Source organism: Girardinichthys multiradiatus, chromosome 21 (assembly GCF_021462225.1).
Source record: "Girardinichthys multiradiatus isolate DD_20200921_A chromosome 21, DD_fGirMul_XY1, whole genome shotgun sequence".
NCBI classification, from domain to species: Eukaryota; Metazoa; Chordata; class Actinopteri; order Cyprinodontiformes; family Goodeidae; genus Girardinichthys; species Girardinichthys multiradiatus.
This window is the reverse complement of record NC_061813.1, coordinates 40,086,795-40,143,474: the sequence shown is the minus strand read 5'-3', so window position 1 is coordinate 40,143,474 and position 56,680 is coordinate 40,086,795. Positions and strand designations below refer to the sequence as shown.

Sequence of the window (56,680 nt, the reverse complement as noted above, 5' to 3'; positions counted from 1 at the left end):
CACGTCATTCTCAAATGCTTTTATAAAAGATTTACAATTGTTAGGAATAACCTTTATTAATATGCTCATAGCTGTTTTTCCCATTTATACCATAGTGAAATAAAGTATAAGTTCTAATGTTTCCCTTTTGTTAGAATAGGACAAGAAAGCTCACAGCACACTTAGATTAAGGATGGACACCCGCTACTACACAACCTACCAGATAGACATCACAATGGTGACACATAGTCTACTGATAATCACTGAGGGAGGAAACATCCATTGCATTGGAGTCCCAGATATAAAACTATATGTGACCTTCTATCGAGGCTCTTCATCATCCTCTAACAGACGGTCTGAGACGGGAGCCTCATCGCTGATCTCTGTAATTATTCCTCTGCCTTCATTTAGATTAAAGGAGCTAAAAGTTAGAAACTGGTTGAGATTCATTCATTTTAAGAGTCTTTAGATAGAGTCTGATCACTTCTGGGGACCAAGGACCGGAGGAGCTCCGAGGCGTCTGACCGCCAACAGGGGGCGCTAGCTCGGACATGAGAAAAGCCAACTTTAAACACAAGAGACCATAGATTTTACCTGTCAAAAACATACACTTCAACATTAATCCTGATGCCCAGTCAGTTTTCTTTTGTTGGTTTTTTTTAACCTTTTAAGGAAGTTTTCTGAAAACTAACCTTATAATATAAACAGCTGATTTAAATTTAGATTGACGTTCAGTTACACTAATTTAAGAACCCAGCATGCCTCACTTTGACCTCCTCAAGGAAAGAAGCACCGTATTTTCCGGACTATGAGTCGCACTTTTTTTCATGGTTTGTTGGTCCTGCGGCTTTTATTCAGATGCGACTTAAATATCAATATTACGGTAACCAATGATTAAACATTACCCTCTACAGCCGCCAGAGGGCGCTCTTTGTTGGTATGGGACATGCTGCTCCTGTAGCTCTATAAAAGTAACTGGAACATGAACCTAAAGACAACAGAGAGAGGCTGAACACAGACAAAATGCCCCCAAAAAGAAAAGCGCCTCTCTATCAGAGCAGGACAACCACGTGTCAGAAACTGCCAGTACTCCAGCCTCTCCACATCAAAGGCGATTTTAGGGGGGCGGGGCAAGGGTGGCCAGCGCCACCCCTGAAATCTCATTGGCCACCCCTGTGGCCACCCTCGATCCGATAGGTCGTTGTTCAACTTCGTCAACTTAAGAAACAAGAGAAACGCTGTCAATCAATGGTGATGTCTGACTGACGGATCTAGGATCAGTTTTGCACGTTTAACACAATAATGGTCGGACTGAGGCTGCAGAGCTGATTTCTGATCAGCAGAGGTTTTCTCGAGTGACCTTGGAGGTCAGGGGTCAGTAGAGCCACGTGCTGCCTGCAGCTGAGCTCCAACAGAGACAGCATCCATTGGAACTGGATAAAAACGGATTCAGACAATTGAGAGGTATATAATATTTTATTATATTTTATTTAATGTTTTATTAAGTCGTAATTTGCTCTGATTGTGTAGAAAAAAACTTTATTTAACAAACTTTATATAAGTAGCAGCAGCTAAAAGACGAGAACAAGTTAACTAGTGTAGCAGCAGCCTGCAAAGCAAATTAGTTTTAACGTCAGTTGCTTTTTTGTTGTTATTAATGAGATAAATTGAAGATGAAACGGGTCTGGACTGAAGACTGGGGTTATTTTGCTGATGTGTGTGTTCAATATCTAAAGCTGATGTCATATTTTTTCACTAAGCAGTGGAAGAAATGTGACAGTCGTCTAAACAACAAACGGGCTTATTTGCAGTTCTGGGGAAATAAATCAGGACACCATGCAGTTTGAAATACAACCAAAATACTAAATGATCTTAAAGAAAAACATTGAACTGTACATTGATTGGTTATACATTCTTAACATATTTAAGGTTGTTTCAGCACTTTTTTCCAGCGCTGTATTTGCTCTGTGTTTTAAATGCTGTTTAGAGACTTTTTTCTCTTAGAGATTAAGGACTAGGCTTCATTTTCACAGCTCACATATTTTAGACAATAGGCAGACCAACCTGCATTCAAATGCCACAAATGTTAGAGATCCACTGTGTGTTGATTTTGCTATTAAGTGTAAAAAGAACATAATTATACACATTGTTGACACTTCCTTGTTTTCTAAACGTTTTTAATGAAGTCAAAGTTGTTATTTAAGGCAACCCAGAGCCCCAGAAACACCTTAAATTTGTCCACTGATTTAAACTCAATTCAATGATCCCTCTTGATATTGTAGTTCTAGCTGCACGAAGAGAGTTGACTGACTGGTTGATTGAATGATTGATTGGTTGCATGATTGAGTGATTGAATTACATTTCCTCCAGAGATATTAAGAGAATATGAAGAGAAGCAAAGATCTTCAGAGCTTCTTCAGCTTCTACCAGCAGCAGCACAAAGGTCCACACAAGCCAGCAGCCTGGTGATGAAGATGATGAGCCGTCCACTCCCCCAATACAGGATGGTAGGTTATGCATGGAGAGTTTGAATTACAGTTACAACTTTCTGAAATACGACACACACAATTAAAACAGTTGACAAATGTCAAGACAGAAGAACAAGGTTTGTGTGTGTGTGTGTGTGTGTCATTTTAAACCATCCTTGTATTCCCACAGTTGACCAGCAACACTTAGAGGAGGAAACTGGTTGTGAACCAACGTTGTCTGGAGCTCCACCTACTAAGCAGGTATGTCAGGTTCAGATGTAATTCATGAACATGTTACTTGAAGTTGTTGTGTTCTCTCTCATACTTGAGTTCATTTACTATAAAAAACAAACAGAAACAAAAGATTGTCTAATTGTGTATGATATTTCTATGTGAATACATAGAAAACACCAGACCTAAACATAGAAAATGAACTCCCCAAATACAGACAGCATATTAAATGTCCCACCAGAGATAAAAACACACTGGACCATTGTTACACAGCTTTAAAGGACTCATATCATGCTGTTACCAGGGCTGCTCTGGGTTTTTCAGATCATTATCTAATCCACCTCATCCCAACCTACAGACAGAGACTAAGAGCTTCCAAACCCAAGGTTCACACTGTTAAGAAGTGGACTGAGGAATCAAAGCAGATGCTACAGGCCTGCTTTGAATGCACAGACTGGACTGTTTTTGAAACTTCAGCCACTGACTTAAACCAACTAACTGATGTGGTGACATCATACATGTCTGGAACTGGTGTCCATTTTTGTCAACTTCCTTTGCCATCCAACTCCAAATGTTCTCTGGATTTAGATCAGGGGAACACACAGGATGATCCAACAGAGTGGTGTTATTTCCCTGGGAGAAGTTCTTTGTCAGGCAGGCGTTGTGAACTGCAGCATTGTCTTGTTGAAACACCCAGTGATCACCACACAGACGATGGCCTCCGTTCATGAGGGACGTCCTCCTGCAACATCTCCACATTGCTGCTACAGTTTGACGCCTCTGCACAACATGAAGCTCCATTGTTCAATTGAAGGAAAAAGCCCCCAGATCATGATGGTGCCCCCTCTATGCCGAGTAGAATACATCTTAGATGGGATCTCCTTGTCATGACAGTAACATTGGAAGCCATCAGGACCATCTAGATCATTTTTTTCTCATCAGAGAATAAAACTTTCTTCCACCTTTCAGTGTCCCATGTTTGTTTCTTTCGTGAAAACTCCAAGCAATTTTGTACTATTTTAGGAGACGATGTCTCTGAAGACATTTTTTGTTCTTAAAACCTTGAGGACTTGCTGATGCATCTCAGCAATCTGACCGCATTCAGAGAGAAAACGTTTTTGCCTTTGCCATCAGGAGGTCATGACAGCGTGAATACCTGACAGAAAATGACACTGAATCCACATTTTTGAAAAAAATGTGGGCTTTTAAAGGATGTGGTCTTAAACTTTTCATCAGCTGATGAACAGCATATTTTAGTGTAATGGTTATTTGCAATAAATTGCTTACTCTATTATTTTTTGGTCTCAATCCCATTCCTTTTTTTTTTGCATTTTGAAGCTGTACATAAAATCATTTTAAGATTCAATGGTGCAAAATGTGAATTCTTGCCAATGTTATTTGTGTTTTGTGTAAAATTGTGTTTTCCAGACACCTCTGTACCAGTGCAACCCCACACCTCCACAGGACATCAGTTTGTTCCAGCCAAGGAGCAGTGGGCTGATGAACAAACTGAGACCCAGATCTGAAAGCAGGAAGAGAACCTTACTGAGGAGCAGCCAAAGATGTTCGCCAAAGAGATCCTGTCAGACAAGCTGGAAGAGCCTGTGTTTGTGCTCGATCAGGTTCCTGTTTCTCCTCCAGTTCTATGTTGCCAGTCTTCACAGAAACAGAAAAGACAGAGAAGCCCCTCTCCATCAGCTTCTACATGCTCTCCACCACCTTTCTCCCCAACAGACCAACCACATCTCCAATTGCTTCATGAAAATAAGAAGAGAAAGGGTAAGTTCTGTTTTCCTCAGTCTTGCAATTAACTTTCTTTTTCACTGACCTCAACTTCTGAAATTAATGCTTGTTTTCGCTTTGACTGTGAACATTTGGACCATTACACACTATTTAAGTATGTATTTTATTGTATTTTTGTGTCCATTCTAAAATACTTACAGTTACTGTCATTCCCAGACCTAATATGAGAAACCTAAATCCACATTGAGGAAAATTTAAGTTATTTAAGAAAAATCTTTGAATAATTGTAACGTATGAAAGTCACCACACAAATTATCACTTTTTGAGGGTACACTCCTTGACTTCATTTTGTATTTAGTGTATAAAATATAATCTTAGTTTTGCTTTTTTTTTTTTCAGGTTGCTGAAAATGTAGTAAGCAGCTTCCAGGTTGAAGCAATCACTGGGCGCAGAACAAATGCATTAACACTTAAAGCTTTTACAAATAAAAAACTGAAAGTGGTGTGTGAAAAGTATTCAGCCCCCTTTACTCTGAGGACAACTAATTGCCTTCAGAAGTTGCCTGATGATTGCTAATGACTAAATAGAGTCCACCTGTGTGTAATCTAATCTCAGTCCAAATACAGCTGCTGTGTGACGGCCTCAGAGCTTGGTTAAGAGCAAACAGTATCATGAAGTCCAAGGAACACACCAGACAGATCAGGGATGAAGTTGTGGAGAAGTTTAAAGCAGGTTTAGGCTATAAAAAGATTTCCAAGCTTTGAACATCTCACGGAGTTCTGTTCAATTCATCATCTGGAAATAAAGAGTTTGGCACAACTGTAAACCTACCAAGACAAGGCCGTCTACCTGAACTTACAGGCTGAACGAGGAGAGCATTGATCAGAGATGCAGCCAAGAGGCCCATGGTGACTCTGGATGAACTGCAGAGATCCACAGCTCAGGTGGAGGAATCTGTCCACAGGTCAACTATTAGTCGTGCTTTGTACAAATGTGGTCTTTATGGAAGAGTGGCAAGAAGAAAGTCATTGTTGAAAGATAACCATAAGAAGTCCTGTTTTTGCAGTTTGCCAGAAGCCATGTTGGGGAAACAGCAAACATGTGGAAGAAGCTGCTTTGGTCAGACGAGACCAAAAATGAACTTTTTGGACAAAATGCTATGTGTGGAGAATTACTACGGCACATCACTCTGAACACTCTATCCCCTCTGTCAAATATGGTGGTGGCAGCATCATGCTCTGGAGCTGCTTCTCTTCAGCCGGAGCAAGGAAGGTGGTCAGAGTTGATGAGAAGATGGATGGAGCCAAATACAGGACAACCTTGGAAGAAAACCTGTTGGAGTCTGCAGAAGACTTGAGACTGGGTGGAGAGGTTCACTTTTGAGCAGGACAACGACCCTAAACATGAAGCCATGGCTACAATGGAAAGGTTTTAAACAAAACATATTCATGTGTTAGAATGGCCCAGTCAAAGTCCAGACATAAATCCAATAGAGAATCTGTGGCAAGATCTGAAAACTGTTGTTCACAAACGCTCTCCTGTTTGGCAAAGAAGAATGGGCCAAAATTCCAGTCACTAGATGTGCAGAGCTGCTAGAGACAGACTGTAAAAGACTTGCAGCTGGAATTGCAGCAAAAGTTGCTTCCACAAAGTATAAACTCAAGGGGGCTAAATACTTTTGCAAAACACACTTTGCAGTTTTTTTATTTGTAAAAAATGTTTTGAATCATGTCTAAATTTTTTTCTACTTCACAAATGTATACCACTTTGTGTTGGTCTTTCACAAAAAATCCCAATGAAATATATTTACTTTTGTGGTTTTAATGTGACAATATGTGGAAAAGTTCAAGGGGAATGAATCCTTTTCCAAGCCACTGTATATACTTCAAGCTCATAAGACAACCACTAATATCTGCAACCGCTCACCTTAAAGTTTGGTTAAAGTTTGGTGCAGCACCAATTCATTTTGATTTGCCAGTTTTCTTTGAGGTTGTTGGCCTGTAGCTCCTTCTAGTGAAATGGAAATGTCTCTCTTGCCTGGTCTCTGTGCAACTTTGCTCAAAAGATGTTTTGTGTGTATTTAGTACAACAGATTAAATTTACAGAGCAGTGTAATGTCTATTGAACTACATGAAGGACAGCATTTAGCACACATGCTAATTCATATGAACATTTCAAATGACTGATTCTTATGTGACATATTTAAAATACACGGTGCAATGCTGTTGTGTCCAGTGTGTTGCAGTATTTATTTTAAAACATGGTAGACTGACTGGTTTGTGTAAAAGGAAAACCTATACCGCAGGATTTTCCATTTGTTGTCCTTTAGTAAATTGTTAAAACTGTTTCCACAATTAAGAATTTTAGAAGCACTTATTTGATATACTGTATTGATAATTGCTTAAAAAAACTAACATTTCTCTTTTCTTTCATTTCTTCTGTCAAGGGCAAAGAAGAAGTAGAAATTCATTGGTTGCCTTGTGGTGTTTGGTAAGAAATGGTTATTTTTGCTTTTAGTGGAAATGTACTATTTCTATTTAATAACTTCCACAGGCAGTAAATGAAGATGGTTTTTATATGCTTTGGTTTTTCATATTACTGACACTTTTCTTAACAAATAAAGTAATATGGGAGAGTGTTTCTGTCTTTGTGTAACAATAAAAATGACTGCAGTGACTTTGGTATTGGATACTTTTGTAATGGTGAGTATAATATAGGAACACTGAGGAAATATTTGAAGTAGGAACGCTATTAGATGGAGTCGTATTGGGATTTTTTCCAGCGGGACCTTAACTTTGGGCTTGAGAGCAGGAATTATAGGAAATTAGTGTAGGCAGTGACAAAGTGCATGTCCTGTCATACATAGAACTATGAAATAATAAAGAATTATTTTGAGAAACAATGTTGTGTGAGAACAATACATCTCTAACAAGGGAGCCAAAAGAACTCGGAAAAATATCTTTTTTTATCTGTTAATCGTATAAATCATAGAAAGAAGAATTTGTCAACAGTACAGCACCAGAAATCCTCAAGCTGATTTTAAAAATTGTTGATCTCTTCTAGTGGTAAAAACTGGGAGGACACGTGGGAACCTGCAACCTCCCAACACTTAGCCGTGCCTGAAGTTCCACCTCCTTCAGCCTGCGAGGAAGTCCTTCTGTGAACTGGTTTGTTTTCCTTGTATCTTGTAAACTGTAGTTATGTTCTGTCCAGAGTTTTAATGTCAGCTGTTCACATTGTTATGTTTGTAATGCTGTTGTTATCTAATGTTATGTTGGGATTTTTATTTACACAATTTATTTCATTGTCTGTAAAAAATTAAATAAAATGTGAGTCCCGACTAAAATCTGTAATTCAAACTGGATGATGCTGGTTTAGTCACTGCAGCAGCAAACATCTGCCTTTTTTGAGGCCTGTAATTTACAACAGAAATTTGTGCTCATTTTTTCAGTAAATGTTTTTTTTTTCAACAACACACAAATATATAAGTTAAAGCTACGTTTACCGCACAATTTCCTAGAGAGTTTTGCCATCCTCAAGTGAAACTACAAACATTTTCATTGTGAGGCAGAATTCTGATATCCTAAACTTAAAAGCTTAAACTTCAATTAGCCAAATTATATTTTCTCTTCTTTGTACAACAGTGAAAGTGAACTTATTTCAGGCGCTAGCTTCTGTTGAGGTAAAATAATGCTATCACTGATATTCTTGCGGCCTCAACCTCTCCCAGTCCGGATGTCGTGAGAAAGAACAGATGAAGAGCAGGAAATTAAGATTAACGCAAGTTTAATTTGGAAGATAATAAGTCCAATGATTTCTAATGCAAAATGAAAATACAAAATAACACAAGAAAAAAAAATTTCATAAGGGCCCTTACGGAGAGAGATTGCAGATTTCAGCAAAGCATGGCTGTCTTTACCCAGATGTCTCTGTCATTACAAGTTCCAGTACATCTTTATACTGTTGACTTCAAAGCTTATTGACTGTGCCTTCCCCTTTTTCCGTCTGGTGTTGTAAATCAGCCAAGCTCCCTTGTGGCATCTTTTCCATGGCTAAAAGTTGACCTTTATTGCTTTATTGTCCCTACAGCCAGCATTTACTGCTTGCAGCGGTTGAGAAACTTCTAACCTCTGCTTCATCCCCATGTCATCCTCACTCCTGCTGTGATCTGTCTTCTCTCCTCAAGGCTCACTCATGTCAAATCTCAGTTTAATGTTCTCATATGCAAACTAAACTAATAGCATGAAAGTACATGATTTTAATTCTCAACAATTCCCCCTTTTGACCTCTGCAAAAGAGGTCAATATTCAAAAATGTAAGAATGGTAACAAATGCCCACCAAACGATTAGTACTCTGCGAAGTGACAAAGGAAAACCATGAAATACAACTGGGCCATTAATTCCCAACCTTCAGCAACAACATTTTGCATCATATTATATGGAGTTGCATGAGTGCGTGCCCCTTTTTCAATAGTTGACGTTATGAGTCGTACTGTAAGGGAGCAAATACATGGCACACAAAAACATCCACATGTTACTAGAATACCAACATACAGACAATGAATTCAGCAATGAGATACTTACCAAAGGTGTTGGTGAACCACCTCTCCAGTCCCCCACCAATTCCTGAATATTTATGCATTTTCTTAGTATGTAAGCCTTCTAATGCTCGAGTCCCTGAACTATCAGGAGCAGAATTGGAGCACATGTCTAGAGCCAATCTATTCTGCACAGAGAAGTAGGCGCCAACTGTTCTGCCAACCCTTCAACCGCATCTCGTGTCACATTTGCCAACCTTAAGACATTGTAATGTATGGAATTGATCCTGTCTACATTTTTATTCGGTGTTACAGGAAAAACTGCTGAAATTACCGATAAATTTTCAAACCCAGCTGCCACTTGATCAACTAATTTAAATTGTTCTGGAACTCCACGTGGAATACCAATTGCATCAATATAAGTTAATGAGCTGTCCATAAGATCAAAGGATCTGGTCTTCCTCACCATTCCTCCATGTGGTGATTTCTCCCCCCACAGCAGTAACGGAGCCACTAGCCGCACCATTGCACAGCTTCCTACTGACCTAGGGGAAATTTGGGCTAATAAAACACTTCCACCACAATAGTAATATAAACCTTCTCGGTCCCAGTGTCCTACAGTGCCAGCTGGATAAGTTTTGTTGCACCATGATAGAAAGACAGTTCCCAGTTTTAACTGTGGTTCTTCAGTAACCCCTGTAAAATTGAAACAGGGATAATCATATCCCTCAATCTGAAGAGAAAAAGGGCCTACCAGTGAGCTATTACTAATAGCCGGAAACACCTTTGCTAAGGTATGACTTGCAGGGCTTTCTTTACCATGAGTTAACAGAATCATGCATTTAAATCCTAGTGGATCCGCGTTCTCATCTATGGGAGCAGATACAGTGACCAGAGTGGGTCTAGCAGCCGCACATGCTATACAATTGCTCATGGCCGACTCACGTGCTGTCTGAGCCATCCACGTCAACCACAAATTGGACTCTGTAAATCCCAGAGCCCCTTGGATAACATCTTCCGGGGTTAAGGTGTTATAGTCTATCTGAACCACAGGAGTTTTCACTTCACCACCTTTGGCCATAACAGAAACAAGATTAATTCTAACAATTCTACCCTGATCTCGTGCGAGCCATCCTGGCAAATCTACTCCTAAATACATATAAAATCCAGAACTCATATTTCCACCTCTAAGAGTAGGTGGCCTTATTGTAATATTAGGGTTGTGGTAGGGGTTGCTCTGTATTCTTCCAATGCTGAGTAATATTGGATTAATACCTCCAGTTGTCAATTTATCCTTCGCTTGTCCTCTAGCCAAGGTCACCAAATGCTGAAATGTTTCTGCATATGGATTATCTGGCAGTATTTGTCCCTGTTTAGTGTCCCAAATGACAAAACCCTGGGTTGGCATGCCGATGTTCTCCATACCATCCACCGCACCTTTCTGACAGATACTCAGATATACATTATATTTCGTCCAGGCTAGCTCGCTACCCTCACATGTAAACACAGAAGAGAGATCAAACTGAAACGTGGTGTCCGAGCCAAGTACATAATCTAGTTCAATACCTCCATGTCTTTTAATGCATGTGTCCGATATTTCAGTCATTTTTCGGAGTAGATGACGACGGCTGTGGAAATTGGGACTGGAGGGATGCTCACCACTCTGGAAAACATCACATATAAAGAATACAATTATTCCCACCAGTGTCATTATTAAACCTCCTCCCCCATATTTCCATTTAAAACTAACCATGCATCACCATTTTTATTTTTTGGATCAGATCAATTCCACTTAGCCCAGGAGCTTATAATCTTCACATACTGTGGGATTTACTCAAAAATGTTGATTCAAAGTCATACAACCAGTACAGAAAATAACAATACCATAACCAATGCTCCAAAGATTAGATTAATTGACAGGAAAAGAAAAACACCACATTCAATGATCACACAATCAAAATCAAGAGTCAAATATGTTCCAATTTCCAATCCTGAATCTATCTGTTGATTAGTTGAATCGAATGACTCCTTGTAGTGGATAAATCCTCTTGAAAACCAAAAGAAAAAGTCTCTGGAGTGGATAAATCCTCTTCTTTTAATCCTGAAACTAAAAGAAAAAGTCTCTGGAGTGGATAAATCCTCTTCTTTTAAACCTGAAACTAAAAGAAAAAGTCTCTGGAGTGGATAAATCCTCTTCTTTTAATCTCGAAAACTAAAAGAAAAGTCTCTGGAGTGGATAAATCCTCTTCTTTTAATCTTGAAAACTAAAAGAAAAATCTCTGGAGTGGATAAATCCTCTTCTTTTAATCTCAAAAACTAAAAGAAAAGGTCTCTGGAGTGGATAAATCCTCTTCTTTTAATCTTGAAAACTAAAAGAAAAGTCTCTGGAGTGGATAAATCCTCTTCTTTTAAACCTGAAACTAACAGAAAAAGTCTCTGGAGTGGATAAATCCTCTTCTTTTAATCCTGAAACTAAAAGAAAAAGTCTCTGGAGTGGATAAATCCTCTTCTTTTAATCTCGAAAACTAAAAGAAAAGTCTCTGGAGTGGATAAATCCTCTTCTTTTAATCTCGAAAACTAAAAGAAAAGTCTCTGGAGTGGATAAATCCTCTTCTTTTAATCTCGAAAACTAAAAGAAAAATCTCTGGAGTGGATAAATCCTCTTCTTTTAATCTCGAAAACTAAAAGAAAAGGTCTCTGGAGTGGATAAATCCTCTTCTTTTAAACATGAAACTAACAGAAAAAGTCTCTGGAGTGGATAAATCCTCTTCTTTTAATCTCGAAAACTAAAACAAAAGGTCTCTGGAGTGGATAAATCCTCTTCTTTTAATCCTGAAACTAAAAGAAAAAATCTCTGGAGTGGATAAATCCTCTTCTCTTAATCTTGAAAACTAAAAGAAAAAGTCTTTGGAGTGGATAAATCCTCTTCTTTTAATCTTGAAAACTAAAAGAAAAGTCTCTGGAGTGGATAAATCCTCTTCTCTTAATATTGAAAACTAAAAGAAAAAGTCTCTGGAGTGGATAAATCCTCTTCTTTTAAACCTGAAACTAACAGAAAAAGTATCTGGAGTGGATAAATCCTCTTCTTTTAATCTTGAAAACTAAAAGAAAAGGTCTCTGGAGTGGATAAATCCTCTTCTTTTAAACCTGAAACTAACAGAAAAAGTCTCTGGAGTGGATAAATCCTCTTCTTTTAATCTTGAAAACTAAAAGAAAAGGTCTCTGGAGTGGATAAATCCTCTTCTCTTAATCTTGAAAACTAAAAGAAAAGGTCTCTGGAGTGGATAAATCCTCTTCTTTTAAACCTGAAACTAACAGAAAAAGTCTCTGGAGTGGATAAATCCTCTTCTTTTAATCTTGAAAACTAAAAGAAAAGGTCTCTGGAGTGGATAAATCCTCTTCCTTTAATCTTGAAAACTAAAAGAAAAGTCTCTGGAGTGGATAAATCCTCTTCTTTTAAACCTGAAACTAACAGAAAAAGTCTCTGGAGTGGATAAATCCTCTTCTTTTAATCTCGAAAACTAAAACAAAAGGTCTCTGGAGTGGATAAATCCTCTTCTTTTAATCCTGAAACTAAAAGAAAAAATCTCTGGAGTGGATAAATCCTCTTCTCTTAATCTTGAAAACTAAAAGAAAAAGTCTTTGGAGTGGATAAATCCTCTTCTTTTAATCTTGAAAACTAAAAGAAAAGTCTCTGGAGTGGATAAATCCTCTTCTCTTAATCTTGAAAACTAAAAGAAAAAGTCTCTGGAGTGGATAAATCCTCTTCTTTTAATCTTGAAAACTACAAGAAAAGTATCTGGAGTGGATAAATCCTCTTCTTTTAATCTTGAAAACTAAAAGAAAAGTCTCTGGAGTGGATAAATCCTCTTCTTTTAATCTCGAAAACTAAAAGAAAAGTATCTGGAGTGGATAAATCCTCTTCTTTTAATCCTGAAACTAAAAGAAAAAATCTCTGGAGTGGATAAATCCTCTTCTCTTAATCTTGAAAACTAAAAGAAAAAGTCTCTGGAGTGGATAAATCCTCTTCTTTTAATCTTGAAAACTAAAAGAAAAGTCTCTGGAGTGGATAAATCCTCTTCTTTTAATCTTGAAAACTAAAAGAAAAGTCTCTGGAGTGGATAAATCCTCTTCTTTTAGTCTTGAAAACTAAAAGAAAAAGTATCTGGAGTGGATAAATCCTCTTCTCTTAATCTTGAAAACGAAATAAAAAGTCTCTGGAGTGGATAAATCCTCTTCAGCTCAGTGCGATCACACCGGTGAGCCTCCAGGGGATTTATTATGCCCCTTTATGACACCTCTGGTGCTTGTGACTTTGTAGGCTCTTCAGCTGGTGCAGACTGGCTCCAATGATACCAGATTTCTCCTTTTCCTCTCAGACGAACCACATGAGATGTTCTTTCCAGGACTTGGAACGGGCCTGTGAACCTGGGTTCCTGGCTTGATGACTTTGAGCGACACCCAGTTGACTCCTGGTACCACAGGGGGGCCTCTTGTTCCCTCAGGTCCTCTGGAGAACTCTGCTGCTAGGGTCTGCAACTCATTAAAGAACGTGTTAGAAGATAATTGTGCAAATTCACCTGTTTGTCCTGGTATCCGCTGTGCTGGTCCCAGTCTGTAGTTCATGTGGGGTGTAACCTGTGGACTGATTAACCAGACATCCTGACATACATTAAAGCCTCTGGCAAAGCATCCACTCAATTTAATTTGGTCTGTGCACAGATTTTAGCCAATTTTGTTTTCAATGTTTGGTTCATTCTTTCAACTTTGCCCTGTGATTGAGGCTGATGTACTGTACCCAAAGCATGTTTTAGTCCCAACATTTGCTCCACCTGTTGCAGATCTTTGCTCCTGAAATGAGTTCCATTATCAGACCTTATCTTTTCCGGGAAGCCATGTCTGGGAATATAATGATTAATTAAACATTTTACCAAATACTTACTGTGTTCCTTTCTTGTGGGCCATGCCTCAGGCCATCCTGAATATCCATCCACACAGACCAACCTGTATCTATATGCTCTTGCTGTGGATACCATGTCTGTGTAGTCAATGATGATCTCCTTCCCAGGTGGGGTGTAGTTTTAAACTTACCTGGAAATGGATGCACAGTAGGTTTTGGATTAAATTGTCCACAAATAGAACAGTTCCTGATCTTCTCTCTCACCATATCTTTTAAATATGGGTGCCACCATTGTTCTGGATTGATAGGCACCTGCAAAATACCTACATGTGATGTTCCATGTCCCTCTTCCGAAATGTGTTCTCTCATGTTTGGTGGCTTCACAACTTTTATCACCAGGGCCTTTTCTCTTCCACACAGTAAGTTCCTCAAGTGGAGAACCCCTTTTGTGATGCTGTTTGATTTTTTCCAGGTTTAGATGTTCAAAGTTCTCAGCTTCAACACTTACTATATTGAAGCTGCGTGCATAACCTGCTACTTTTTAGGCAACAACAAAGCTCGAGCCATGAATCTAATTTAATTTTTATGTTTGATTAGCTTCTGTGCTGCAATCACAAATCCACTTCTCAACCATTGTTTCATATCAACATGTCTTTTTCCATATTATCTAGCATACAGCTAACATACTGAATCACCTCTATATCCCCCTTTTCACTGAAACAACATTGTTGTTACAGAAACATCTAAATAAAAAGGCAGACAGTAATCCTGAAAGAGCAATTATGCAGCAAACTACCGCAGCTGTTTAAACTAAATGAACGATTCCTGGCGTCTGTGTTCCAATTCAGTGATGCATTAAGATTTCTCCAACCCTGCTTTTTTACCAAAAGACTCAGTGGTGCTGTCAAACCAGTGTACTCAGGGACATAGTTTCTGCTATTGGCAGTCTAACCCAAAAATGACAACAAATCTTTGTTTGGGATGATGTAAAATGGCAGATTTTTTTGCAGAAACAATATGGGTTCCTGTTATTGAAATCCTAAAAAGTAACCTGTATTCTTCAATCTGTTTTTCATTTTACTCACTTCGAAATCTTTTTTTTTTTTTTGTAAGATGTAAAAGAATAAAGTTGGTAGCTTCAATACACGCGGTTGCTGTTCGTGCTGTAATCAGAAACCACCTCCGCTGGCAACATGCAGTCCTGGAGCTGCTGTTTGAGAACCTGATTTGAGAACCTGACCCGGAGATAAGGCAAAATGTTGAGGCAACCTGGTGTCTCTCAGTTGCTGATTCCTATAAGTGAACAAGAAGACATCCCTGTAGTGTTCAGCTAGTCAGCTGTCAGAGCTGTTATTTTATTGTAAATCGTGGGCCATTTTGCAGTTACCTATAACTTTCCTTTTTACAGGCAGAATGGGGGTGTTCCAAGCAGACTGGCAGGGTTCTGACCTGCCTGCTTTTTTTTTTTTTTTCAGAGTCTTTTCTACAAGAACTCCAGAGCTCAGTGAATGATTCTGCAGGCCAGGTTAATGAACCATCACTACCAGTAGCTCCTCTGGCTTCCTTAAACTGGAGCACAAGGAAAAGTCTCTTTTCAGAGAGTTGGAGGGCAGAAAGACCCCATTTGGTGAACACTATGGCAGCTCAACAAAGTGTGTCAGCACACATATATGCCAGCAGTGTGGGAGCAATCCAGCTACACTTCGCTGTCGCGATTGTCTGCCTCGATTGTCTGCCTCGACCTTCTTTTGCCACAAATGTGATGTGATGATGCACACCAGATATGTCCTTCACAACTCATGCGTCTCTTGTGGATTTTGTTCAGAACAAAGGTGCTATATTCCTCCAGGAGGTTCAATAGCAGCTCCTTTAACTTGGATTTGGTGTCATCATCGGGTTGTCCTAAGGCCAAATCCATGTTCTGATCCAATGAGATGGAGCAAATAAAGTTTGCGATCATCGGTATGATCTTGTCCACAGAAATAACTGGGACTGCTCAAGCTTTTGAACTGATGGAGGCGTTCATGGCTTCTTTAGTTTGCACTGATTGGTAAAGCAAACTCTAGGATTATCGACTAATCGCAAACTATATTGTTATTCTCACAAACTATATCGTTATTCTCACAAACTATATCGTTTTCTCTCACCAAAGTACGTCTGTCTCTCACAAGGAAAGTGCCAGAAGGAAAGGATTATTCCGTTACAGGGTCATAAAGGCAAAGAACCACTGTGATGTCATAATCTCCTCTCCACCCACGAATGTGCGTGGGTGGAGCATTTTTTAAACTGACTTGTCTCCTCTTCTTTTAAACCTGAAACTAACAGAAAAAGTCTCTGGAGTGGATAAATCCTCTTCTTTTAATCTCGAAAACTAAAACAAAAGGTCTCTGGAGTGGATAAATCCTCTTCTTTTAATCCTGAAACTAAAAGAAAAAATCTCTGGAGTGGATAAATCCTCTTCTCTTAATCTTGAAAACTAAAAGAAAAAGTCTTTGGAGTGGATAAATCCTCTTCTTTTAATCTTGAAAACTAAAAGAAAAGTCTCTGGAGTGGATAAATCCTCTTCTCTTAATCTTGAAAACTAAAAGAAAAAGTCTTTGGAGTGGATAAATCCTCTTCTTTTAATCTTGAAAACTAAAAGAAAAGTCTCTGGAGTGGATAAATCCTCTTCTCTTAATCTTGAAAACTAAAAGAAAGTCTTTGGAGTGGATAAATCCTCTTCTTTTAATCTTGAAAACTAAAAGAAAAGTCTCTGGAGTGGATAAATCCTCTTCTTTTAATCTTGAAAACTAAAAGAAAAGTCTCTGGAGTGGATAAATCCTCTTCTTTTAATCTTGAAAACTAAAAGAAAAGTCTCTGGAGTGGATAAATCCTCTTCTTTTAATCTCGAAAACTAAAAGAAAAGTATCTGGAGTGGATAAATCCTCTTCTTTTAATCCTGAAACTAAAAGAAAAAATCTCTGGAGTGGATAAATCCTCTTCTCTTAATCTTGAAAACTAAAAGAAAAAGTCTCTGGAGTGGATAAATCCTCTTCTTTTAATCTTGAAAACTAAAAGAAAAGTCTCTGGAGTGGATAAATCCTCTTCTTTTAATCTTGAAAACTAAAAGAAAAGTCTCTGGAGTGGATAAATCCTCTTCTTTTAGTCTTGAAAACTAAAAGAAAAAGTATCTGGAGTGGATAAATCCTCTTCCCTTAATCTTGAAAACTAAATAAAAAGTCTCTGGAGTGGATAAATCCTCTTCAGCTCAGTGCGATCACACCGGTGAGCCTCCAGGGGATTTATTATGCCCCTTTATGACACCTATGGTGCTTGTGACTTTGTAGGCTCTTCAGCTGGTGCAGACTGGCTCCAATGATACCAGATTTCTCCTTTTCCTCTCAGACGAACCACATGAGATGTTCTTTCCAGGACTTGGAACGGGCCTGTGAACCTGGGTTCCCGGCTTGATGACTTTGAGCGACACCCAGTTGACTCCTGGTACCACAGGGGGGCCTCTTGTTCCCTCAGGTCCTCTGGAGAACTCTGCTGCTAGGGTCTGCAACTCATTAAAGAACGTGTTAGAAGATAATTGTGCAAATTCACCTGTTTGTCCTGGTATCCGCTGTGCTGGTCCCAGTCTGTAGTTCATGTGGGGTGTAACCTGTGGACTGATTAACCAGACATCCTGACATACATTAAAGCCTCTGGCAAAGCATCCACTCAATTTAATTTGGTCTGTGCACAGATTTTAGCCAATTTTGTTTTCAATGTTTGGTTCATTCTTTCAACTTTGCCCTGTGATTGAGGCTGATGTACTGTACCCAAAGCATGTTTTAGTCCCAACATTTGCTCCACCTGTTGCAGATCTTTGCTCCTGAAATGAGTTCCATTATCAGACCTTATCTTTTCCGGGAAGCCATGTCTGGGAATATAATGATTAATTAAACATTTTACCAAATACTTACTGTGTTCCTTTCTTGTGGGCCATGCCTCAGGCCATCCTGAATATCCATCCACACAGACCAACCTGTATCTATATGCTCTTGCTGTGGATACCATGTCTGTGTAGTCAATGATGATCTCCTTCCCAGGTGGGGTGTAGTTTTAAACTTACCTGGAAATGGATGCACAGTAGGTTTTGGATTAAATTGTCCACAAATAGAACAGTTCCTGATCTTCTCTCTCACCATATCTTTTAAATATGGGTGCCACCATTGTTCTGGATTGATAGGCACCTGCAAAATACCTACATGTGATGTTCCATGTCCCTCTTCCGAAATGTGTTCTCTCATGTTTGGTGGCTTCACAACTTTTATCACCAGGGCCTTTTCTCTTCCACACAGTAAGTTCCTCAAGTGGAGAACCCCTTTTGTGATGCTGTTTGATTTTTTCCAGGTTTAGATGTTCAAAGTTCTCAGCTTCAACACTTACTATATTGAAGCTGCATGCATAACCTGCTCCTTTTTAGGCAACAACAAAGCTCGAGCCATGAATCTAATTTAATTTTTATGTTTGATTAGCTTCTGTGCTGCAATCACAAATCCACTTCTCAACCATTGTTTCATATCAACATGTCTTTTTCCATATTATCTAGCATACAGCTAACATACTGAATCACCTCTATATCCCCCTTTTCGCTGAAACAACATTGTTGTTACAGAAACATCTAAATAAAAAGGCAGACAGTAATCCTGAAAGAGCAATTATGCAGCAAACTACCGCAGCTGTTTAAACTAAATGAACGATTCCTGGCGTCTGTGTTCCAATTCAGTGATGCATTAAGATTTCTCCAACCCTGCTTTTTTACCAAAAGACTCAGTGGTGCTGTCAAACCAGTGTACTCAGGGACATAGTTTCTGCTATTGGCAGTCTAACCCAAAAATGACAACAAATCTTTGTTTGGGATGATGTAAAATGGCAGATTGTTTTGCAGAAACAATATGGGTTCCTGTTTTGAAATCCTAAAAAGTAACCTGCATTCTTCAATCTGTTTTTCATTTTACTCATTTCGAAATCTTTTTTTTTTTTTGTAAGATGTAAAAGAATAAAGTTGGTAGCTTCAATACACGCGGTTGCTGTTCGTGCTGTAATCAGAAACCACCTCCGCTGGCAACATGCAGTCCTGGAGCTGCTGTTTGAGAACCTGATTTGAGAACCTGACCCGGAGATAAGGCAAAATGTTGAGGCAACCTGGTGTCTCTCAGTTGCTGATTCCTATAAGTGAACAAGAAGACATCCCTGTAGTGTTCAGCTAGTCAGCTGTCAGAGCTGTTATTTTATTGTAAATCGTGGGCCATTTTGCAGTTACCTATAACTTTCCTTTTTACAGGCAGAATGGGGGTGTTCCAAGCAGACTGGCAGGGTTCTGACCTGCCTGCTTTTTTTTTTTTTTTCAGAGTCTTTTCTACAAGAACTCCAGAGCTCAGTGAATGATTCTGCAGGCCAGGTTAATGAACCATCACTACCAGTAGCTCCTCTGGCTTCCTTAAACTGGAGCACAAGGAAAAGTCTCTTTTCAGAGAGTTGGAGGGCAGAAAGACCCCATTTGGTGAACACTATGGCAGCTCAACAAAGTGTGTCAGCACACATATATGCCAGCAGTGTGGGAGCAATCCAGCTACACTTCGCTGTCGCGATTGTCTGCCTCGATTGTCTGCCTCGACCTTCTTTTGCCACAAATGTGATGTGATGATGCACACCAGATATGTCCTTCACAACTCATGCGTCTCTTGTGGATTTTGTTCAGAACAAAGGTGCTATATTCCTCCAGGAGGTTCAATAGCAGCTCCTTTAACTTGGATTTGGTGTCATCATCGGGTTGTCCTAAGGCCAAATCCATGTTCTGATCCAATGAGATGGAGCAAATAAAGTTTGCGATCATCGGTATGATCTTGTCCACAGAAATAACTGGGACTGCTCAAGCTTTTGAACTGATGGAGGCGTTCATGGCTTCTTTAGTTTGCACTGATTGGTAAAGCAAACTCTAGGATTATCGACTAATCGCAAACTATATTGTTATTCTCACAAACTATATTGTTATTCTCACAAACTATATCGTTATTCTCACAAACTATATCGTTTTCTCTCACCAAAGTACGTCTGTCTCTCACAAGGAAAGTGCCAGAAGGAAAGGATTATTCCGTTACAGGGTCATAAAGGCAAAGAACCACTGTGATGTCATAATCTCCTCTCCACCCACGAATGTGCGTGGGTGGAGCATTTTTTAAACTGACTTGTCTCCTCTTCTTTTAAACCTGAAACTAACAGAAAAAGTCTCTGGAGTGGATAAATCCTCTTCTTTTAATCTCAAAAACTAAAACAAAAGGTCTCTGGAGTGGATAAATCCTCTTCTTTTAATACTGAAACTAAAAGAAAAAATCTCTGGAGTGGATAAATCCTCTTCTCTTAATCTTGAAAACTAAAAGAAAAAGTCTTTGGAGTGGATAAATCCTCTTCTTTTAATCTTGAAAACTAAAAGAAAAGTCTCTGGAGTGGATAAATCCTCTTCTCTTAATCTTGAAAACTAAAAGAAAAAGTCTCTGGAGTGGATAAATCCTCTTCTTTTAATCTTGAAAACTAAAAGAAGAGTATCTGGAGTGGATAAATCCTCTTCTTTTAATCTTGAAAACTAAAAGAAAAGTCTCTGGAGTGGATAAATCCTCTTCTTTTAATCTCGAAAACTAAAAGAAAAGTATCTGGAGTGGATAAATCCTCTTCTTTTAATTCTGAAACTAAAAGAAAAAATCTCTGGAGTGGATAAATCCTCTTCTCTTAATCTTGAAAACTAAAAGAAAAAGTCTCTGGAGTGGATAAATCCTCTTCTTTTAATCTTGAAAACTAAAAGAAAAGTCTCTGGAGTGGATAAATCCTTTTCTTTTAATCTTGAAAACTAAAAGAAAAGTCTCTGGAGTGGATAAATCCTCTTCTTTTAGTCTTGAAAACTAAAAGAAAAAGTATCTGGAGTGGATAAATCCTCTTCTCTTAATCTTGAAAACTAAATAAAAAGTCTCTGGAGTGGATAAATCCTCTTCTTTTAAACCTGAAACTAACAGAAAAAGTCTCTGGAGTGGATAAATCCTCTTCTTTTAATCTCGAAAACTAAAACAAAAGGTCTCTGGAGTGGATAAATCCTCTTCTTTTAATCCTGAAACTAAAAGAAAAAATCTCTGGAGTGGATAAATCCTCTTCTCTTAATCTTGAAAACTAAAAGAAAAAGTCTTTGGAGTGGATAAATCCTCTTCTTTTAATCTTGAAAACTAAAAGAAAAGTCTCTGGAGTGGATAAATCCTCTTCTCTTAATCTTGAAAACTAAAAGAAAAAGTCTCTGGAGTGGATAAATCCTCTTCTTTTAATCTTGAAAACTAAAAGAAAAAGTCTCTGGAGTGGATAAATCCTCTTCTTTTAATCTTGAAAACTAAAAGAAAAGTCTCTGGAGTGGATAAATCCTCTTCTTTTAGTCTTGAAAACTAAAAGAAAAAGTATCTGGAGTGGATAAATCCTCTTCTCTTAATCTTGAAAACTAAATAAAAAGTCTCTGGAGTGGATAAATCCTCTTCAGCTCAGTGCGATCACACCGGTGAGCCTCCAGGGGATTTATTATGCCCCTTTATGACACCTCTGGTGCTTGTGACTTTGTAGGCTCTTCAGCTGGTGCAGACTGGCTCCAATGATACCAGATTTCTCCTTTTCCTCTCAGACGAACCACATGAGATGTTCTTTCCAGGACTTGGAACGGGCCTGTGAACCTGGGTTCCTGGCTTGATGACTTTGAGCGACACCCAGTTGACTCCTGGTACCACAGGGGGGCCTCTTGTTCCCTCAGGTCCTCTGGAGAACTCTGCTGCTAGGGTCTGCAACTCATTAAAGAACGTGTTAGAAGATAATTGTGCAAATTCACCTGTTTGTCCTGGTATCCGCTGTGCTGGTCCCAGTCTGTAGTTCATGTGAGGTGTAACCTGTGGACTGATTAACCAGACATCCTGACATACATTAAAGCCTCTGGCAAAGCATCCACTCAATTTAATTTGGTCTGTGCACAGATTTTAGCCAATTTTGTTTTCAATGTTTGGTTCATTCTTTCAACTTTGCCCTGTGATTGAGGCTGATGTACTGTACCCAAAGCATGTTTTAGTCCCAACATTTGCTCCACCTGTTGCAGATCTTTGCTCCTGAAATGAGTTCCATTATCAGACCTTATCTTTTCCGGGAAGCCATGTCTGGGAATATAATGATTAATTAAACATTTTACCAAATACTTACTGTGTTCCTTTCTTGTGGGCCATGCCTCAGGCCATCCTGAATATCCATCCACACAGACCAACCTGTATCTATATGCTCTTGCTGTGGATACCATGTCTGTGTAGTCAATGATGATCTCCTTCCCAGGTGGGGTGTAGTTTTAAACTTACCTGGAAATGGATGCACAGTAGGTTTTGGATTAAATTGTCCACAAATAGAACAGTTCCTGATCTTCTCTCTCACCATATCTTTTAAATATGGGTGCCACCATTGTTCTGGATTGATAGGCACCTGCAAAATACCTACATGTGATGTTCCATGTCCCTCTTCCGAAATGTGTTCTCTCATGTTTGGTGGCTTCACAACTTTTATCACCAGGGCCTTTTCTCTTCCACACAGTAAGTTCCTCAAGTGGAGAACCCCTTTTGTGATGCTGTTTGATTTTTTCCAGGTTTAGATGTTCAAAGTTCTCAGCTTCAACACTTACTATATTGAAGCTGCATGCATAACCTGCTCCTTTTTAGGCAACAACAAAGCTCGAGCCATGAATCTAATTTAATTTTTATGTTTGATTAGCTTCTGTGCTGCAATCACAAATCCACTTCTCAACCATTGTTTCATATCAACATGTCTTTTTCCATATTATCTAGCATACAGCTAACATACTGAATCACCTCTATATCCCCCTTTTCGCTGAAACAACATTGTTGTTACAGAAACATCTAAATAAAAAGGCAGACAGTAATCCTGAAAGAGCAATTATGCAGCAAACTACCGCAGCTGTTTAAACTAAATGAACGATTCCTGGCGTCTGTGTTCCAATTCAGTGATGCATTAAGATTTCTCCAACCCTGCTTTTTTACCAAAAGACTCAGTGGTGCTGTCAAACCAGTGTACTCAGGGACATAGTTTCTGCTATTGGCAGTCTAACCCAAAAATGACAACAAATCTTTGTTTGGGATGATGTAAAATGGCAGATTGTTTTGCAGAAACAATATGGGTTCCTGTTTTGAAATCCTAAAAAGTAACCTGCATTCTTCAATCTGTTTTTCATTTTACTCATTTCGAAATCTTTTTTTTTTTTTGTAAGATGTAAAAGAATAAAGTTGGTAGCTTCAATACACGCGGTTGCTGTTCGTGCTGTAATCAGAAACCACCTCCGCTGGCAACATGCAGTCCTGGAGCTGCTGTTTGAGAACCTGATTTGAGAACCTGACCCGGAGATAAGGCAAAATGTTGAGGCAACCTGGTGTCTCTCAGTTGCTGATTCCTATAAGTGAACAAGAAGACATCCCTGTAGTGTTCAGCTAGTCAGCTGTCAGAGCTGTTATTTTATTGTAAATCGTGGGCCATTTTGCAGTTACCTATAACTTTCCTTTTTACAGGCAGAATGGGGGTGTTCCAAGCAGACTGGCAGGGTTCTGACCTGCCTGCTTTTTTTTTTTTTTTCAGAGTCTTTTCTACAAGAACTCCAGAGCTCAGTGAATGATTCTGCAGGCCAGGTTAATGAACCATCACTACCAGTAGCTCCTCTGGCTTCCTTAAACTGGAGCACAAGGAAAAGTCTCTTTTCAGAGAGTTGGAGGGCAGAAAGACCCCATTTGGTGAACACTATGGCAGCTCAACAAAGTGTGTCAGCACACATATATGCCAGCAGTGTGGGAGCAATCCAGCTACACTTCGCTGTCGCGATTGTCTGCCTCGATTGTCTGCCTCGACCTTCTTTTGCCACAAATGTGATGTGATGATGCACACCAGATATGTCCTTCACAACTCATGCGTCTCTTGTGGATTTTGTTCAGAACAAAGGTGCTATATTCCTCCAGGAGGTTCAATAGCAGCTCCTTTAACTTGGATTTGGTGTCATCATCGGGTTGTCCTAAGGCCAAATCCATGTTCTGATCCAATGAGATGGAGCAAATAAAGTTTGCGATCATCGGTATGATCTTGTCCACAGAAATAACTGGGACTGCTCAAGCTTTTGAACTGATGGAGGCGTTCATGGCTTCTTTAGTTTGCACTGATTGGTAAAGCAAACTCTAGGATTATCGACTAATCGCAAACTATATTGTTATTCTCACAAACTATATTGTTATTCTCACAAACTATATCGTTATTCTCACAAACTATATCGTTTTCTCTCACCAAAGTACGTCTGTCTCTCACAAGGAAAGTGCCAGAAGGAAAGGATTATTCCGTTACAGGGTCATAAAGGCAAAGAACCACTGTGATGTCATAATCTCCTCTCCACCCACGAATGTGCGTGGGTGGAGCATTTTTTAAACTGACTTGTCTCCTCTTCTTTTAAACCTGAAACTAACAGAAAAAGTCTCTGGAGTGGATAAATCCTCTTCTTTTAATCTCAAAAACTAAAACAAAAGGTCTCTGGAGTGGATAAATCCTCTTCTTTTAATACTGAAACTAAAAGAAAAAATCTCTGGAGTGGATAAATCCTCTTCTCTTAATCTTGAAAACTAAAAGAAAAAGTCTTTGGAGTGGATAAATCCTCTTCTTTTAATCTTGAAAACTAAAAGAAAAGTCTCTGGAGTGGATAAATCCTCTTCTCTTAATCTTGAAAACTAAAAGAAAAAGTCTCTGGAGTGGATAAATCCTCTTCTTTTAATCTTGAAAACTAAAAGAAGAGTATCTGGAGTGGATAAATCCTCTTCTTTTAATCTTGAAAACTAAAAGAAAAGTCTCTGGAGTGGATAAATCCTCTTCTTTTAATCTCGAAAACTAAAAGAAAAGTATCTGGAGTGGATAAATCCTCTTCTTTTAATTCTGAAACTAAAAGAAAAAATCTCTGGAGTGGATAAATCCTCTTCTCTTAATCTTGAAAACTAAAAGAAAAAGTCTCTGGAGTGGATAAATCCTCTTCTTTTAATCTTGAAAACTAAAAGAAAAGTCTCTGGAGTGGATAAATCCTTTTCTTTTAATCTTGAAAACTAAAAGAAAAGTCTCTGGAGTGGATAAATCCTCTTCTTTTAGTCTTGAAAACTAAAAGAAAAAGTATCTGGAGTGGATAAATCCTCTTCTCTTAATCTTGAAAACTAAATAAAAAGTCTCTGGAGTGGATAAATCCTCTTCTTTTAAACCTGAAACTAACAGAAAAAGTCTCTGGAGTGGATAAATCCTCTTCTTTTAATCTCGAAAACTAAAACAAAAGGTCTCTGGAGTGGATAAATCCTCTTCTTTTAATCCTGAAACTAAAAGAAAAAATCTCTGGAGTGGATAAATCCTCTTCTCTTAATCTTGAAAACTAAAAGAAAAAGTATTTGGAGTGGATAAATCCTCTTCTTTTAATCTTGAAAACTAAAAGAAAAGCCTCTGGAGTGGATAAATCCTCTTCTCTTAATCTTGAAAACTAAAAGAAAAAGTCTCTGGAGTGGATAAATCCTCTTCTTTTAATCTTGAAAACTAAAAGAAAAAGTCTCTGGAGTGGATAAATCCTCTTCTTTTAATCTTGAAAACTAAAAGAAAAGTCTCTGGAGTGGATAAATCCTCTTCTTTTAGTCTTGAAAACTAAAAGAAAAAGTATCTGGAGTGGATAAATCCTCTTCTCTTAATCTTGAAAACTAAATAAAAAGTCTCTGGAGTGGATAAATCCTCTTCAGCTCAGTGCGATCACACCGGTGAGCCTCCAGGGGATTTATTATGCCCCTTTATGACACCTCTGGTGCTTGTGACTTTGTAGGCTCTTCAGCTGGTGCAGACTGGCTCCAATGATACCAGATTTCTCCTTTTCCTCTCAGACGAACCACATGAGATGTTCTTTCCAGGACTTGGAACGGGCCTGTGAACCTGGGTTCCTGGCTTGATGACTTTGAGCGACACCCAGTTGACTCCTGGTACCACAGGGGGGCCTCTTGTTCCCTCAGGTCCTCTGGAGAACTCTGCTGCTAGGGTCTGCAACTCATTAAAGAACGTGTTAGAAGATAATTGTGCAAATTCACCTGTTTGTCCTGGTATCCGCTGTGCTGGTCCCAGTCTGTAGTTCATGTGAGGTGTAACCTGTGGACTGATTAACCAGACATCCTGACATACATTAAAGCCTCTGGCAAAGCATCCACTCAATTTAATTTGGTCTGTGCACAGATTTTAGCCAATTTTGTTTTCAATGTTTGGTTCATTCTTTCAACTTTGCCCTGTGATTGAGGCTGATGTACTGTACCCAAAGCATGTTTTAGTCCCAACATTTGCTCCACCTGTTGCAGATCTTTGCTCCTGAAATGAGTTCCATTATCAGACCTTATCTTTTCCGGGAAGCCATGTCTGGGAATATAATGATTAATTAAACATTTTACCAAATACTTACTGTGTTCCTTTCTTGTGGGCCATGCCTCAGGCCATCCTGAATATCCATCCACACAGACCAACCTGTATCTATATGCTCTTGCTGTGGATACCATGTCTGTGTAGTCAATGATGATCTCCTTCCCAGGTGGGGTGTAGTTTTAAACTTACCTGGAAATGGATGCACAGTAGGTTTTGGATTAAATTGTCCACAAATAGAACAGTTCCTGATCTTCTCTCTCACCATATCTTTTAAATATGGGTGCCACCATTGTTCTGGATTGATAGGCACCTGCAAAATACCTACATGTGATGTTCCATGTCCCTCTTCCGAAATGTGTTCTCTCATGTTTGGTGGCTTCACAACTTTTATCACCAGGGCCTTTTCTCTTCCACACAGTAAGTTCCTCAAGTGGAGAACCCCTTTTGTGATGCTGTTTGATTTTTTCCAGGTTTAGATGTTCAAAGTTCTCAGCTTCAACACTTACTATATTGAAGCTGCGTGCATAACCTGCTACTGTTTAGGCAACAACAAAGCTCGAGCCATGAATCTCATTTAATTTTTATGTTTGATTAGCTTCTGTGCTGCAATCACAAATCCACTTCTCAACCATTGTTTCATATCAACATGTCTTTTTCCATATTATCTAGCATACAGCTAACATACTGAATCACCTCTATATCCCCCTTTTCGCTGAAACAACATTGTTGTTACAGAAACATCTAAATAAAAAGGCAGACAGTAATCCTGAAAGAGCAATTATGCAGCAAACTACCGCAGCTGTTTAAACTAAATGAACGATTCCTGGCGTCTGTGTTCCAATTCAGTGATGCATTAAGATTTCTCCAACCCTGCTTTTTTACCAAAAGACTCAGTGGTGCTGTCAAACCAGTGTACTCAGGGACATAGTTTCTGCTATTGGCAGTCTAACCCAAAAATGACAACAAATCTTTGTTTGGGATGATGTAAAATGGCAGATTTTTTTGCAGAAACAATATGGGTTCCTGTTATTGAAATCCTAAAAAGTAACCTGTATTCTTCAATCTGTTTTTCATTTTACTCACTTCGAAATCTTTTTTTTTTTTGTAAGATGTAAAAGAATAAAGTTGGTAGCTTCAATACACGCGGTTGCTGTTCGTGCTGTAATCAGAAACCACCTCCGCTGGCAACATGCAGTCCTGGAGCTGCTGTTTGAGAACCTGATTTGAGAACCTGACCCGGAGATAAGGCAAAATCTTGAGGCAACCTGGTGTCTCTCAGTTGCTGATTCCTATAAGTGAACAAGAAGACATCCCTGTAGTGTTCAGCTAGTCAGCTGTCAGAGCTGTTATTTTATTGTAAATCGTGGGCCATTTTGCAGTTACCTATAACTTTCCTTTTTACAGGCAGAATGGGGGTGTTCCAAGCAGACTGGCAGGGTTCTGACCTGCCTGCTTTTTTTTTTTTTTCAGAGTCTTTTCTACAAGAACTCCAGAGCTCAGTGAATGATTCTGCAGGCCAGGTTAATGAACCATCACTACCAGTAGCTCCTCTGGCTTCCTTAAACTGGAGCACAAGGAAAAGTCTCTTTTCAGAGAGTTGGAGGGCAGAAAGACCCCATTTGGTGAACACTATGGCAGCTCAACAAAGTGTGTCAGCACACATATGCCAGCAGTGTGGGAGCAATCCAGCTACACTTCGCTGTCGCGATTGTCTGCCTCGATTGTCTGCCTCGACCTTCTTTTGCCACAAATGTGATGTGATGATGCACACCAGATATGTCCTTCACAACTCATGCGTCTCTTGTGGATTTTGTTCAGAACAAAGGTGCTATATTCCTCCAGGAGGTTCAATAGCAGCTCCTTTAACTTGGATTTGGTGTCATCATCGGGTTGTCCTAAGGCCAAATCCATGTTCTGATCCAATGAGATGGAGCAAATAAAGTTTGCGATCATCGGTATGATCTTGTCCACAGAAATAACTGGGACTGCTCAAGCTTTTGAACTGATGGAGGCGTTCATGGCTTCTTTAGTTTGCACTGATTGGTAAAGCAAACTCTAGGATTATCGACTAATCGCAAACTATATTGTTATTCTCACAAACTATATCGTTATTCTCACAAACTATATCGTTTTCTCTCACCAAAGTACGTCTGTCTCTCACAAGGAAAGTGCCAGAAGGAAAGGATTATTCCGTTACAGGGTCATAAAGGCAAAGAACCACTGTGATGTCATAATCTCCTCTCCACCCACGAATGTGCGTGGGTGGAGCATTTTTTAAACTGACTTGTTTAAGTTACTAGACTTAAATGGTTTAAGGCAGTTGTTTGATTTCAACTAACTTATCAGGTTTTACAGTGAAAAAGGAAAAGGACTAAGAATATTTCTTAACTTGGTCACAAGAGTTTCACTGGATCCTCTGCAGTCAGGAGAAATGTGTGCAGCTCAGAGAAATATTGTCTAATTTAAAGGAGGAAAAACGAAAAAGGGTCCATGTTTTAGTGGCAGATGTGACTGTTGAGAGTGAGAAGGACCCCCTTCAGTCACTCAATGCCTCTATTGTTCTCATGTTTAAGCAGGAGAAAGAGATTAAACAGCTGCAATCTTCTATTGAAAACTCAGTTCATTCTGAAATGAGGAGAAAATGAAAATACGAGTTTTTATTTGGCTCATAAATGGCAGATGAATGGAGAAGTATTAAGCTGTTAAATAGTTGCTGCTTGTTCAGAGGAACAGAGGACCATAACCTAAATATTCTGTGATTAACAGGCGCAAAAAAAGAAACAAAAGGAAAAGTCGATCGTCTGTTAAAAATGTCACTTAAATAAAAAATGATTGTACCTAAAATCAACTCTAACCTGATGAGAGAACAACAGTAACAGTGTCCATGCACATCATTATTATTAAAAGATATTTGAACATAGTTTTTTGGTGTTGACACTTATCTGTGCTTTTTTACACGGACATATTTAGGTCATTTCAAATAAATGCGTTCACAGAATACGACGGCTGTTATCAGTTATTGTGACCGTATCTCTAACTTGTAGTGAAAGACTAAATACTTGAACCAAACTGTTTCTGGTGACTCTTTACTGACTCTGAAGTCTAAAAAATAAAATCTGACCAATGACATCATGGTTAAAATAGAAATGATCACAAAATAGGGTGTAAATATGGTTCTGAGAGAGATCCGGCACCACCAGAAGTCCATGGAGCTGCTGGTCCGCAGCTGTCCTTCCAGCGGCTGGTCCGATAAATCGCTCAGGACTTCAAGACCGACCACCTTCCAGAGTTCCACCATGGTTCTGCAGGAGGCCAGCGAGCCCTACCTGGTGCGCCTGTTAGAGGACACCAACCTGTGCACCATCCATGCCAAGAGGGTCACCATCATGCCCAAAGACATCCAGCTGGCCCACCTCATCCGCGGTGAGAGAGCCTAAAACACTGTCCACAGCAGGCCTCAAACCACAAAGGCTCTTTTAAGAGCCACACAAACTCACTGAAGAGCTTTTTCCTTTCACTGTTCTGAGACCAGGGAGTGTGGCTCACAAATATATGTGTGGTGTCTTTAGATACTCTAGAAGTTCAACTAAATGCCAAAATATTAACACTAGATCTTAGAAGAAATAAAACAAACCTAATCTGTTACTGGTCCTGCGTCTGGTGCCCAGTAACATGCTGACAATGTCTAATAATGAAACACAAGAAAACAGATGAGGCAGATAGTTCCTGATGGTTCTCCAGCATTCCAGCGAGTTTTTTTATTATTCCAGTCAAATTGTCCAAATGCTCTATATGTCATCTTTCAGATCAAGTTAATATTTCCTTTTTCTAAAACATTTAGTTTAATTACTGTATCCTTACACAGGTACATCATCTCATCAAGTCAGTTGAATTCAGTCTGCTCTTCAGGACTCTTACACACACACCATTCATCTAAGTCAACGCTGTTTTTCTATGTATGTCCATATAATTTATAAGGTTCAAACTTATTTCTATAAATTGACACATTTGTGTTAACAGAAAGACAAAACGTTTTCTTATGAAATAAAACTATAAATATTAATCAGAATTCTAAGAAACATATTTAACTCTCCTTCATAGTTATCAATATAAGTCAAAGAAAAAAGTTAACATAAAATGTAAATTCCTCAAATTCATGAAGTTTCCAACCAGGAGTTAGACCTGCTTCCACCCCGGAGGTTTTCTGAACAGCCCCGGACTTCTGGATAGAAGAAATGTAGAAGTATTAAAAGATGCAGCCACAAAATGTTATTGGACTTCATTTTTATTTAAAAACAATCAGATTATTTCATTAATGTTCCATATAATCACCTCCCGCTCCACCTAACCTGACCATGAGTTAAAAGGAGAAACAAATAATACTTAGTTGCACAGGCAGAGACGGACTCCATTCTGGAGAAGTCCAGAACAGCAGTTCACTCCAGGTCGACCTGCCTCCTTCATTACCTGAAACGTTACACTGAGCGCCTCCAACAGGGTTCATTTTAGAGCAACCATGGAGCCAACCAGAGAGAGGGAGGCTGGTGTGTTCAGGAACAGGTGGAAGCAGAGCGGTTTAACCCAGACGAAAATAGCGGTGAAACCTGAATGCTGACTCAGGATGGACTAATTGTAAGTTACAGATAATCACTGATTCACCCAGCAAGACATGAGGTGGAGGTTCACTTTGAATATCATCAGGGTCATGATGAGGACTAGAGAGCAGAGGGACTTTCACCTGAGCTAGAAAATCCACTTTTATTTTTGGGGGGGAAACTAAACAGAAACATTTCAGAAAGTAATTATTATTATTATAAAAAGTATTTTTTTCTCAAAGAAGCAGAACAATGTTTTATATCAAATATTTTACCAATCAAAACTTAAAAATAAATGAGATATCTGTCAAACCAAACATTACTACAAAACATTTACATTTCAAAATCTGGATCTCAGGGACCAAATCTAAAATGTTAGTAAAATATGAATTAGGTTTATATCTGACAATAACATCCTGACAGGTTTTTGAAAAATCTGTCCTCTCAGCAGGCGCGGACCGGGGAGAAAAAGTGTCCCGGTTGTTCCTACCAGACTGGACCACCACCTACTGCTGCTTGTAGATTTCATTTATGGGGCACTAATAGAGACAAGGCATTTCTTATTTTGTGAATGTTTAGTTTTTAATAAGTTAGTTTTTTTCTAATCTCCGCTCTTCTTCATGGTTCCGGTGGTTCAGCTCGTGGTTTTGGTGGTTCAGCTCATGGTTCTGGTGGTTCAGCTCATGGTTCTGGTGGTTCAGCTCGTTGTTCAGCTCCTGGTTCTGGTGATTCAGCTCATGGTTCTGGTGGTTCAGCTCGTTGTTCAGCTCCTGGTTCTGGTGATTCAGCTCGTGGTTTTGGTGGTTCAGCTCGTGGTTCCGGTGGTTCAGCTCGTGGTTTTGGTGGTTCAGCTCATGGTTCTGGTGGTTCAGCTCGTGGTTCAGCTCCTGGTTCTGGTGATTCAGCTCGTGGTTCTGGTGGTTCAGCTCATGGTTTTGGTGGTTCAGCTCGTGGTTCTGGTGGTTCAGCTCGTGGTTCAGCTCCTGGTTCTGGTGATTCAGCTCGTGGTTCTGGTGGTTCAGCTCATGGTTTTGGTGGTTCAGCTTGTGGTTCTGGTGGTTCAGCTCGTGGTTCCGGTGGTTCAGCTCGTGGTTCTGGTGGTTCAGCTCGTGGTTCCGGTGGTTCAGCTCGTGGTTCCGGTGGTTCAGCTCGTGGTTCCGGTGGTTCAGCTCGTGGTTCTGGTGGTTCAGCTCGTGGTTCTGGTGGTTCTTGGGCTGACTAAGCCAGCGGTCCACCGGGGACTTACTTGCTTTTATACATTGGTCCAGTTTCCTCATCGAGCGGGTGTGACCCGCTCTGATGACGGCAGGCGTTGGAAACAGCATGTGGACCGAACCACTTTGTGGGATCGGGGTGTCGAGATCTTTGAATAATTAGGAAACTTTTTTTACGTTCTATCTAACTTGGATCACTTTAGCTGAGCTTTTATGAAATATTACTATATTATCATTTAAAAATGTTTAGGTATTTACAATGATTATTGGGGGGAACATCTTTATGGAAGGGGGAACAAACCCCCTCCGTCCCCCCAAGATTTCCGCCTATGCAATCATATTATAATTTGTCACTACAACAGTTTTTATTCAGCACTTATGTAGTTCAACCCAGCTGCTCTTTGACATAGATTCCAATGTACCAAACACACACCGTGTGTCAGCGTCTCCTACCGCTTCTGATGGGTGTGTTGCGCTGCGCTCCACGATCCTCCAACGTCTCACTGCTCAGCTGCACGGTTTCCAATAACTCCTTTTAGAACAGCGTCCATAACGGGTCAAAACCCTCTGATCCATGTAGCGTCATCGGTCCAAAAGGTCCATCCACAAATCCTGTGTTTGCTTTAAATAACTGCCCTGTCTTTGGTTTTATTCCATATTTAACAGCAGCTGGTTAGACTCTAACTGAAACACCTGAAATGTCTTGAATGGATTTGATCTCAGTAAAGATCCAGTCTGGAGAGTCCAGAACCTGCAGGGTTCTATTAGAACATACAAAACTTGGGTTTCTGTTTGATAAGAGAGCTGGGACTCAAGGAGAGGAGACTGATCCCAGATTGGATCCCAGATTGGATCCCAGATTGGATCAGGATTGATGCAGAACTAAAGCAGGATGAGGAGAAGATTGCAGAGTTACTTCCAGAAGCTTTTAGACTGGATCATTTTTAAACATCTGGACTCATTTAACGGGTCATGAGTTTATTTTCTGTAATTCTGCAGCACTAATATTTATAACCAAGCCTCTGATTTTCATAATTCACAAGAAAGCAACATTTGTTCCTCCTTTTTAGGCTTTTATGACTCGTTTTATTCCAGAAAATCTGAGTCTCTTCTCCTCGTCCAAATGGGTTTAATGTCCTGGAATATTATAGATCAACGTGAGGTGAAGGAAACATCTTCAGGGTGAGTTTCTGTGTTTTCCAGGTAGTCGAGGCCAACCTGAACGGAGAGATGAACCTGAAGATCGAGACCGATCTGGTTTCTGCCACCACTCACTTTAAAGACCTGGGGAACCCTCCATGGGGTAAAAACATCTGCAAACATCTGTCTGTTAATCCACCAGATCAGGTCATATTTACAGAAGGTAAGTTTATTTATAAAGTGCTTTTCAGTAACAAGACATTCAAAGCGTTGTACATGAGAAACAATTACAATACAATCACACAGCAAACACACAAAAAAAGAAAGAAAAAACAAATCAAATGACAGTAATAATCCTTGGGAGTAATAATAATTAATAATCCTTCCGGGTTTACTGGTAGAAATAAGCCACTCTTAATAATAAAGCATCTTCTGCTAAAAGAAGATGATAATATTGATAGTCTCATCATTCCACTGAATTCTAACTAGTGAAGCTGAGTCACTGGTACAAAACAGCTTTAATCCACATTTTCAGGTGCTAATAATATATATTTCTTTTACTGGTACTGAAGTTGAACTAAGTAATAACAGTCCATTGTAGTCTAACTAAGAAAGCTGGGTCATTGGTGTAGCTATAGTCCACATTTTCTATTATTAATAATGTTTGGTTTTCGCTGGTAATCCTTCTGATAAAACTAAATATCTATGAAAAAGTAATGAAATCATGCAATTAGGTGCAGGGCTAAGCAACACAAGAAGAAAAGATTTTGCAAGAGTGCGGTTAAATCCTGGGGGTGTGAATATATAACTGTGAGTGTGTGCAAGAATTAGACTGTTAACACAGATAGAAGCACCATTGTCCTTGAGGAGAGAGATGGAAGTTTTCTCAATCGGCTGCAAAGTCTTTTCTGGGTCACAGCTGTTCGGGTTGCTGGGAAACAGCACCATGTTTACATGACATCCAGGAGATATTTAGTCGATAGCCACTAAGCAGAAGTTGCCGAGGCCACGTTGGGGCGCCAGATTTAGAAAAACATTAAATGTTCTGGTTCAAGCAGTTGTGTGGATTTCCAACCACTTTAAGAGTTTTTACTGTTATCTCTCAATTGTGAATTCAAATATCCAAATTTCTGGGACTTTCCCGCAGTTCTGGAGCGAACAACGTTCTCCATGATTAAATCCTTTCACCTCTGAGTCCAAAAGCTGCTTCCAGGCTACGATTCTGTTCAAGAACCGTATCCAGCTTGCAGCTTAGCTCTCTTAACAATTCAGTCTGAGCATTGATCGCTCTGCAGAGTCCATCCAGCATCGCAGGAAGCTTTGGGACGTTTTAAACAGCTGCCCACGTTTTGCTGCTCACTCGATAAGTCAGGTAACCGCCGGCTCCGAAAAGCTGAAATCCTGTTATCAAAAATCCAAATATATAAATGTCTTCTGCGTCCTCAACCGACATCGTAGTCAAGCACACAATCTTCCACTGTTGCCAGGAATCCATTATGTATCCAGAGAAGAATGTACCGGCTGGGCAAGAGGGTTCTCCTTTACCCCGTCTTCCTGTGGAAATAATTTGATCAATTGCGTTGAGGGACCAGCTGACCAAATCCATAATTTACAAGTTTGGAAGATATGCAAAGTGAGGCTCTAAGAAAAACTCAAACAAAAGCAGATGCAGAATCAGGAAAGAGGGAGGGAGAGAAAACGAATGCGTCCTGCACCGAGAGCAGGAAAAAAAAATAATAGTTCACTTGTAAAAAGTACAATGTGAAAACAAACCAAACCAAAAAAATAAAGTCCGCTTTAAAACCAAACAAGAGGACCAAAGGACTTTCCTGGTGTGAATAAACCCTAAAGTATCATAAAGGTTTTACAAAACGATGAAACTGATGTTTGTTTTGTTCTCCTTCAGAGTTCTCAGAATGATCGTCTGTTTCTGAGTCTGACTCGAGCTTCAACTCAAATGCATCAACATCAACATTACTGATGGATGAGATCCCAAGCAAGAAGCAAAAAGCTGAGAATGCTAATAATGCTGGCTGCTAAAAAGGTCAGATTTCTGTTTGCCTCTAAACTCTTTAAACCGGTTTTGCCATATTTGGGTAATATGCATATTAACATGTATTTCCTTTTTATCTGTTCTTCATTTGTTAGCTGGTTGAAGGTGTCCTACAGAGCAAGTCAGGTGGTGAAGAAGTTCTGCAGGAGTATAAAACAACAGAAACCCTAACTGATGCCACAAGACGACAAATGGTGAACATCCTGGTGGCTCACATGATTGTTAAACATGGGTAAGTGTGTTTTTAACCTTTTTAAGTTATGTAATAATTTACTATTTTGTCACTAGTTAGAAATCTGCTGTTAGGCACCTCCTTGCTAAAGCAGTCAGAGAGGAGTAGACCCTGGAGATAGTAACAATCTTCTATTTAATGAAGAAACCTCCTCCAGATTGTTGCAGAAGTGGGACGTGTTCTTCAAACCAAATGTCATCAAAGAAGCCAAGCATCTCACTTCAACACCTGAGTTGAGAAGCTTGGTGCAGAAAGTCCTCAAGGATATGATCAGGATATAGCATCCAGTAAGTACTGAAATATATCTGAACATGGTTGACTGTCAGAATATCCTTCATTGGCTTCATGTTCTCATAAAGGTTTAAGAGATATTAAATCTGAAAACCTTTAATATTGAATTTGTCCTCAGCCTTTGGCCAAGAACTGACCTCCTTGTTGCTGCTCTTACATCTCCTTCCACCACCAGGAGGTCAGAAGTCTCCCAAAAACAGTGCATCTGATGCAGTCGAAGACTTGTTGTCTTTCATAAGGTAACTGAATTAAAAATATGTTTAGGAATTTGTCACTTTTGTATAAATACAGGTGGTTGAAAGGCAGCTTTGAAGATGTTTGGGTACACATGAATTTATTTAAGTGGCTAATATGAATCTTCCAACTATTAATATGGCTGTAGCTTTATGTCTCGTTTCTATCTTGTTAAATCTCAGTCATGCTGCAGTTTAGAGGAACATCTCCGGGGTCAACGGGGTCAGCAGCCAGACCTGCTTGCTTTTGGGCGTCAGCAGAGCAAGATTGACAACTTCTACATCGTCATGGATAAGAGCCTCACCCCCTGCCAGGCAAACCGCTCTCTTGGAGCATTTGATGAGATATTCAAAGCACATTTTGTGTTTAATGTCTCTTATGATGCTGCATTGATGATTTGTTTTATACATTTCTGCAAACAACAGTGTAAAACATTGATGTTGGCTACATGAAGGAATCATCCAGAGGTAGGGACTTGAGAGCGAGGCTGCTTAACCAGCCCCTTGTGCTCTCCTGTGAGTAAGTCATCCTACAAAGTGTTGACCTGTTTTATGTGTCAGAAACTGTATCCAAGCAGTCAACTGTATCCAAGCAGATTTCACATTTAAGACTTGAACATAGCCGCTATCCTGGACCAAAGGACACATTATTTTGTTCTCAGCAAGGCTGCAGGAATCAGTTTCTAACATACACAAATTTCACAAAGTTCAACCATTGCAAGTTCATCATCTTGTCAAGCAGATGCTTTGGATGACCAGTTAACCCCCTAAATAAGTCCTGTTCTTCTGATTCTTCTCCTGAGAAAACTTCTTTACCGATTTCTAAAGATCAAACTAAAAGATGTGTGCATCTATAGTAGCTAAATTACAGGGCAGTGAGATCTCTGGCAGTCTAGTGACTCAATTATGAGGGAAGGACTAACAAATGAGATTCACTTAAAAGCAAACGGCTATTTCTGCATTATGGTGATCAATGATTCACTGAAACAATTTGAAAACTCATTTCCAAACCTAAATACAGAATGGAAATGGAACAAATATTTTGACCTTAAATGAGGTGTTGTTGATCCAGTGGAGATATCACTGGGAGTAAGATATGACAGCAGCAGAAATCAGAAATCTGGTACATATGATCAAGTACCAGTGAAAGATACTTTTATATATGTACTGATATTGGAAACATTACAGTTCATGTGCAGAAATCTGGATATTTGTGCTTTACTTAAGAGAGAATGTGGATCAGAGAAAGACGCCAACAGACTTTTCTGATGGGAGCTTTTCTAAAACACATCCTTTGTTTTCAGAGACAAAAGCTGCATTACAAATTCAGATATTCTCTGATGGTTTGAAGCAGCCAATCCCCTGGGCTCTAAACATGGAAATCACAAAACTGGCTGTCTTACTTTGTTCTAAGAAACCTGCCTCCTAAATTTAATTTAGTTTGATGAATATTCATTTGATATCGCTATTTCATGCTCAAGATCTTCACAAATATGGTTAGGATGCTATTTTGGAGCCATTGATGAAAGATCTAAAATATCTGGAGGTCTTCCATTTTCTGATGAGCCAGTAGATGGTTCAATCTCCCACATAACTGGAGATAATTTAGGGATGAACAATTCTTGGTTTTAATGAATCTTTTAGTAGTCGTTACTTTTGTCAGATTTGTTTAGTAGAAAAAAGTGACTACAGTCAAACAGTCTACGGTTAGGATGGTCCTAAGGTAAAACTTAGGGGAAAGGATATTTTTGAAATGCGCTATAAATCTCTAGAAGAAAACCCACAACTAAAGTCATTATATGGTTTGAAGACAAATCTTCACTTACTGTAATTCATTGAGGAATTTTATGTTTCTAACAACTGTTCCTTTGATATAATGCATGATCTTCTTGAGGGTGTTGCTCAGTAGGAGATAAAATTGATTCTTGAATATATTACTGACAACTTTCCAGGATTTATAGTTTTGAGTATGGGTATTTAGAAATGATCTGGGAGAGAGCTGGAAATGGCGTTGGTTTGAATTCTGTTCAGACGTCTTGTTAAAAACATTCCTCTTTTGTTTGGGGACATTATTTCTGCAGGAGACTAAAACTGGTACATGTTACTGTTGTTACTGGAAATAATGAACATTGACTTTTGTCCTATCCTCACTATGGGTATGACGATATATTTAAAGCATTTGATTGTTGAGCACCACGGACTCTTTAAGTTCTTATATCCACATAGAAACTTGATTCTCAAGCAGCATTTTATGATCCGCTATCCATCTTCTATTAGGAAAATAGGTCCGTTGTTACATATGTGGTCTATGAGGTTTGAAGGCAAACACAAAATGTTTTAAAGATTATTTTAAAAACTTTATAATTAAATCACTTACTAAAAAGCATCAGAGGCCATAGCTTATCATTGGGAAACAATAACCATTAAACAAAATGAGCGCGGGCCTCTCAAATCATTTTCACTTGGAGATGAATATGTGGTCAATAATGAAACGCTTCAAATGATCTCGTCAAAAGATGTTTGTTCAACCAGCTGGGTTAGAGTTGATGGTATTGAATACAGACCTGGACTTGTTGTTAAATACAAGACGAAAGGCCAGTAATTTCTCAGATAAGTGAAATACTTTTAGTTGGTAATAAATGTATTTTATCTAAACAGCTTTTCACAGAGACTTCATCATTTCATGCTTTCAGGGTTCTTCATAATGAAGAAAAGCATCTTGTAAAAATCTCTGAGCTTACATTTTATAAGCCCTTTGATATTTAAAGCTCATACGGAGTTGCTAAAGAATGTTTGTTCATTGTACCACAATTTAAAATGTTGGAAACACAGCTGCAAAAATAAAGTCTTTGAAACTGATTTACTTGTTTTAGTTTTTCTTTATTATGATAATTATAATTAACCAAAATCATACAGTAACTTTTTTGGAGTAGGTACCTGACACTTAAAAGTGTTAAACCAACACTAACTACGTAGTTAATTTTTGTTTTTGGATCAGAGTTAAATTTCTTCCTACAGTATTAATTTAACTCTATTTGTGAGTTAATAAAGAAACTCTGAGACAGTTTTAAAAAATAACTATTATGATTGTGTTCATTTAACTCTTAGAGTGGACCTCCACACGTGGACAAAATTGTTGGTTGAAAAGCAATGTCTGACTTTCATTTGTTCATTTTCAGAGAAGTCTTATTCATTATTATCTTTGTCAGATTCACGATATTTCTGTGACCATTGTGGTTTTTTCTTTCATTAACCGAGGGGTACCAGCAATTTTCTCCATGTGTGTAAATAAACCCTTAAAAAGTGTTCAAATCAACTCTGGGAGTTAAATCAACACCGGATTTGGAACCTTAAATGGAGTCCAAACAGCAGACTGGTTCCTCACTGAGAAGAACCTCAATATCTTTAAGCTCTTTAAGTTTCATTTGAATTGATTTTTAGATTATTCAATAAAACTAGAATCAGTTTCTATCTGTATGTGAGAGTGAAAGCATTTCCAGGAAAGCTGCCGGAAATTTACTTCTATTGTCTCCAGAAAGACAAGAAAGACCTTCATTCTGTCTCCATCATGGTCACATGGTTGGACTTGTGATTCCAGCTGATAGGTTCTCTCAGGTTCCTGAGTCTAGATTCCTCACCGATGTGGGCTCCTTGTTAGCGGATCAGCTTTAAACAAGGTGTGGAGCCATGCTGGACCACAGATGGACCTGTTGTCATTAAGGATGATCTGGTTGGACTGAAGATCATCTCCAGACCTGCTGCCAGTTTCTGGAAGCTTCTCTCTTCAAGCAGAAGTCTGCAGTGTTCAATAAGGGTGTGATGTTTCTGCAGGACATGCAGCCAAGTCCTCCACTGCTGGTCTTTCTATGCTGAAGATCCCTGATAGCTGCTGCAGGCCAGCTGACCTCCTTGTCTGGGTCTGGGACAAGAGCATCTTGGATAGACACCCAGTCCCTGTACTCTGGACCTTGCAGCAGATTGTTGAATATTAACAATTTAAAGACAGTTTGATTCTGAATTCTGTCTCCACTTTTCTCCTTCCCTCTTCTCCTTTCCTTTCCTCTTCCCTTCTTCCCCTCCTTTCTGCTCCATACTGACTTTTATATTTCAGTTTTCAGCCTTAGAACAAGTTCTAGATGTTATTCCTGCTGTAAAAAGCTATCAAAAAAATAGAAATATCAAATAAATAATTAACTGTATCTCGATATTTTAAAGGTCTCGATTTATTACTCACATCATGAAATACTTTAAACTGCTGGTGTCCCAATAAATGAACATAAACATCTGATTGGTTAACCTGCACAGCAACGCAGCTGTCAACCAATCACCTTTCTTATAATAGTTTTAGCTCTGCAGAGTGATTTTGATTTGTAAGGCTGATCAAATAGACCCTCTATCAGCAGCTGTGAGCCAATCAGGTAGCAGCTCTGACAGACAGGAAGCCCCCGATGATTCTTGTCTTCATCTCCTGATGATGATGATGTGAATCTGGGAATAAAATCAAAGGGAGACTGAAGCTGAGCTGATTTTGTTCTTTCTGCTGGATTTGATGAGCTCAGTGAGACGCAGCTTTTCTCTGTGGAACCGGGACAATGTGAAGGACGCATCAACATCTGGGAATGTTTGGCTGTGGATGAGATGATGGAGAGGAACATCAGCTGCAGGAAAATCCTGCTCCTGTCTCCTAATATTTACAGCAAACTTCCCAAAACAACGAGCCCAACAGAACCCTGTCCTCCAAACTCTGGACATCCATGGAGATGTTTCTGTGGCTCCTTCGGCTCAGACCAGAAAAAGATGGTGGACTTTCTTTGATTTAATTCGTTTTTGGTTTTTGACTGAATTTGAACCTGATCATAAAGGCCAAACTGTAACGTCTGTTCGGGTCGATTTGGACCATTTTCAAAGTGTTTTAAGGACCAAACAATGACCAAGAGGTTCTGAGCTGGGATAAATAAGACTCTTCTGGACACCTGGTGGATGGTTGAGGGGAGTGTGGTTGTCCATGTCCCATGATTGATCCTGACAAATTTAACTCTGGACAGTTTGGAAAGAAAAATCTGTTTTGTTTCTGGGTTTCCTTCCAGAAATGTTTCTGGTTCTGTTTTCATAGTGAAAATTTGTGGAGTGAAACACCAGAGCTAAAATTAAAGCTGAAATCACTGAAACATGGAGGAAAAGAGACATTTGAGATCAACAGGTCAGCATCTCATTTAGGACAAATTCAGATGATTTCAAACTAAACATCTCAGAGTTTCATCACTTTTCTGTTTTATTTTGATTGTTTTTAATGTTGGGGGAAAAACAGCAGCTGAGCTGCAACAGAATCAATGTTCAGTTCTACAAGTGCATGCGTTCAATCAGCCACTAGAGGGCGCTGGATGTGCCTTCAGGTCCAAATGTTTTTCATTGGGATAATTTGCTGCAGTTTTCCTGCTTTCATGAGACAATAAGAAGAAAATCTTTGACTCACTGTGATTTTCAGTCTCCCTTCTTCATCCAGGTTCCTCTTCATCAGCTCCAGCATCATACCTGCAAACACAGCCACACCCTCACACTGAGCATCAGATGAAGGTCTCACTGAGACCCTGCGGCTGTCCTCTGCAGCTTGGACCTGGAACATGTCCGCATTGTGACTGTAGAGGGAAATCTGTGGCCGTGAGTGCCAGTTGAAACTCAATTTTTCTGGAAAAATCCCCTCTTTTTACACTCTAGTAACTGCCATCTCCACTGTTAGAGTGTGATTTTCTCGCAAACTTTGTGTCGCTTGGAGTCAAATTTTAGAGAAACCGTAGCAGTTATCAACAAACCGTTTTCACGTCTGAAGAACCGGCAGATTTTTCTACAAACTAAAAGTCAAACTGTGTTTCTAGGTGAAAGTATGACGATACAGTAGAGCCTCAAAAACAGTGAATTCTGAGGATTCCTTCGCCCCTGACTCCATTCATTCCTATGGGGATTTTGGTGGGGTGGTTTTTCGTAAATTACGTTGCCATGGTAACTCGAAACGCCAATAAAAGTAATAGCACACCTCCCGGGACTGAGCCGGACATTTTGATGTATACTGGTCCTTCTCAAAATATTAGCATATTGTGATAAAGTTTATTATTTTCCATAATGTCATGATGAAAATTTAACATTCATATATTTTAGATTAATTGCACGTTAACTGAAATATTTCAGGTCTTTTATTGTCTTAATACGGATGATTGTGGCATACAGCTCATGAAAACCCAAAATTACTATCTCACAAAATTAGCATATTTCATCCGACCAATAAAAGAAAAGTGTTTTTAATACAAAAAACGTCAACCTTCAAATAATCATGTACAGTTATGCACTCAATACTTGGTTGGGAATCCTTTTGTGGAAATGACTGCTTCAATGCGGCGTGGCATGGAGGCAATCAGCCTGTGGCACTGCTGAGGTCTTATGGAGGCCCAGGATGCTTCGATAGCGGCCTTTAGCTCATCCAGAGTGTTGGGTCTTGAGTCTCTCAACGTTCTCTTCACAATATCCCACAGATTCTCTATGGGGTTCAGGTCAGGAGAGTTGGCAGGCCAATTGAGCACAGTGATACCATGGTCAGTAAACCATTTACCAGTGGTTTTGGCACTGTGAGCAGGTGCCAGGTCGTGCTTAAAAATGAAATCTTCATCTCCATAAAGCTTTTCAGCAGATGGAAGCATGAAGTGCTCCAAAATCTCCTGATAGCTAGCTGCATTGACCCTGCCCTTGATAAAACACAGTGGACCAACACCAGCAGCTGACACGGCACCCCAGACCATCACTGACTGTGGGTACTTGACACTGGACTTCTGGCATTTTGGCATTTCATTCTCCCCAGTCTTCCTCCAGACTCTGGCACCTTGATTTCCAAATGACATGCAGAATTTGCTTTCATCCGAAAAAAGTACTTTGGACCACTGACCAACAGTCCAGTGCTGCTTCTCTGTAGCCCAGGTCAGGCGCTTCTGCTGCTGTTTTTGGTTCAAAGGTGGCTTGACCTGGGGAATGCGGCACCTGTAGCCCATTTCCTGCACACGCCTGTGCACGGTGGCTCTGGATGTTTCTACTCCAGACTCAGTCCACTGCTTCCGCAGGTTCCCCAAGGTCTGGAATCGGCCCTTCTCCACAATCTTCCTCAGGGTCCGGTCACCTCTTCTCGTTGTGCAGCGTTTTCTGCCACACTTTTTCCTTCCCACAGACTTCCCACTGAGGTGCCTTGATACAGCACTCTGGGAACAGCCTATTCGTTCAGAAATGTCTTTCTGTGTCTTACCCTCTTGCTTGAGGGTGTCAATAGTGGCCTTCTGGACAGCAGTCAGGTCGGCAGTCTTACCCATGATTGGGGTTTTGAGTGATGAACCAGGCAGGGAGTTTTAAAGGCCTCAGGAATCTTTTGCAGGTGTTTAGAGTTAACTCGTTGATTCAGATGATTAGGTTCATAGCTCGTTTAGAGACCCTTTTAATGATATGCTAATTTTGTGAGATAGGAATTTTGGGTTTTCATGAGCTGTATGCCAAAATCATCCGTATTAAGACAATAAAAGACCTGAAATATTTCAGTTAGTGTGCAATGAATCTAAAATATATGAATGTTACATTTTAATCATGACATTATGGAAAATAATGAACTTTATCACAATATGCTAATATTTTGAGAAGGACCTGTAAGAGCTGTTTTAACAACTAGGTTCAGAGGGTAAGCATTGCATACTGCATGGCTCATCAGCAGCTCCTCAACACAGGCAGTCAAGTGACTTTTCATTTTATTCTCCATGTTTTCATAAAGGAAGATTTCACAATGGCCAGATTTTCAGCTGTTTGTGCCTGAAGGGATTTCAACAAACTGAGTATTGTAGACTTGACATATGAGTTGTTATCTTTAAAATATAATATATTTAAATCTAGAATATTAGGAGATGTCCATATGTCTGCAGTTAGACTTACTGTCTGTCCATTGTACTTGTCTGAAGGAATAACATTTCCTTATTTTATGTACAGTTATGAGCAACTTTAGGAAAGTTTAGAAATGAGTCTTTCATGCAGCCAACAATCATGGTCACCAAATAAAAGTTTGAAAGGTTTTTTTGGTAAATCTGCACAGTGTGATGGTTCTTCTTGCAAGAACCCTGGACGGCACTAGAGGGAGAGGTCACTGTCTGAAACTTAAATGTGTTGAGAATGTGTTGTAAAAGGAGTGGAGATGGTTTCTTACTGGTGCAGAGGAGGTGAGTGTATCCACAGAGGCTGAGGTTGGCAGGAGATTGGTGAATAGTGGAGTTAGTGATTGTCTCCTTTGGTCCAGGTTGGAGTAATGGATCGGTGAAACACCGAAGGGTGGACAGACAGGTGAGTGAGCGATGAGTTCTAGAGATCTTGTAACAGGGGGGCGGCCGGAGGAGAAGTGAGGAGATTCTTGAGAAGAATCCTCCACATAGACGCTGGGAACAAGAAAGCAGTTTGAGCGTCGCAAAGGAAACAGATTTCTGTTCAAGTGAAACAGCAAAGGTAAGTGCAAGAACACCAGGAATGTTAGACACAGACAAGAAAGGAGCTTGATTAACGCTGATGTGAGCAGAACAATCTGGCATCTACCTCAGGAAACTCACTCTTCCTAATAAGCCCTAATGAACTCCAGCTGTGAGGTCACACCTGCAGGTCACACCCTGGGAAGAGAGGAGGGAAGTTGTACTGATTTGCTGTGGAATGAGAGGAGGTAGGAGACACCGACACACCAACCTGCACACACCTGTGTAAATATGACAGCTTTTCCTTGGAGCATCAGGAGTCCCTTCGTGGTGTAGCAGGGTAAGTCCACGTCTTTGATATGGCTGATCCAGGTATGATGCTAAGTTGTGTCAGGTAAAGCATTCAGCACAAAACCTCTGCCAAGTCTGTGTGCAAGTCGTCCTGACTCGCTGTGGTGACTCCTGAATAAGAGAGCAGCCAAAAAGACTCCTCCATTCTAAGAGTGTCACAGTGGGCTGATGGCTATATCCAGCAGTCATTGGGTGAGAGGTAGATAGAGAGGTAGACATGAAGAGGTTGCCAATCCATCGGAGGTAATCAGCTGTTGTCGTTTTCTTTAAGTGCCTCAGACAGCTAATTGTAAGTTTTTAGCTTGGTTTGGTTTTAAATTGTCTGTTTATTTGTTCTGTACCATTTGAATCACTTTAGTATATGGACCAAAACAGACAATCTTACAGCAAAGTTATGACCAATAGCAATGGTTGAACTGAGGTTTACTTTGTACAGGAGCGGGGTGATTCCTTAACAATGTAAAAGAACCACCCTATTCTTCCAAACAGTCCTGGTGCTCAGAGGGGATCCCCACCCTGATGCTCCTTCCCACCTGCCTCACCCGGAGAGCCAGGCCCCCACTGCTTTGACCTTTTTTGTGTGGCTCCGGCTCCTTCGTCTGAATGGGCACAGAGGCAATGCTTCTTTGTGGCTGTGTCCTATGTTTGCTGCCTGCAGCTTTTTTGTTGCTGCTGACATCTGGATCACAGCCACGGGGGGAATCTGCATGTGCTTCCTCACCAGTAAGTTTCTGGAGGTTCATTTGGCATATTTAATGACTGCAAGGGTGAGCGACTGCTTGGCCAAGTATTTTTTTGCCAAGCAGTGTGTCATGGCTCACCACATAAAGCACTAGCTGTGCTGCAAGGACCTCCCCTGCTGGTAAGTACGGGAATTGCAAGGAGCCGGCCTTTGCCCACTGGTCTACGGCAGCGCTGCACGCCCAAAACAGGAGCCTCACCGACTCAGGCATGTCAAAACCAGGTCGGGGGCATATATTTATCGCCGACATAGCCTGGGAGTGCATGACGGACCTGACTGGGAGAATCCCATGAGCCACCATTCTGTTTGGAAAAATAGGATGATTCATGTTGCGCAAAAAATTGTGGGCTCTCCAAATGAGAGGCCGCGCACTGGAGTCACTGGTTCCCATTCCTGCACAAAAGGAATGAGTGAGCAATGGTTTATTAAAACCTTTAACAAATAATTTATTATAAATAATTTATTTATTTATAGGTACCTATAAATAGGTACCTTTCTCCACAGGCAGACCATTGATGGGTGTCGAAATGAATCATATGGAAGAAGCCGCTACGTCTAGATCAGCCACCAGGGGGCATAAGTGATGACAACATGAGTGAAGCAGTGATGTCACAGGTAGCCACCAATGTGTCCGAGTCAGTTGGAACAGTAAGCGAAGGTCAGCAGACACGGAGAATAACTCGTAGACGCATCGGACAGGAGATGATGGAGTTTGATGGGTTTGTATTGCAGGTTTGCATGGAGTAAGTTGTACAGATCCATTAACCTGGCTAATGGGGCATACAGATGTCACAGTGACTAATTTACTCAAATATCTTATATTTGGGTAAATTGAGTATGAGACCAAGAGGGGATTGAAGGAAAGTCTATAAGCTGTGGGGTCATAACATATTGGAACTGAAACTGCTCACAAATATCACATTTGGTCATCCAAATAAGCTTCCTTGAATGTCTCTAATTAAGTGTATGTTGATTATTTCCCCTTTTGCTGTTACACAGGTAATAGTTGCAGAAACTCTGGCAGAAGCGCGGAATGCCATAATGGAGGCTTCAGGTTATCTTTGTCTTCTTGGCTGTTCTGCGGGTCTCCAAAGTCTGGATGAAAAGGAGTATTTTACACAACAAGCTCTAAGGGCATATGTCGAAGGAAGGACACAGAAAGCTTTGGAGCAGTAAACAAAAACAAAATTTTATATTTGATCATAAATATTTTGTTTTATGTCAAAGTGGGAAAATGAGATGGCCCATTTAAGTTTATGCAATTGAACATAAGAGCTTTTCTTTGGTAAACACTCTTTTAATGACTTCAAAGAGAGATTTTACATGTTTACATTTGATATGTTCTGTATATGTCTTATATGTTCTACTTCAAGCAGGAACGTTATGATATGAATGTTCTGTGTGGGTTTCTAATTTACATATTACACCTTGTATTTCCTTTAAATTACTTTGCCAAAGGGGAAACAGCAAATCTAGACATTTTAAGTTATTCTTGCCAGGTCATATATGAAAACTAACATGAAGTGCCTTGCTTTCTTCTGTTTAGTTAGATTTGTGGATGGGATGAATGCCATGGGCCTTGCTGAAAAAATAAGAAGCCACATAGAGGAACTGGAACCACTATTTGTGGGTGGACCCAAAGCCCTTCAGCTCCAGGACCTCCTGGATCTTCTCAGTGTATCTTTTGCTGAACCAGGAAGCAACAAGCGCAGAGCACAGAACCAAACAGTCATGTTTTGGAATGACTGGCTGATTGAGGTGGATGGTATGGCTTCACATTGGATGCTTCAATTGTACCCTAGTTTTCCTTCAGGCATTTGATGAGCATGCTTAATTAGAATTAATCTTTGATAATGACTTTTCTATTTTTTAATGAACTGTATTAGATTTCATGCTTACATTTTTAGACCCACCCTTCTAAGAGACCAACTAACATGAATAACACTGTAATCCCTACAGGACATTTTTAATTACAATAGATGTATCAACTCTTTAAAGGAGCAATAAGCGAAATTTCACCACAAGGTGGTCTGTTGAGCACCGTCTGTGGAGCTAAACATAACAAGCTAAATCTCTCTCTACCTACACTCCAACTGGAGTGGAGGTATATCAGAAGATATTTGTAGATTGAGTGTGTTAAAAGATCAATACTTAAATATCAAAATTACTTTACTGTAAATGCCATCCCTGTTTTAATGTCCGGCCTTTCTCATGTATGTAGTTATTGTTATGAAACCAGTTAAAGAATCAATTGATAATTAGGACACTTAGAAACCACAGTATAATGTCAATGTAACATTTTTTACTTTCTGTGTTTTACTTTTTATAGAGGGAACGCGACCAGTGACACTGGAACAAATATTAGTGTTTGTTTCAGGATTGAACTCAATCCCCCCACTTGGGTTTCTCCGTCGTCCAACCATTGAGTTTCTTCAATGTGATGATGGCAGTAGAAAACTGTATCCAGAGGCGAACACCTGCGAGGTCACTCTGCGCCTCCCCATCCACCAGACCTATGACAGCTTTGTGCACTACATGGAGTCTGGCCTGATTCAGGCTCCAACGTTTGGATTCCTTTAGAATCAAACTTGATTTATTTGTTCTAGTGTGTGAGGTCAAAGGTTAGTTTCATAGACCTCAGTTTAAGTTTGTTTGCTATATAAAATAAAAGAATGCATTTTCAGTTAGAATGAAAAAAAGTTAGTTTCATAATTGTCAATTATGGTTGCAAAATGTTTGTAATTTGTGAGGTGAGCAGTTCTGGTTGTGGATTTATTTCATTATTTTAAGGAACATATTCTTGCAAATAAAGCCTATAGTGAGTTTCCCCAACTGTTCTTATTTTATTCCAGTGTGGGGTTGCAGAAGTACAGATATGGTGTCACCTCCATGTTGAAGATCTCTGATGTAGAGCATGGATTTTCATTGAAGATTGCTAGACACAATGGGGTTAAAAAATAAAACATCTAACATATACACTTAACATAAGCACCAAACATACACAGCGTACATAAACATAAGCACAGTACATAGACGTGCATATTTTGCCACTAAACATATTTTTGGCACTAATGGAACCCCATAAGGATGACTGGTAAAAAACCATCGTGCCTCCAGCTGTCTAAAGTCTTCGTATTTATGTGAAAAACCCATATCCCAAACAGAATGAAAGAATAAACTAAACAATGAATAAACCACTAATTTATTCTAAACAACTAAATTTAAACAAAAATATTAATTAGAAATCCACCGAAAAATAAACAAATTAATAAACAGAATTTTACAGCTACAGTTTCAGACAGAAACAAAGAAGTTTTTTTTAGTTTTCTTCTAGTTTTATTTCAGTCTGTAAAATCGGTCTCAACTGTTGGCTGTAAATATTTATTCCCATGAATCAAACATGAATGATTCTAGTCGCTTCTGTTAGTGACGAAAACACACAAGTCAGCTGATTTCCTAAGAAACACGAAGTGAAACTAACTTTGGTGAACTTCAGATCAGCCTCCATTGAGACGGGAGGACAGAAACAATCTGTTGACATCTTAACTAGAGGTAAGTGTTAACGCGCTATATTAGTCCGTGTCTCTCATGGCTTTCTGGAGCCTTTTCTAGACTTTCTCCAGGTTGTTTCTGCTGCAGACTCTTCCTCCTGACTGCTAACTTCCTCTGAGCTTCATCCTGATCCTGGACCGAACTCAGGCTCTGATCCAAACCTGTTTCTGTGTAACAAGAACCTGATTTTAGTCAGCATGGTTCCAGAATGTTCTTCCACTCCTTAACATAATCACCAGTCAGAGTTGATGCCTGGGAAAGGGTGGATCTGTGTCAGCGGTGCACGAAGATTGGTAATTTCCCCGGAACTTACCCACGCAGGTTGTGGCTACTGCTCGGAGGAAACCTGACAAGCTCCCTCCAGCTTTCTTTTAACTTACTGGATAAACTTGCTTTCATAATGGAAACAATGGAATAAGGCATAAACTGGTATATGAATGGTTCGGATGGAAGGACAGGCAGGAGAAGGAGAAGATATGGATTTTGAGGGATGGACACCGGTAGGTAGGGGGTGAGGAAGAGGACGTGGGAAAAAAGAGGAAGGAGGGATGTTTGAAAGTCAGGGTAACAAGCGAGAGTTGGAAGGAAGCAGCTCTGATGAAGAGAGAATAGTTAGAAGGAAAATACTGAAGGAAGAATTTAAAATAATATCAAAATTAAGGAATGAGGATGAACATAATAACCTAACCTGATAGTGATTTCTAGAGAAATAAAAAAGAAAATAGGAGATGTAGAAATGGTGAAAGTATTAACAGACGGAAACTTATTAGTGACGTATAAAAATGAAGAACAAAAAATGAAGGCTTTACATGTAGAGAGCATTGGAAAAAAATGGTTGTAGAGAGAAAGATCTTAGGAGAAAATAAATCAATCCGGGGGTGATTTTTGGTTTCCTTCTGGATGAAGATTTAGACTAAATAAAAAGAAGCATTACTGGTGCAAAAGTGAACTCGCTGAAGAGATGATCAAAAACTGTTAACGGAGAAAGAGAAGGAAGTCTGTCAGTGATTGAATTTGCAGAAACAATCTTGTCAGAAAACATAAAAATAGGATTCTTGAGCTTCCAAGTAAGACCATATATCCCTCCACCTCTTAGATGTTATAAATGCCAGAGATATGGACACATAGCAGCAGTTTGCAAAGGAAAGCAGAGGTGTGCAAAGTGTGGAGAAAATCACAAGATAGAAGACTGTAAAGAAGAGCAAGAAAAATGTAACTGTGGAGGTCAACAAAGAGTTACATATGGAGGATGTGAGGTGAGAAAAACAGCAAAAGAAAATCCAACATGTTAAGATGAGCAAAAATACAAGTTATGCAGAAACAGTCAAACGTGTGAAAGAACAAAAGATAAGAAAGATGGAACAAAAAGAGACAAATTCCTCAAAAACTGCAAACAGAGGAGAATATCACATTATTGGTAGAAAAATTAATACAATTCATCGCTTACATCATCAATTGCACTGACCAGGCCAAACATAAAACTGAAAAAATAAAAATAATTGTGAGAGGAGCAGAAAAATGTCTGGGTTTCAAAGAGGGATCTTGGGAGAACATCAATAAGAGGTTGGAAACAGAGGAGAGACCAGGAACCTCAGCTGATAATCTATGATAAAACTACAATGAAATGCTAGAAGTCTGATAGCTAACAGACAAGAACTGAAAGGATTTATTAATAAACTTGAAGAGAAACCAGAGGGGATTTATGTACAGGAGACATGGTTAAAACCAACATTAGATTTAGTTATTAAAGGTTATGATAGTTTAAGAAGAGATCGACCAGAAGGAAATGGAGGAGGGTGTGTGATATTTATAAAGAAAAGAGTTCAATATCAAGTATTAGGAAAAGGTAAAGATTTAGAGTATATACTTGTTGAAATTTGTAAGATCATTAATTTTTATAATCCATGTAAAACATTATCAATGGAGTTGATGGAGGAGATGTTAGAATATCTGGAGGAGAAAGTAATATGGTGCTAATAGCACAATATGGATAAAGTATAATGATAAAAATGGACAAGTTATGGAAGAAGTGATAGAAACAAAATATTTAGCATGTCTTAATGATGGAAGGGGTACAAGAATTAATGTCAGAACAGAAACAGAGTCAGTAATTGATTTAACTTTGGTATCAAATTCATTAGCTGGTAGATGTGAGTGGAATATAGATAGAAATACAACAATAGGTAGTGATCATTATCCCATTAAGATCAGAACAGGATTAACATTAAATATGAAGAATATAAAAATAAATAAATGGAATTTTAATAAGGCAGACTGGATTAAATTTAAATATCTCAGTGAAAAAAATCTAGGTAAAATAGACATGAGAATGGATGTAAATAATATAAATGAATGTGTTTGTGAGATAATTATAGAAGCTGCAGAAAATTCAATAAAGAAAGGAGGAAGACGATGTGATAAGAAAATGGTACCATGGTGGACCAGTGAATGTAGAGAAGTAATAAAATTAAGAAATAAAGCATTTAAAAGAAATCCAGTATTTCAGAACCTCATTGAATATAAAAGAAAACAAGCAATGGTGAGGAAAATTATTAGGAATGCAAAAAGAGAATATTGGAGGAATTTTTGCAGTACGGTAGGGAGAGAAACAAAAATATATAAAATATGGAAAATAATTAAAACGATAAATGGTATTAAGAAAGAATATGAATATCCAATATTAAAGGTAGAAAATACAAATATAATAAAAGATGAAGAAAAAGCTGAAATACTAGCTAAAACATTCAATAAAATTCATAGTTTAAGTAACATTATTGATGAGGGAAGGAAAGGGAGGAAATACAAAGATTTACTACAGAATACTGAAGAAACAAATAACTTAATGAATGAACGGTTTACAAAAGCTGAACTGAACTCTGTACTCAGGAAAATAAAGAATAAAGCACCTGGTAAAGATCAGATCTGATCCACAATGATACAACATCTCAGTGAAACATCTAAAGACGTCATATTAGAGCTTTATAATAAAGTCTGGAAGGAGGAGGAGCTGCCTCAGAGCTGAAAGGAATCAATCATCGAACCAACAACTAAACCAGGAAAATTATAGACCCATTGCTTTAACATCACATATATGCAAAATAATGGAAAAAATGATTAATAATAGATTAACATATTATTTGAATACCAACGGGTACATTTCTAAAGTGCAAAGTGGTTTTAGAAAAGAGAGAAATATTAATGACCCAACGTTATGTTTAGAACATGAAATCAGAAGAGAGCAAGTTAATAAAGAAAGTGTAGTAGCTGTATTTTTTGACATAGAGAAAGTTTATGACATGATGTGGGTTGAAGGATTATTGATTAAATTAAATTAAAGGAAAATTACTGGGTTTAAATGAATTCAAAACTTTTTAACAAATAGAAATCTTCAAGTTAGAAAAGATCAAGAAGTTTCAACAAAATATGTCGTAGAAAATGGAACACCTCAAGGTAGTATAATAAGTCCATTATTGTTCACCATAATGATAAATTATGTATTTACAGACATTAGAAAATAAATAGGTTATTCACTTTTTGCAGATGATGGAGCCATATGGAAAAGAGGGAGAAATATAAAGATAACTGGAAAGAAAATACAGGCTGAGATAAGAAGGATGGAGGAATGAGCTTCTCAATGGAGATTCAAGTTCTCAGTTGAGAAAATAAAAGTTATGGTATTTACACAGAAAGCAATAAGAGAGGAAATAAAATTAAAATTATATGATCAAGAATTAGTCAGTCAGTCATTTTCTACCGCTTATTCCATAGTGGGTCGTGGGGAAGCTGGTGCCTATCTCCAGCAGTCTATGGGCGAGAGGCGGGGTACACCCTGGACAGGTCGCCAGTCCATCACAGGGCAACACACAAATAACCATGCACACACTCTTTCATACACCTCTGGGCAATTTAGAGTTACCAATTAACCTAACAGGCATGTCTTTGGACTGTGGGAGGAAGCCAGAGTACCCGGTGAGAACCCACACATGCACGGAGAGAACATGGAAACTCCATGCAGAAAGACCCCAGCTGGGAATTGAAGCCAGGATATTCTTGCTGCAAGGCAACAGTGCTACCAACTGCGCCACCGTGCAGCCCCGATCAAGAATTAGAACAAGTTAAAAGTATAAAGTTTCTAGGAATATGGTTTGATGAGAAAATCCTATGGAATATACATATTTGTCAGAAAATGACAAATGTAAGAAAGTATTAAATATTATGAGATGTTTGGCTGGCAGTGACTGGGGAGCAGACTGGGAAGCATTAAAACAAATTAACACAGGATTGATCAGATCAAATATAGATTAGGGAAGTATTATATATGGTTCAGCAACAAAGACACATCTGGAAAAATTGAACATTATACAACATCAAGCATTAAGACGTTTTTCAGGAGCTTTTAAAACAACTCCAACAACAGCAGTCGAAGTAGAAATGGGAGAAATGTCGTTAGATTTGAGGAGAACACATTAACAATAAATTATTGGATATATTTAAAAGGCAATAACCCGGATCATCCGACACAAGATGCCATGCTGAGAAAAATTAAAAAAGAGACAAGAAGTTTTGGATGGATTATTAAAAAGTTAACAGATGAATTGTATGTACAAAATATAGTAATAAGTCTGATACTGCCACTAGCTGTTGTACCACCCTGGATTTTACCAGAAGCACAGGTAGATATGTCTTTAATGGAAAAAAAGAAAAGAACATGTATATTAGAGTTAAATATAGTACAGGAATATGTTAATAATTATTATCAATATCTTCAGATTTATACAGATGCATCGAAAATAAATTATAAAATAGGAATAGCATTCATAGTACCGGAATTTCAAATAAGAATAAGAAAACGAATCACAAATAGTTTATCAGTATACACAGGAATTGAAATGCTATCAATACTTTTAGCAGTACAGTGGGTGGAAGACAAAAAACCTTTAAAAACAATAATTTGTTCAGATTCAAGTTCAGTATTATTGAGTTTAAATAACCATTCAGACAGCAGGTCAGACATTTTACTAGAAATACAGCAAACTTTATTCAGACTACAAATGATGGATTTATTAATAATAGTTTTATGGGTTCCAGCACATATTGGAGTTAAAGGAACTGAGATGGCAGATAAGATGGTGTAGAGGCGTGTTTGAATAGATTAAAAGTGTTATTATTGTGTTTACCATTATAGGATGAATTCTGTGAATTCTTTCTTCTGTGCATAAGGAAACAGGCCTGTCTGGAAACAGATTACATTAGGGAAAAGTTCTTGGCGAGAGGTAAAGACTGATGACTTTGTTATTGCAGGAAATCTTGTGATATTCTGACTCTGCCAGGCCAGTGTGACATAGAATAATAAGAGCTTGCATTGTGTTTCAGTTGGGAAAGTTTTGTTATCCCTAAAGGTCATCCTGCCAGGTCAAATTGACCTGGCAGGATGCATCCTGATAAAGTCATGAGAGTGTTATTATAAAATGTCACGTACGCCAATGTGATGTTTTCCAGATGTTGGGCCGGAGTGTATTCTCGGAAAAAGTAGAGATAAAAACCTTTTTATTTAAGGCCATGGTCAATATTTGCATGTTGGTGCTGCTGTAGGAATCTAAAGTGTTTCTGGATATCACCAGAGACAAAGTTCTGTTCGTTTTCAGCAGAGATCTTCACCTCTCTGCTCACCAAGGGATGAAAGGTCAATCAGGAACACAGTTTCTCTGTGAACTCAACATTCTTGAAGCCATTCTTCTCTCACTGATATTTTCTGTCCTCATTTATAATCAGCTAAGCAGAAGTTGTGACCTGGAGGTCAAGGAGCTGGTAGAGATCTAGCCTTGGAGAGGAAGGTTTAAATCCCATCCTGGGGTCTTTCTGGGTGGAGTTAACATGGTCTCCCCCTGCATGCCTGGGTTCTCTCTGGGTACTCCAGCTTCCTCCCACAGTCAAACATCATGACTATGTTAAATGGTCTTTCTAAATTGCCCGTAGGTCTTTGTGTTCATGGTTGTTTGTCCCATAGACATTAAAACGCGTTCCGACGTCGACGCCATATTTGTGGAGTCAAGTCGAAGAGCCAAAATGCCTCTTATGTGTGCAGCGTTGAATTGTTGGAACCGTTTAGGTGTCCTAAACAAATCATGGAGAGCTGTGTTTTTTTGTAAGAGTTCTCATAAAAATTCTGACTTTATTCTTATAAGTTAAAATATATATATCTTATCCTGGCTCTGATTCTCCGTCCTACGAACATAAGTGTGTGTGTGAATAAATAAGTTGAGGCATGAACGTGAAATGGGGCCATAAAGTTTGTTCAAACGAAACAAATTTGAATCTGAAAAATTATTTTGAACAACAACCCCTAAAAAAAAAAAAACTGAAAAAAAAAAAAGTTCAAAACTACTTTTCAGATTCAAGTTTTTTTTTTTGAAGTTGCAGATTTTTTTTTTCGGCTTCAAACTTTTGGTCCTGTTTTGGCGTGGAGGGCGGGGCCTCAGATCACATGACTGACAGCTCAACACAGCGGCTGAACAACATATTCCCAGCTGTTGCATTCAGGGACCGTGGGAACTGGAATTATCTGTAATACATCATCAATATTCTATAAATATGTGACTGGTTTTGAAAGATAACTTGCTTCACCGATAGAAGCAGCTTATATGAAAACACGACGCGCATCTCAGAGGAGAAAATATGATCTTGACAGATTTTCACAGCATTTTAAGTCAATGTTGGAGATTTCCCATCCTCTCAACATCAAGCTAAAGAACCACCAGACTAAGCAGCAGGAATGAAACCAGATGCAAAACGAGCCGGTACTTTTCGAATATCCTGCATAATTAAGCCTGGACTTGTTTTCACATGGACTGGACTCGGGTTTCGGTTTCTGGTGCATTTTTTATTAAAACGTGTTTGGTCTTCATTTAGTGAAGTGACTCACAGCCAGGGTCAAACTGGCATACGGGGCAACCGGGGAACATTTTTTTTCGTTTGAACAAACTTTATGGCCCCAATTTAGCTCCAAAATAAAGTCCCTTTACTTGTATTAGTTGACATCGCAGCCTTGCCTCCACCAATATGGCGGACACACGGTGACGTCTCACCAAACGACCCGTTTGTCCAGCGTCTCTATGTGGCCCCCAGGCCCCCATACCCTGGAAGAACAAGCGGGTATAGTCGATGGAGGGTCTCTGAAGGAGACTGAGGGAATTACAGGATGATTTCTGCACATCAAAGTGAACCAGAAATACAAAAACTACATGGAAACCAAACAACTAATCTGTTGCATCAGTTTCTTATCCAGGAAGGAGACAAAACTGTCTGAGAAGCTGCATCAGATCAGATCTTCAGGAGTTGATGATGATTCTCTGCTGGGTTTGGAGTTACAGTTTAACTACGCATGCGCACACAGAACCAGCTGCTGAAACTGAAAGTTAATCATCAGTTTCCTTCAGTCCTGGACTCCAT

General features: G+C 39.2%; 1 protein-coding gene, 3 long non-coding RNA genes and 1 pseudogene across 4 annotated transcripts; 2 read left to right on the top strand and 3 right to left on the bottom strand.

The window, feature by feature from the left end:
- Positions 1-2,375: 2,375 nt before the first annotated feature.
- On the top strand, positions 2,376-8,200 carry zgc:66472 (uncharacterized protein LOC327494 homolog). The gene is made up of 5 exons (XM_047350101.1): positions 2,376-2,486; positions 2,638-2,708; positions 4,107-4,457; positions 6,868-6,911; positions 7,485-8,200. Exons 3-5 carry the CDS (start codon positions 4,179-4,181, stop codon positions 7,582-7,584), a joined length of 423 nt encoding a protein of 140 aa, XP_047206057.1. The 5' UTR covers positions 2,376-2,486; positions 2,638-2,708; positions 4,107-4,178; the 3' UTR covers positions 7,585-8,200.
- Positions 8,201-13,266: 5,066 nt separating this feature from the next.
- LOC124858189 lies at positions 13,267-15,539 on the bottom strand. The gene is made up of 2 exons (XR_007035763.1): positions 14,187-15,539; positions 13,267-14,050 (listed from the first exon to the last, which is right to left on the bottom strand). It is a non-coding gene; the product is annotated as an uncharacterized LOC124858189 (long non-coding RNA).
- Positions 15,540-17,686: 2,147 nt separating this feature from the next.
- LOC124858191 lies at positions 17,687-18,755 on the bottom strand. Its single transcript, XR_007035765.1, has 2 exons — positions 18,092-18,755; positions 17,687-17,955 (listed from the first exon to the last, which is right to left on the bottom strand). It is a non-coding gene; the product is annotated as an uncharacterized LOC124858191 (long non-coding RNA).
- A 2,710-nt stretch (positions 18,756-21,465) lies between these two features.
- On the bottom strand, positions 21,466-23,049 carry LOC124858190. Its single transcript, XR_007035764.1, has 2 exons — positions 22,386-23,049; positions 21,466-22,249 (listed from the first exon to the last, which is right to left on the bottom strand). It is a non-coding gene; the product is annotated as an uncharacterized LOC124858190 (long non-coding RNA).
- A 2,526-nt stretch (positions 23,050-25,575) lies between these two features.
- On the top strand, positions 25,576-30,843 carry LOC124858181 (annotated as a pseudogene).
- Positions 30,844-56,680: the final 25,837 nt, after the last annotated feature.

Bases quoted from the DNA above. Each gene is read 5' to 3' on its own strand.
- zgc:66472 (XM_047350101.1), top strand. From the start codon at position 4,179: ATGAACAAACTGAGACCCAGATCTGAAAGCAGGAAGAGAACCTTACTG. The intron at 4,458-6,867 runs GTAAGTTCTGTT...TCTTCTGTCAAG, and splicing joins TGAAAATAAGAAGAGAAAGG to GGCAAAGAAGAAGTAGAAAT. The intron at 6,912-7,484 runs GTAAGAAATGGT...GATCTCTTCTAG, and splicing joins TGGTTGCCTTGTGGTGTTTG to TGGTAAAAACTGGGAGGACA.